This window comes from Neovison vison, chromosome 3 (assembly GCF_020171115.1).
Source record: "Neovison vison isolate M4711 chromosome 3, ASM_NN_V1, whole genome shotgun sequence".
Taxonomy (NCBI): domain Eukaryota; kingdom Metazoa; phylum Chordata; class Mammalia; order Carnivora; family Mustelidae; genus Neogale; species Neogale vison.
In genome coordinates this window covers 80624613-80696701 of record NC_058093.1, presented here as the reverse complement: position 1 = coordinate 80696701, position 72089 = coordinate 80624613, and positions in this window count along the sequence as shown.

Below are 72089 nucleotides of genomic sequence, written 5' to 3'. Positions count from 1 at the left end.
CTAGTCCATCTTCTTCTCTACTATGCTCTCTGCTGGGGAAGCTGATGTGTATTCTTGTGCCCTGTGGCTTATGTTTGGTCAACGAAGAGCTCCCGCCGGAGATGAAATGGTGGAGTAACTGTGAGGTTTAGCTCCTTCACTACAGGCCAGTACACGGTTCTTACATGGTGAGAAAGCAAAAGTCAGCTTTGCCTTGCTTCATCACTCTTCTGTTTGGACACTTCCTCTGCTGCTAATCCTGCCCCATCCCCTCTGGCTCCTTTGCTTCCAGCTCACATTTTTGTAAATAACCTTGTTGAATTATGTTTACAAAAAAAAAAAAAAGGACAAAGAAGGAGACAAATGAACCAATAGTCTTCCACATGTCAGTTTGAATATGTATAGATTTTTAAATCAAATTTCAGAAAGAAATATCAAATAAGAGTATAAACATCTTTAAATTGTAAATAAGTGTGCTAATCTCAAATTAATGTTTTGGACATGAATAAGTGTATTTTAAAAGTGTGTCTGTGTTTTTTCTCTTGTAGACAAAAAGAAGTTTTTTTTTTTTTGTTGTTCAATGGTTTGGTAAATAGTAACTCCATAATTTTTCAAGACCTTAGTATCCCCAAAAAAAATGTAATAAACTGATAAGTACATATTCAAAACTTCCAAAGTTTAAAAAGCAACTATTTGGTTAGAAAACCTCTACTAAGAAAATAACAAACTATTAATTAGAGAAAAAAAATGATTAACCTGACAAAAAATGATAAATTTGCAGTAAAATTTTTGTTTGAAAAATGTATACTTGTGTATACATGTAAGTTCATGTACAAATGTGTCCTGGTCAACTTGCATGTGTGAATTATTTCTAAGTGGAAAATTAAGAATATAAAAAGTTCTAGAAAAAGCTAATGGGGCATCTGTGTGGCTCAGTTTAAGCATCTGCCTTCAACTCAGGTCATGATCCTGGGGTCCTGGGATGGGGCTTCATGTCAGGCTCCCCACTCAGCGGAGAGACTGCTTCTTCCTCTCCCACTTCCCCTGGTTGTGCTCTCTCTTTCTCTCTCTCTGTCAAATAAATAAATAAATAGATCTTTTAAAAAAAAGAAAAAAATATTTTTTCAAGAATAACAAATGTTTATCAATTGATATTTAAATAAAAATGGTTTTATAAAATAAGTAATGTTCTTGGCAAATAATTTTATTTCTTCATTTGTTATAAATTTATTGTAGAAAAGGAGATTACTTCTATTAAAATGAAATTTACTGATGTAATGTGCTAAAGATTAACCAAAAGATAAGGGAAATGTATAGCTATATGCATCCTACCTAAATTAGTAGCCAATAGACTTTTGAAGTATAGAATAAATTTAAAAAAAAAAAAAAGTAGAACTTTCAAGTCTTTTAAAAATTCTGGTCTGTGAACACAGATTTTTAGTATCAGTGTCACTGATAGTATCACTTGCCTAAAAGAAGTCTGTATAAAATATTTTTTAAAATCTATTAAGAGCCTTTTCTATGCTTGTAAAAATCTGAGGTGTGGCACTGTTTTCAGCTAGGTGGCCCAATTCCAGAACTTTAATAGAAATCTTGCATTAAGTAATTTTAAAAGCCATTAAGTTATTTTAAAAGTAAAAAGTCATAAACCTACATAGTGTAAGAATACTGTGATATTAATGAGTTTTTACTTGGAGATTTCATTGTCTTATTTTGAACTTTGAAATAAAGAAAATGTTGGAAAAGCTTTGTATAAATTCCACTTTTAAAATTGATTTTTCTATTTTTGATAATCAGGTAGTTTTCATAAAATGCAAAATGGAGTCATCTCCATGTCTTATCTAAAGAAAATGAAAATCACAGAATAGTGATTTGAATGGACTGCAAATCAATCCTATTGCGCTTTTTACTAATAATTTTTGGGAAACAAACAATGTTTAAGAATTATGGGGACATGTTACAGTTATATTAATTTCTAGATTATTATTAATATAAATATAACATTTGGTACCTCTATAGTTAATAACTTGGATAAAATATTGTTTGAAATGTTAAAATAGCATACAACAAAAATGAACAGTTTTGTGAAACAATATATAAAAATTTGTTCCAATACTGAACATCAGATAAATTAAGACTGGATTTAACTTAAAGTTGGTGAAGAGTCTTAGATAAAATCTTAAGAGCCAGTGACTCCATGTATTTTTCCTTTCATTTCTTTTTGCTATTAAGTATAAGAAAAAACTCCTGTAGTTCCCTCTCTTTCTCTCTAATAGTCAATATTAATGTTTGGGTGGTCCTGGGTTTATATAGAGAGTCCATCAATTCCAAAGTTAGAAAGGATGGAAATGTGATCGATAACACAGCACATTATTTCCATTTTTATCATATATGCATATGTTCGTATTTCATGAATGTAATAATAATTACCACAGTATTTTTAGAAAGATTAATCCACATTTATAAAGCACTTACAACTGTTCAGGGCACGTTGGTGCTTTAAACCAATCAGTGGCAGTTTGTCTTTAAAGAGAGCAACCAAAATTACTGTTTGAAGCTAGCCTAATATGGTGTGTCAAACAGATTATTATACCAGATTATTTTGCGATAAAATAAAAAAGAACATGTTACATTCAACTCTAAGTCACTAATCTGTGTTGACATAAAGTAACAATTTTTTAATAAGATAAATTAGACAATATAAATGATGGTGAAGTTTAGGAGTAACTGAACTCCAATTGTTAGGATTGAAAATAAACCTCCTACTGGCAAAAGAATGTCCAGAAGTTTTGATTCTCTTAGGAGACATCTAAATATTATATTTGGGGTAAGCATTTCTTCAATAATGTACCCAAATAATGTACTGGGTCGCTATGAATTAAGCACAGCCGGTGTTGGTCTGAAGTTAGAAATAAAATCAGAGGGGATACATGATTTATTAGCACACATCTAAAACCAATGCAATTTGAATTATTTCATTTCTTAATACTGTTTGGACTATAGCACACCTCAAACCCAAATAAAACAAACTCAATTCTCTGAAGTGTTACAGAGAGCTGAAGTTACCTTTAAGTTTGCCACACAGGTGTGGGCAAATTGACACCGAAGAGATTTTCAGGTTCCCGTGGAAGTGTGAGAAATAGTAGACAGAAATACAATAAAATATTTAAAGTGGTTTGATTGTAGATCATTACTTTTCTTTCAACATCTCTGTGTTTTCCTCAGAGACTAAAAATTATATTTACTTTTTTTTTTCAATTAAAAAAGCCACAAGAAGAAGCTGAAAATAAAGCTTATGTCACTGCAGGTATAAAGTAAAAAACTGAATGAAGTCCATGTTGATTTACCTTTATTTCTATTTTGGTTTTCTTGGACTATTGCATAGATAATGTCTGTGTGCATTTTTATGTGTGTATACATTTATTACTGTTCATTTTTGTTAGCTGATATTGTTTTTTTGTACTTGCTTAAAAATGCTTAAGAGAAAACAAAGCTGAACCAGAATGAGCTTGAGAGGTGGTTTTGAATAACAGCAAGATAAATTCAATTACTCTTTATTTCATTAATTTAATTAACTTAATTAATTTAATTTTAATGAATTATTTAATTGTTATCCGTGGTCTTCAGTTAAGGAGAAATTTAGTAAGGACAAAAACGTGGGTAGCAAATTCCAAGAAAAACATATCTAATATAGCCATGAAAACTACTAGAGCAATAAAACTCCTGTATTAATAAAAATGAACCAGTTGCTTTTTAATCAACAATTTGAAATCCCACAGTTTTAAACTCTCTCCCGTAATAAATATATTCACTGACAAAACAATAAAATTTATTGATAACTTATAACTTTATTAAGATGTCTTCCACAGTTGAGGAACTAAAATAATGTGTACATTATCTAAGTTTTTCTACTTAATGATTTATTTAAATAGCATTTATAGAAATAAGTAAATTGTGAATATTTTATTATTTTGCTTTATATTTTTCAGTTTACAGCACCACTTCTGCCAATTTTATAAATTGTTGATGGGGAAACAGAAATGATTTTATAACATTAATCCTTTCTCCTTAGCTTTTCTGATTTCATCCTGATATATGTTTTAGGGATTGTAGCATCTATTTGTGCTGCAAGGAGTGACAGACTAACCTTGACCTGCTTATAATGAAATGTGTTGTCACTCAGGCTCAAGAAGTCATTAAAGCTTGACAGCCTTGGCTCCTGCCAGCTTTTCCCAAATCCTGATTGAAGAAAACATCTTCCAGAATTATGACTTTGTTTCTTTCTTTCTTTCTTTTTTTTTTTTTTGAAAACACATCTTAACTAATTAAAAGTAACCTGTTGGATTTCAGTTTGGGCCTTACACAAGCCAAAGGTCAGCCCATTAAGGATTTTCTCAGTGACAAGACAGCTTAGTTTCCTATGGATGTATCTTCATAGCAAAATAGGGTAGTTTGGAAAAAGAAAAAGAAAAACAAAAACAAAAACAGTTCATCATAAACCCTGAACTTTGGCCTGGTATTTTTTTTCCCCTAAGCTTGTGATTTCTTGGACAATAATCCATTCAATCTGAAGGGAAAAGCAAATACAAATCTTCACATGAGCCTAGAGAAAAGTTTTCAGGTAATAATGTATATAATTTTTAAATTGCATGCATTCATAATTACAATCAAAATGTCACACCACAAGCTTTATATTGAATCCAAACTGAAGAAGATACTTAGTATATAAACATGGTCTATATATCAAAGAAGAAAGGTTAACTCTAACAAATAAAATGAGTTTAATTTAACCAGATTTGCCATTCTTAAAGATCAAAGAGAGATGATGGAGGTCACAGTGAGTTGCTGGGAGTCATAAACTAAGCTACAATTTTCATCCATTAGCTATTATCATATTTTTAAACATAAAATAACTAGAGAAAGAAACAAAGGGTATTTGAAGTAATTCCCCCAAATAGCACTTTAAAATGCTTTTCCTGTGGAGATTTCAAATTTAACGTGATATTATCTGTGATTGGCCTATGAATACGACTAAATGGCACAAATAAAATGCAATATAAGAAAGTAAAAGGAAAAAATATTAACCTTTAAAAATGTATTCTAACAACAGTTGTGTTATGTAGAATATATTGAATTACAGATTTTAAAAATCCACCACACAAACTATTGTCTCATTTTAGCAACCCATTAAAATTTAGTGGGGAGGGTATTTTTTAAATCATGCCATATTTGGCAAGAGATGGTAACATCACCAAATGAAAATGAATTTGGATCCAGACTTTAAGAGAGAAAGCATTTCTTTGATCAAAAGTATGCAATTATTGTAGCTTTGGCAGCTGTTTGGGAATGTGTTTCTAAATCTTCACCAAATATATCAATGAGAGGAAACTTATAGAGACTGCTGATCATGAGCTTTGTCTTTATATATTTTTTAAGATTTTATTTATTTGAGAGAGGGAGAGAGAGAGAAAGAGTGAGTTGGAGAGAGCACGAGAGGGGAGAAGGTCGGAGGGAGAAGCAGAGTTCCCACGGGGCTGGGAGCCTGATGCAGGACTTGATCCTGTGACTCTGGGATCATGACCTGAGCCCAAGGCGGTGGCTTAACCAACTGAGCCACTCAGGTGTCCCATGAGCTTTGTCTTTTTAATAGCCAAAATTTTTCAGAGGTTCCCACAGTCCATGCTAGTACTTGATCTTCATAAAATGTCTGTCTTATCCAACTACTCTCTTGCACTGCACTTTTCTCATCACTAAATGTAACCCCAGTGCCCCCTGTGAACTACTCTAATACGACAGGTGTTGGGCTGAGCTCAGAAAGAATCCAGATGGGAAGGACCTGGTGCTGAAAACCACCGTAGGATTAACAAGAACTGGTCATTTAAGTCATTTAAAAAGGCAATTCTCGTTTACTCAGGGGAAAATCATGTAACAGTATAAGATTGAAAGCGGGACAACCAATTAGGACGATACTGCCAGAGAAGATGTCAAGATTTGGTGATTAACTGTGATGTTTAAGGTGAGAGGGAGGGAAAATGGGTCAAATATAACTAACTTTCAAGGCTTCAAGATTGGGTGTTTAATAGTAAATGCTTTTGTCACTCATAAGGTCAAGTACAAAAGAGAAGAGAAGTTTTAAAATGACTGAATTCAGTTTTGCACCTGTTGAACGGGCAGTTTTGTTGTTGTTGTTGTTGTTGTTGTTGTTGTTGTTTGTTTGTTTGTTTTTCAAAATATCCAGGCAAATAAAACATTATGAACAAAATAAGCATATGAGGATGTTGTCTGCCTAACAACATATAAAGAGACATTATGTGGGGACATGGGCCTAAGTATATTCTTGAGGTATAGAATTTTCATGAGAAATTGCAATCCTTGAGGCACTTGGGTGGCTCAGTGGGTTAAGCCTCTGTCTTTGGCTCAGGTCATGATCTCAGCATCCTGGGATCAAGCCCCGCATGAGGCTCTCTGCTCAGCAGGGAGCCTGCTTAATAGAGGCCAAACATAATTTAGTTTCACTTTTATTTTGAAACCGCATAAAAAAATAAAGGCTGACTCATTTTAGAAATTTGCATTCCCCATGTATACCATTGCCAGTGTGTTATAATTGTCTTCAGTTTTCCATTTTAGCAATATGCTAGACACGTAACATGCTAAATAAATATTAGTTGATACCTTAAAATGGGATTAGACATTATTTAGGAATTTAGAAAAATAACATTGGAAGTATTTTTTTTAAGATTTTATTTATTTATTAATTTATTTATTTATTTAAGGGAGAGAATTAGAGAGCACAAGAGAAGGAAGACCAGAGGGAAAAGCAGACTCTCCACTGAGCAGGGAGTCTGATGCGGGACTTGATTCCAGGACTCCAGGATAATGATCTGAGTTGAATACTGTTGCTTAACCAACTGAGCCACCCAGGGACCTGGTGCTATTTGTTTTAACAAAAGGGGTGATATGGTATTGGGGTTTAAAAGGTGAGTAGCCTTTTTTAAGCAGAAAGGTAAGCTATACAGGGGGAAAAGTAGACATTTTAAGCAGATGGAAGACCATGTCCAAAATCACGAAACATGAGAGGGCATTGCATATTTTGGGGTGATATTATGTATGTCATGATTGTTATATAGGATACAAAAATTAAATAACAATCTCCAGAAAAGTAATCTAGCAGTCAGGTTGGAAGGACCTTACATTCCATGTTAAGGGCTTTGCACTCCAGATATTGATTCTCCAGCTGATGGAGAGCCAATGGAGGTAGTGTACTTTTGCTGAGGAATTAAATGATCTGGTATGCTTTTCTTAGAAGCTGATACCTTTGGCAATGTGAACAATGAACATGTGTGTGAACAGAGCAGCAAGAGAGAAGTTATCAGTGAGAAGTGGTAGCAGTAAGAGCTAATGTAGGGACATTGGATTGGAGGAAAGAAAGGATATATTTGTAAGATATTAAAAGTAAAGATAGACCTTGAAAGCCCTTATATTTGTGTCCTCACTATGCTGGTCACAAATTACAATCAATTAAATATTTAATATAAAATATGGGGCTCCTGGGTGGCTCAGTCAGTTAAGCCTTTGCCTTCTGCTCAGGTCATGATTCTAGAGCTTGAGGATCAAGCCCCATGTGAAACTTCCCACTCAGTGCTTCTCCCTCTGACCCTCCCCCTTTCACACACTCTCTCTCCTTCTCTCTCTCAAATAAATAAATAGAATCTTTAAAAATTAAGAAAAAATAAATATTTAGTATAAAATATAAAGTAAAAAGTTAAATTAAGTTTTGAAAGTAGAAATGATACTATTAATGACTGTGGAATAAGAAATTACATTTTTAAGGGTTAAAAAATACTCCAAACTAAAAACTTATGGGTGAACTATGTAAAGTAAAAACATTTCTAGATGAAACATCATATAGATCGTTAAAATGAGAAACGTGGTAAAATGCTAAAGTGTATCAAAATATTTATAACAAATACTAAAAATGTATCATTAATGACTTCAGGAGATGTGATTAATTAAATACTCTTCTGTTACCCCAACAAAATAATGTATAAAATATATAAATTCTTGAAAGAACAACAAATGGCCAATAAAAGGAAAAAGATATTTTATTGTTGTTAATGATCAAAATTATAAAGTAAAACCAATACTGATTTATTCTTTAAACTTAGTCCATCAGATTTAAAAAAGAAAATATTTCACAGTAAGGGTGTAATATATATATCCTCAAATACGTTTTACTCAATTATTATTTACAAATACCCATATAAGTATCATTGTATTTTTTAAGTTTCATGAAAATAAACTACTTCTTACCATTTATATCAGAGTATTTAGTCAGAAACTTATCTATAATATCTTCTGAAGTCTATACAAATTAAAGATTATTATATTGCAAACTGATGAGAAACAACCTCTATATTTGATATATGTTAGAATAAATTAGCACGAACAGATAAATTACATAGTACATATTTTCAGTCAAATGCTCTCGACTATCACTTAAGGGACTTCTTTCACAAAAACACCATTATCCTATAATTCCATTAGTTTAAAGAGAATCTACACTAATTACTTCTCTTGGCTTCTACCAAATCACTATTTAGCTTCAGCAAAAAAAAAAACCCAAAAACAAACAAACAAACCAGTATCTTGATTGTTTAATCCTATAAAGAAACCAAAATTAGTTACCACTTAAAATTTTCTTTTCCCTTCAGACTTAAAAATTCATATATTTTTCCAAGTTGTCCACCGAAAAGGGTAAGATGCTTATCTTAATAAAATAACTCAAACAAAGAAATCATTTTCTTTTTCTGTCCACTTTTCCACCTGAATTTCATGAACAGAATTAAGTGTAACTTATCTTGCTGAAGCTTCAAAAATTAGTTAGAGAAAATAAGTCAGGATTCATAACAAATACATTCTTTTTAAACTCTTATTTTTCCAATGGTTCTGGAACATTTCCTATATTTATTTTTGTCATTCAAATTACTGATATTTTATTTTTGTCATTTGAATTCCTGGTCAAGTGGGATGTAATGGGAGAACGGATAGGTAAGATGCCAGTTGATTTGAGAAAAGATTACTGACCTACTTTCTGTTCTCTAGCAGGTATATTGAGTTACTCATTTAATTTTGTTTATTCTTTTATGACGCATCATACTACATTATAATTATGCATTAACATTTCTAATTCTTCTAAATAGAATAGAAGATAATGTCTTCTCCTTCTTATAAGATCATGACAAATTGGGTGAAATAAAACGATTAAGTGAATGTATAATATTGAACACTGAACATTGCATGCATAAATGTTTTTGATAGATTCACTAACTCACAAATGAAATGATTAGAATGAGTATCTGTGGATCCAATTTTGCATGTATTTCACTGAAGACAAGTTTAGATAAAGTGAACATCCTAATAAATTCACTACTTCTACATCAACTAAACCTTTTGTCTTTGGTACATCCTATTGACAAAAGGGTTTATTCATCCAGGATCAAATATATTCTCTTCTAGTGAAAACTTGATGGAAAAAATAAATGATCAGGGAGTAGATAATTAAATCAGTTAGGATGTATTATCAAGTGAACCGTGGAAATCACTGTATGTCACTCTTTCAACTGGAAATGCTCCTTTTTCACTTTGTTAAATGCTCACTTCTCTCTGCTCACAAAGGTTTTCTAGGTGGGTTCACAGTACCTGCAACTGCATTGACTTGTTTTATGGATGGTAATATAATACTATGACTAGTTTTGGAGGTTCTGAAGGTAATTTTTTGGATTGGAAGCTTCGCTGGTTCCACCATCTCCTAAATGGATGATCTGTGGAAAGTTTCTTAACCTTTTTTAAAACTTAACTTTTCTCATCTTAAAACCTAAATATAAATAATACATTTACTATTTCAATTATTTTTATAATAATATTAATGTTGTATTTAGCACAGAGCCTGGCTGCTAGTAAATGCATGTTAAGAGTTGTCATTTTTCTTGTTTACTTTGTGAGCTTTGATTTTTAGACCTTAATTTGCCCTGCTAAAATCAAAGCTGACCACAACAAAATGATTACAATAAACTCCCTATGGAAGATATGCAGGAGATATGTATGTTTATCTACCTGCTTGTATGAATCGAACTTTGCAATTGATAAAATTCATTTGCTATCAGATTTCCATCTTAACTGGATTTTGAATTAGTTTTGTTAACAGAGATTCTTTAAGACAGGAAAAAAATATACAATGGAATCAAGAAGAAGCCACCTACCCTTTCTCCAAATTTAGAATGTCTTCCCCTGCCTGGAGGATCATTATATTCTATATAATTATGGAACCATATCAAGCCAGAAGATGGCATTTCAAAATATATACATATTTAAATTTCATGGCATTGACTTTCTTATATATAGTGCATATCCTGGAATCTTAAACCAGTATGAACAAATGTATAAATGAAGAGATGAAGCAATAAACAAAGACTCCTCAAATGTGTTCTCAAATTCATGCAGTGAAAATTGATTGACATTGTACCTTAACTTAAGTCTTCCTTTATTGTGATAGTTGCCACATTAATTATTGTTATGGAGAAAGATAAAAATGGAAATGAGAAATTATAATTAATGCATAGTTACAAGTTTCACATTAGGGCTATTATAGGTTTCTGTGGAAACATATGCCTTAAGCTAGATATATAACAATTCTGACTCCAAATCCTATTGTAAGGGTTTTTTTGTTGTTGTTGTTCTTGTTTTTGTTTTTTATTTTGGTTTTTTGGTTTTTTCTTACCCCCATACCACCAAGCAATTCTTTAACACTAGCTGGGTATCCCACAATTCAATTCAATTCAATTCAATTCAGACACTATCTACCCAGAGATATGATCATATTCTCCAGAGTAAGGGCTCAATCCCACAAGACTGAGGTCAACTTAAGGTGCCAATCGTGAGTCCAGATTTCCTGTATTTCTGAGTGACTGGCTGTAAATCAGATGTTCCCTCTTTGGGTTATATTAATTTGCTACAGCAGCTCACAGAACTCAGGAAAACCATTCACTCACATGTTTATTATAAAAAACATTAAAGGATACAAATCAAGAGCTAGATGGGAGAGATGCATAGGGCAAGGTATGTGGGAAGGGCTGCAGAGCTTCTAAGCTCTCAGAGTGCATCAATCTCCCCAAATCCCATGCCTTCACCAACCCAAAAGTTCTCAGAATCCCTTTCTTTTGGTTTTCTTTGGAGGCTTCAATACATAGACATGACTGACTAAATCATTGGTCATGGGTGATTGATTCAATTGATTCAACGTCTACCTACCCCTTCCCTGAAAGCAGAGGGTGGGACTGAAAATTCCAATCCTCTTATCATTGTTGGTTCCCCTGGCACCCAGCTTCCATCTTTGGGTGCTTTTCAAAAGTAAACTCAAGGTGTGACTGAAAGGGGTTTGTTATGAATATCAAGTCATCGTTATCCCTTTTATCACTTAGGAAATTCCAAGGGTCTTAGGAGCAATGCAAGAAATGAGGAAAAAGACCAAACACAAATTTATTATAAATTATACTATCACAATATATAAATTTTAACTTTAGGACAAATAGGAGTTAGAGAAATAAAGCATGATAACAGAGAGTATAACAATGTTAAAGTTCAAAAGGTTAGGCAGGTGGTTGTTTATAGCAAGTTCATAGAACAGTTGAAAGAATGGTAAGAAGTTCATTTTGATACATATTTGGGCAACATACATCAAGGACATTGAAATGTCATTTTTAAAAGTTAAGTTTCAATTCTAAAATTATTAATTATTGCAGTTTTTTAATATCTGAGAAATGTGATACAATTTTTGAAATGCTTGTCTGTAATTATTTCCCAATCCTGAAATTTATCTTTTAAATTTTTTTCCTCTTAAAGTGAGTTCAGGAGTAAATGGAAGAAAATATGAATGGTGAATGAATGGTGAATGGAGACAACTCTTAGAAGAAGTTTTGTTGTAAAGAGGAGCAGAAAAAGGGAGCTATTTGAAAGGTGGAGGGATTAAGAAAGTAAGAGTATATTGAGCAACTCCAGTCATTAGAGTAAGGGCTAGTATCAAGTGAAGAGCCAAAAAGAATCCAAAGCTCCATCTCTACCAAAGTTTAAACCAAAAACTTACTATATTCTGGAAGTAGGCACAGAGAGGGACAGAATGGGAATTACAAATACTAGTGCCAGCATTAAAGATTTTAAATCTTTAAAAATGAGGACTCTTAGAGCATTCCTAGTTAAAATCCAGTTTAGATTTTGATTTTGATATAAAATCTTGCCCTCTTTAACAATCTGTGGCTCAGCTTTTAGGGAATGCTCTTGTTTCTGGTTCTAGTTAAAAAGCAAAGATCTGGGAGCACCTGGGTGGCTCAGTGGGTTAGGCCGCTGCCTTCGGCTCAGGTCATGATCTTGGGGTCCTGGGATTGAGTTCCGCATCGGGCTCCCTGCTTGGTGGGGAGCCTGCTTTCTCCTCTCTCTCTCTGCCTGCCTCTCTGCCTACTTGTGATCTCTGTCTGTCAAATAAATAAATAAAATCTTTAAAAAAAAAAAAAAAAGCAAAGATCTGATTCTGAGGACTCAGGTACTCAGGTGACCACATAATCCAAGTTTTTTTTTTAATATTTTAAATTTATTTTTATTTTTTTAGCATCTTAATCTTATTTTTTTTCAGTGTTCCAAGATTCATTATTTATGCACCACACCCAGTGTTCCATGAAAGCTAGGTCTTTCTTATCATCAAGCCACAAAGTAGGACACACAGATTCCATTTTCACAGAAGGTCAGGCCAAAGGAAGGTACACAAACATTGGGCTTAACTATAGGAATGTTTACATCTGCTAAGACGCTACTGTTTTTCCAGCATTTTGTCTATAGTCACATGGGATGTTCTATGAATAGCTACTCCAGAAGAAATAAAAGATTCAAGCCTTATTTACAGAAAATTCTGTAAATATGCTGGCATACTTCAGATGTAGAGAGGTATAGCTATGTTACAGCATTAAGGCAACACTCATAAGTAGCTCTGAGAGATAATGAAAGAGAATAATTATTAATGACACTGATTATTAGAGCCTCTTGACAAATATATAAAAATATATACAAATATATAAAAAAGAGCACAATATTTGACTATATTTCCTTCCAAAGTGTTAAATAAAATATATTTATGTATTTTAAATAAATTTTACTTTTCTTTCCTTTTGCTTTTATATGCAGCATTATATAAAATATTTTTGGGGTATACACATTGTCAGTTTTGGCTTTCAGTTCTGCACCCAATTCCAATACGGGAGTGGGGGGGATCCCCTACACATCCAACAAGTAACTCTCCAACCCTAGCAGGTGTCTTGTAATTTTAACCCTATCTACAGTGAAATAGCACCAGATTCTACAGGTTATGTGCTCAATACCACATGACTGCTCTCCCTCCACCCACAAGTCCCCTCAGATACTGGGTTCCTAACCAACAAGCTATAGATTGAAGGCTTAATTACCTCTTCCTGGGGTTCAATTAATTTGCTAGATGAGCTCTCAGAACTCAGAGAAACATTTTACCTACTAGATTACCAGTTTATTATAAAAGTGTGTAACACAGGAACAGTCAGATAAAAGAGTTGCACCAGAGGAGGTATGGAGGAAAGGGGGAGAGCTCCATTTCCCCCCTAAGTGCACCACTTTCCAAATTTCCACATGTTTACCAACTTTGAAGCTCTTTGAACCCTATCCTTCTAGTTATTGTTTTTCTTTGTTTCACTTCATTATGTAAGTATGATTGATTAAATCATTGGCCATTGCTGACTGATTGACTCAACCTCCATTTCCCTCCAGAGGTGTAGAACCAAAAGTTCCAAGCTTTTAATCACCTATTTGGTTCTGGCAGATATCTTCCAATCTGAAACATCATCCATTAACATAACAAAAAACACCTTTATCCTTCCCAGAAATTCCAAGGATTTTAGGACCTCTGTGTGGGAAAGAAGACAAAGACCAAATCTATATTTCTTATTATAAGGCACAATATCACATGACTACAGTATACAGATAATGAAGATGAAATCATCCCAGAATCTGAAAAGGATTTTACTTTTAGCTAAAAATCCAAAACTTGTTTCTACATGCAGTAACTGAGGAGATTTTGAATTGATTTCTTTGGGAAGCATACTTTCTGTTAGTTAATGAAGGTTAAAAACATAAGATTTAGGGGGAAAAGTGTTGATAAGATAGGAGGCAGAACTTCCTGCATTTTCTGTGAAAAATGAAAATTCCAGGCACTTGCCTGTCATGCGTGAGAATATGACCCAATGAAGCCTCACTAATCAAAAGTACTAACTGTGGGTTTTGAATAAGAAGCCACAAAGGCAAAGAAGTAAACACCACCGCAGACTAATTCCCCAAATTGGAGAGTCAAGAGTGTTAGGGTTTGGGCGATTTGGGCTGGTGCTGGGCTGGCCACAGGGCTGCAAGGTCAAGCTTTCCAGTTTTAATGTTGAGAGCAACAGAATCCTTAATGTGTGTGGGCATGCCTGCTCAGACTCCCTTATCCCATCCATTTCCAGACCTGTTGTTTTGAGTCTGAAGTAAATTCTGTGAATTCTCCCATCGTTATTTAATATATTCTTTTATATTTAACTCTTTCATTGTTAATTTTTGATCCTTGCATAAACGACAACAAAAGAACCCACCGACAAATAACAACTCTGATACATAATTATTTCCTTTTGGAGGCACCTGGGTAGCTCAGTGGGTTAAAGTCTCTGCCTTTGGCTCAGGTCACGATCCCAGGGTCCTGGAATCGAGCCCCGCATAGGGCTCTCTGCTCAGAGGGGAGCCTGCTTCCCTCTCTCTCTCTGCCTACTGTGATCTCTCTCTCTCTCTGTCAAAATAAATAAGTAAAATCTTAAAAAAAAAATACACTGCACAAACACAATTATTTCCTTTTGTTTTTAATTATCAGCCTTGTCAAAGGTTTATTAGATTTTAAAGGGGAAAAACTTTTTAGTAAGAAATTTATATTTCATTTTTAAAATTATTCTGTTTTATATTTATTATTTTATTTCTCATTTATTTGGATTTACAATTTTAATCTTTTCTAGTTTTTCTGATATGAACTATTACTGCCTTTATTTTGATTATTTTCTGATGAAAATATTAAAATCAATTCTTATTTATCTCTCTCTCTGTCTCCCTCTCAGCATCTTTCAGTGGTCACTTTGGATTTAGTATGTAAATTTGGAATTTATTACTTTTAATATATTTTGTTTTAAATGCTCTATATTTTATTATATTTTCCTGTATAAGCCATGAGTTATTTTAAAATATGATTAACATATTTATACATTAACATATTTTATAATATATTGTGTTTCTGTTTATCAGCTTAATTTCTTTATTATCATTGGTTACAATGATTCTGAGACTTAGGGAGACTTTGTTTCTTATACAATGTTTTTATTTATTTTCTAGAGATTTTATTTATTTATTTGAGAGAGAGACACAATTGGGGTGAGGGGCAGAGGAAGAGAACCTCAAAGAGACTACTCACTGAGCTCAAAGCCAGGTGGAGGCTCAGTCTCACAACCCATGAGATCATGACCTGAGCCAAAACCAAAAGTCTGTAGCTCAAGTGACTAAGCCACATAGCATTTTTATTTTTAATGCAATGTTTACATGCTATGTGTCCAAGGCAATCATATATAGTATGTATCTGTTAGGAGAACTGTTCTTCATTACTTTATTTTCTAATCAAACTTTTGATACCTTGATTATTCTAATCAGGTACATCTGTCAGTTCTCAAGATACACACAAAACTGTAATTCTGGAATAATTTATTTCTTTCTGTATTTCTGGCAAATTTTGACCTATAGACATTAAGACTATATCAAAATATAATATATTCTTCTTTTAGCTATTTGCATTTAATCCTTTGTGGTTATTCTTGGTCTTGAATTATATTTAATCTGACATGAAATTTTCCAGTTAGGGTATCTGTTCCTTATTTACCTTCTGTTCATTTATTTCCCTTTAAGCTTACATTTTCTGTTTTCTTTTGCTTTGTTGTGTTACTTTAAGACAACACATGGCTGACTAGTTTTTAAAACCCAGTCTGAGGGGCTCCTGGGTGACTCAGTTAAGTGTCTGCCTTCGGCTTGAGTCATGATCCCTGGGTCCTAATATTGAGCTCTGTTCGAACTAAGCTTTATATAAGCCCTGTGTCCAGTCCTTCCCCCAGCTCATGCTCTCTCTCTCTCTCAAATAAATAAATGAAATATTTTTTTTAAAATACCCAATCTGAAATATGTCTTGAATTTGAATATGCATTTTGTCAAACTAGAAAAAAGTAAATCTAAATAAGGTCTTTTTTGGTCTTGTTTTCCATATAAGGGTTTTATCCTAGATTAATTTTATTTCAGCTGAAGTGGTTTTCAATTTTTTTCAGAGCATGTTTCTAGTGATGATGTATTTGAATCTTGTACACATGATAAAATATGCATATATTCAGTTTAAAAATAAGATTTAGTATGGAAGCATGTTCAAAGATGCTTTTCCCCAATATTTGGCTTATTTAATAATTATCTTCTTTTATCCAGTATTTTGGATAGATGATTGATGAAGTAAAATTCTTCATTTTTATAGAATACACAGTTTGTCTCTAAAAGAGTTCTTTTCAAGTCTGAATTTTTGGAACCATCACGGAGAGACATTTTAAATATGTTTAGGCCTCACCATCAAAGAATCCAATATATGATTTTCTGTGCACCCTCTGAAGCAGTATATCTAAAATTCCCTAGTGATTCTGATATAAAGCTCTATGTGTAAAACAATGCATGGAAGCCAATAACATTTTTTTCTGCCTCTTAAACTAGTGTTTCTTTTTTCTTTTGTTGAGACCATATTACACTCTTTCATGTGAGGTCTTTGGACTTCCTCGGACCTATGAAGAAATTCTGCAAATATCACTTTGCCTCCATTTACTCTTTTTTCTTCTTTTAGCCTAAAACTCACAATGGTTAGAAACAGTCACACTCAGTTTGCTCTTGATCTTTGAAAAATGTTTCTTTTTTTTTTTTTAAGATTTTATTTATTTATTTGACAGACCGAGATCACAAGTAGACAGAGAGGCAGGCAGAAAGAGAGGAGGAAGCAGGCTTCCTGCTGAGCAGACAGCCCTATGCGGGGCTCGATCCCAGGACCATGACCCGAGTCGAAGGCAGAGGCTTTAACCCACTGAGCCACCCAGGCACCCCTGAAAAATGTTTTTTAATAGTAGATTTACTTGTTATCTGGAGAATCTGAAATTCTCAAACTAAGCATGTTCTAGCTCCTTTACGTTCAATTTTTTTCCCCCTTTGAGGTTATCACTCCTTTCTCATTTTAATCTAAGTAGCAAGAAGAAGCCAGTGTGCACCTACAACACTGCCTGGAAATCTCTCTAACTTGATCACACAGTTCATTAATTATATCTTCTACTTTCCACGTTGATTTCAACAACAGTATTGCTGCCTCTACATCACAAGAATCCCCTTGACTCTAAAACTTTCCACCAAAATTGTCCCCTTTCTTTTAGCTCTATCAACACTTGAATTTCATCAGGCTTCTGCCAGCATTATCCTCAAAGATCTCTAAACTCTGAAGAAGGTTTAGAGATCTAATACCCTCTGTATCTTTCCAGCTTCTCTTATAGATACGGGCTGGTCCTAAAGCCACTTCCATATTTCTAATTTCAGTTTTACTTGTTTTTAAGTGGAAGCATGTGGCTCTTGATACCACAATCTGTGTTAGTTATCAGTTGTTCTATAATACATTACCTCAGACAGTAACTGGTTTAGATGGATGGTCTGGTCCATAACTTTTTGTGATGGTTCTGGCTGCCATCATCTGAAGATTGACTGAGACTGGAGAATCTGCCTTCAAGGGGACGGATTCACTCACATGACTGTTGGGTCGCTGCAGGTTCCTGGCATGAGGACTCAGTTCCTCCCTCATGGTCCTCTCCATGGAATCTTTAAATGTATTCAGTGTGTTCATGATCTAGAAATCTCCTCTCCCCAGAATGAGTAATTCCAGAGACAAAGACAGAAGCTATAATGCTTCACAAGCCACCCCTCATCACTTCTGCCACATCCCCACTGCTTATCAGAACCCACTGGCCAGCAGAATGCTGTTCTTCATTGCAGGGACAGCCACCCTGGTCATCACAGCACACTGCACAGGGCTGAACCAGGGCTGGTCTCAGGATGTGCACCCTCTGGCAGAGCTGGCTGCCACCAGCAGATGCCCTGGGAGACTCTCTTGGTGCTGCTGCTGCTCTTCTCTGCCCTGGAGCTGGGCTTTACTTCTTTGGCCACTCTCCTGGGCTTCCAGGCCACCCTTGGCGACATGTGGCCAGTGAATGGGTCAGTGAGGTCTCTCTGGCACAGGACAGGAGCATCCTCATCCTGTCCTCAGAATCTGGACAGGTACCTGGACCCAGCTGAGGGTGTGCCCATGGCTGCAGCAGCCCCCTGTGAAAGCCCACCACAGCAAGCACAGCACCTTTTAAATCACCTGCTGTTTCTGGGAGCTGATCTCAAATAGACTCTGATGGCTCTTCTCCAGCACCTGATCTCTCTGAGGCTCCACCGTCTCCCCACTTCTGTCTCTGGAGAGTTGGCCTTCCCAGCTTCATAGATTACTCCCCCAATTACACACACACACACATGCACATATGCACAAACATGGAGACAGGCCTACTACTGGTGTCTTGGAAACATTCTCCAACATCACTGGGGTTACATCCGTTTGGATATAGTGACTAAAGTTGCTTATCTTGTCTATGTGTGCATGTTTGGAGATCCTGGGCATATAATGTTCACATGTATATATAGACAAGATCTTTCTGCTAAATGAAAAGCCATTACATAAAAATATTTTCAGGGAAAAAAAAAGCCTTGATATGATATGGGGGGAACTATGTAGAAAGTAAATATCAAAAGGTAAGGATCATTTGGGACTCTTTTGCAAACTAGTTATCACATTTATAAAACATAGCAATCTTTCTTACAGGATGGTTATGAATACTACAGCAAATGGAAACACAGATATGATTCAGCTTTCTTTATTAATTTAAAGAGTAAAATTAAAGTCACTTGAACAAATAACCAAGAGCTTCATGCCTCCCCATAGTAACATTTGCTGCATTCTTATGATATGCCAAGTGTAAGGTTAATTTCTTTATGTGCAATTTTATTTTCCTAACAAACTAATTATCGCTGGCATGCCTACAAAGATATATTTGTTTGCAAAAAATAAAAATTAGTTCATTATTTAACATTTGTGAATGTATTCTGACACCAATTCTTTGGCAGCAACTGCATGTCCTACAATCCAGTTCAATTGTGACTAAATACCTAGAGTTAGTGTCAGATCACACAAGTTAAAGAATGAGGTCTCTAACAAGACTGCTCTTACTTCAGACTCCAGCCCCAATGGGGTGCCCCAGGTTACTTCCACCTTTCCCCAACTGGGCTACAAATTCTAGGATTCTCTTGATCACACCCGCCCCCCTTTCAGGTTGTATAATTTGCTAGCAAAACTCATAGGACTCTCTGAAAGTGCTATACTTAATTCTTATTACAGTTGTACTATAATGATTGCAACTCAGGAACAGCCACGTGGAAGTGATCCATAAGACAAGGTCTCAAGGGAGGAGGAGGATGAAGAGCTTCCATCTTCTCTGCTTGTAGAATTCAGGCATGATATCCTCGCAGGACATCAATGCGCTCAGCAACCCAGAACCTCCACTGAGCTTCAGTGTACAGAGAGTTTATTTGGGTTTCATTGAGTAGGAATGATTGATGAAATCACATGATTGAACTTAATCTTCAGTCCCACTACACTCCTCAGTTTGAGGGATGGGGCTGAAAGTGCCAATTCTCTAATCAACTGCTTGGTCTTTCTGGCATGTCCAGCCTTCTTTATAATATCATAAGAAATAAGATAATAACCCAAGACATTCCAGTTTTCCTTTATACTCTGCTTTTGAATAGGAAGTGCATGAAAATGTCAAATAATTACAATTAATCAACCACTGTAATGTTATTATGTCTTTGTTCTAGTGTTCTGAGTATAGAACCTAAAATATATTATATGACTAGGCATTCATTTCCTTCATAATCCTCCACTTTAAAGAAAATGGGTTGTATAAATATATATGAAGCTTGTTCATTTTACTTTCCATATATATATGTATATATATATACACACAAAAAAAATTTTTTTAAAGATTTTATTTATTTGACACAGAGAGAGAGTTCACAAGTAGGCAGAGAGGCAGGCAGAGAGAGAGAGGGGAGGAAGCAGGCTCCCTGTGGAACAGAGAGCCCAACGCGGGGCTCAATCCCAGGACCCTGGGATCATGACCTGAGCTGAAGGCAGAGCTTTAACCCACTGAGCCACCCAGGCGCCCCTACACACACAAATTTTAATAAACTGCCCCTTTTACAGAGAGCAAGTGATGTAATTCGTTTTTTAAAATAGCCTCAGTTAATGGGAATGTTGTGGTATTTAAGTGATTATTAAGTTATACTCTGTGAAGAACGGAGCATATCTAAGAAAATACCTTAACTTATTATCAAAAGGAAATTTATCTAGTATATTCTATTGATAAAAATGTTAGCTGGTAACCTGAGTCCTTTATATTTATTGATGTTGGAAATTCTTTTGCTAAGGCTGGATTAAAAAAAAAAATCTCAAAAGCTATTTTAATGTAGTCGAAGGTTTTTATTTTTAAAAAATCATTTCTTGCCTTCCTCTGGACTTCAATTCACAATGATCTTCTTTTAACTTGGATTCAGTCCTGCATAATGCAGACATTGAATATGCCCTTTAAAGACACTACAAACCTGAGGTTCTTTGATTTTAAAATATAAATGTAGTGTTACTTAGTGTCAGAGCTGCTTGTTTTCTTCTACTTACCCTCTCTTACAAAGGATACCAATTTAATCCTTAACACAAAACCCAGCTCCACAAAAATCTGGCTCAAATGCTAGCTCTTGGAAAGGAGCCTTAATACTTCGCTGATTCTGAATCACCTCAGCTTTGCTGTTCATCTCATCTGGCTCTTGTGTTTTAAACTCTGAGTCAGGGTTTGTGACATTTGTAGTTTCCTGTCTGAATTTCTAAACCACCAATTGCACCGCCTAGCTTCTATGTTTTCTAATTCCTAATGCATGTTAAAATCACCCACCAACTCGGACTACAGCAAAGTCACTATTTCATTAGGACATTTATTTTGCTTTCATTTAGGAACTCAGTCACACTAACAGTTCACATGTTAAATTTGCCTTTCTTTTTTCTCTTTCAAGGTAGTATTTAAATTCCGTTTAGTTAACATACAGTGTAATATTGGTTTCAGGAGTAGAATATAGTGACTCATCACTTGCATACAACATCCGGTGTTCCTCACAAGTGTCCTCCTTAATACCCATCACCCATTTAGCCTATCCCCCCATCACCTCCCCTCCAGCAACCCTCAGTTTGTTCTCTCTAATTAAGAGTCTGTTTTCTGGTTTGCTTCTCTCTTTCTTTCTATGTTCATCTGTTTTGTTTCTTAAATTCCACATATGAGTGAAATCATATGGTGTTTGTCTTTCTCTGCCTGACTTATTTTGCTGAACATAATACCCTCGAGCTCCACGATATTGTAACTTGCAAGATTTCTTTCTTTTTTACAGATTTGCTTCTTTCTTCATTTTAATTCTTTCCTGTCTTTCACTTCTGCCCATGACTAGATTGAATTTGGATTTTGCTTTGATCTTGTTTTATGATACCCATGTTGTACTCTTTTCCTTCAGTCTCATCTGTTTCACTCTGCTAATATGTTATCAGCGTTTTATGTCATTTTTAAAGGTTGACCTGATTCTTAAAAATGTTGTGACATAAAAATTCTCATGTCTTAATACATGATGCATGTATTCCCCCACTCCTTTATTTTCCTTCCATGTGGATAGTGCTTCATTTGTGATATCTTTTTCAAAGAAAGAACAGCTTTTCTGATTAGTGAATTTGGAAGAATCCAGCATGGATCAGTTAGACCCTTTTTCCTGTTCCACTCCTTATTTGGAACGAGGGGTATCTAACTTTCTCCAGCAAGGACTTTCTTTAGGATACTGTAATTCTTTTGGGGAAGGTGAGGCAGTTTTCATTGTCTAGACTTGACTGTGACTAGCTCTTTGATGAGATAGTCACATCTTTCCCATTCAGTTGTTGTATAAATCCCAGTCCTTCGTTTGCTTCATGTAAAGGTTTCTTATGTCCCCAATGAAATAATTTCTTTAAAACAGAGGACATGCTTTTTCTTCCCCCCATGCCCTCGGTATACTTGCACAGAAAATCTTTCATCAATAAAAATACTCTGATAAACATCTTGTATAAGGGTTATATCCTCTTCAATTTGCAAATAAGGTTCTAAGAGTGTGTATGGTTTGGTGAATTACCTGAGATACTATCAGATATGAAGCCTCTAGAACCAACCATATCCTATCATGACAAGGAATCCTTCTGCTAACCTGGGTCTATGCTAGTTTCCTGTACTTATTAGCCAAGTCACTCTGGGCAAGAGTTGGATTTAGTTGCTAATTTTTCCTCTTCTGTAAATAACAGACAAAACCCTCCCTGTAGCAGTTTTAAAGTTCCATATAATTAAGAAAATGCATATATGCACATTGTATGTGTGATCAGTGATATTTAAAAGACCAACCAGAACCCTTTAAAAATGTACCTACATTTAAGAAATTGTCTTGGAGTGAAAAATGTTAGTTCTTTAATAGGATAAAGTTTATACCAACTCATGAGTGAGTTTGCCATGGAAATCAGTTATTATACCAGAAGTTCCTAACTTATAGGTCCACTGATGCAGTTCAGCAGGGTCCTTAAAATGGGATGAGGACAAAATGATATCTTTAGTGTTTCTTAACTTGGAACTTAAATTTAACATTTCCTTCAATTATGAAAGTAGGCAACAAATCACAATAGTACCAACAGTAACTGTAATTTTTTCCCCATATAGTCAGTAACATTTTCATATTTTTTTACTATAGCTCTTTAAATTTTTTGAAAGTTTAACATTTGTTTTAGTATTTACCTTTTATTTTTTTATTTTATTTTTGAGAGAGAAAGAGAGTGAGAGAGAGAGTTGGGAGGGGCAGAGGGAGAGGGAAAATTTTAAACAACTTCCATGCCCAGCATGCAGAGCCCATCGTGGGACTTGATCTCATCACCCTGAAATCATGACTGACCTGAGCCAAAATAGTCAGATGGTTAACAGACTGAGTGCCCCATCTTCTGATTTTTTTTAAACCTTGGTTTCCATCGGAAAATGGCACTTAAGACAAAGGCTTGCTGTGCAGTTTTGTTTTGGGAAGTGATCTCAGAACAAGGTGAGGGACTAGAGAGAGAAATGAGAAATGAAGGGAAGAGTGCACATAGCTGTGGGCAGTGATGCCCAATTCCATTGGCATGTTCTGACATAGAGCTAGTAGCACTCAGCCTTTTGGTCAAGGAGCTGATTCCTGGTGTGTTAACTATTAACCCCTGATCATTTCCAGGTTTTCTGGGAAGGGGTCCTGTGACTTATCAGGAATCGAAATCTACTGAGAGTTTAGCTAAACTACTCCATAAAACTGCTGCATTGGCATCCATTTTGTGTGGCCAAGGGGCCTCTGGAACTTTGAACTGACACTAGCCTCTCCCATAAGCCCTTGATAACATGTCCTAGATAACAGGTAGCAGAGTCACAAATAATTATAAGTTCCTGATGTGACTTCCCCAACACAGCTGGTAATAAATAGTCTCTTTTGCCTCCCAACTCCCTCCCTCTATGTGCCCTTTGCATAAGACCCTCATTGAATTTGTGAAACTGCTCTTTTTGGTTTGAATTACCAATCTTCCCTTAGCCCGGGAAGCCCAGAGCACTCAACCCTACTAAAGGCTCATGCCCCAGGTCCTGCTGCTAGCTGTATGTCTGCACCCTGCCTTGACCTCTCTTTGTGGCTCTTTGAGGCATGCTATGTACTTCCCTCAGGACCTGTGAGTAATAAACTTCTCTACTTCACTCCCTTGCAGTCTGTTGTTGAACCTTGACTCACTATCCAACACCCCAAGGCTATACTTAACAAATTCTAGTTTAACAAAAGTCACAATACCGCCATAGATGTCAGAGGAAACAGAAAGGAAAAAAGAGTTGTAATGCAGAGGAAAGGCCCCATCTGGTTACAGCTGCTGGAAACTACTACCACTATTGTCCCCACAATGGCTATAGTAACATACAAGCTTAGAAGTTGTGAGACAGGGCAAAAGAGATAGATGGCTTACATAACTTTAGATTTAGGATTTTATAAGATATATCTACTTCTTATTTACAAGATCAGGTTCTTATTTTAAGAAAAACATTTTGTTCTTTTTAAGAATAAGATTCCTGATATTTCTTACTGGTATTATCATTTTCAGAATTTACTTTCATAACCTTGAATAAGCTTAGATCTCTTCTACTTGTTTTGTCAGACTTGAGTCACAATTATTATAGATAAGACATGCATTAAGCATTCTTATGTTTTTTTTAAGATTTTATTTATTTATTTGACAGAGATCACAAGCAGGCAGAGAGGCAGAAAGAGAGAAAGGGAAGCAGGCGCCCTACTGAGCAGAGAGCCCGATGTGGGGCTCAATCCCAGGACCCTGGTATCATGACCTGAGCCGAAGGCAGAGGCTTTAACCCACTGAGCCACCCAGGAGCCCCAGCATTCTTATTTTTTCCTCATATTTTCCTTGTCCCCCCACCACTTTATTTATTTATTTATTTATTTTGCATTTCTTTTCTTTTTTTTTAATATTTTTTTTTAATAAACATATCATGTATTATTAGCTCCATGGGTACAGGTCTGTGAATTGCCAGGTTTACACACTTCACAGCACTCACCATAGCACACACCCTCCCCAATGTCCATAACCACTTCTTTTAGATGTATTATTTCTACATTGTCATTGTGTGTGATGTATATATTTCATTCTTTCATCCTTATCCCATCATGGTTTTAGAACCAAGAATATTTAATTAAATATATTATATGCTCAGTGTCATTTCTTTTGCTGAATTTCTACAATTTCACTTGAATGGTTGGAGATATTCCTCATGACTTTCCTTAGAAGGGCTCATATTAACAATATCCCCTATGTTATTGCATGTTCAAGTGATTTGTCTGTAGTTACTGCACGTAAAAGACAAACTGCCTGGAAATCAACTTCTCCATTCCCATGAGAATATTGTAGATGCCACTCCACTAATTTTGGTCATTAAATTTATTGGATCCCACTTTTGCTTCATAACAAATCACTTCAAAATCTCAGTGGCATACAGCTTTAAACTGTCATTTTTTAAGCTTTTTTTGATCAACGGTTAGTCCACCAGTCTACTCTAAGCTCCGCCAGGAAGCTCTGGTGATTTTGGTTGAGGAAATTTCCATACCAAAGGGCTGGTTTAGGTCACCCGATCTAGGCTGGGCTTGGATGGGGTAGCTCTATTCCCCATGTCTCTGTTTTCCCAGGAGGGTCCATCCATCCCAGGAAAGACTAGGCTCTAGCCAAGCATGTCCTTCTCATGGTAATGGTGCAAGTGCATGAGCAAGTAAGTGTAATCACAGAAACACTTTCAAAACTTTTAATCACATCACACCAGTAACATGCCTTTGGTGAAAGTAAGACATGTGGCTTACCCAAATTCAGCTGTTGAGGAAATATATTCTACTGTTTTATCTTTATAAATCACAAAATAACATGACAAAGAATCTGGATACAGGGGTAGATGAAGAATTGGACCAATACTGAAATCTACCTCAATGCAGTAAATAAGTCCTACCAGAGCATGATTTAATTTTTCTAATGAAATAGTTTGATCATATATTTGGCTGTTCAAAGTATTTATTTTTTATTTTTTGTCTTTAAAATCCAAAGTTATACTAAAGTATGCCGGCCTTTCCTGGAGTACTATCTTTTCATATGAAATTTATCTCATTTGATTTCAGTTAAATATTTTTGAATTTGTCAAAGTAAAAATTACATTGGACAAAATTAAACAGAGAAAAAGGACTGTCTTCAAGGCTACTGCAAGAGGGAAAGAAGACCAGAACTCAGTCTGAACTCCACTCAGCTGACAGTAAGCACTGGAGAGTTATTTAAGGACTGGCATGGGGTGGAAGCAGGGAAGAACACCTGTACTTGTTAGTTGACTTTACTCAAAGAAAAAGTAAACTTTCTCCAGTTTTCCCGACAGCCTGTAGTTTTACCTTTTGGAGCTAGGTACTTAAGGAACTTAAGCTCCTCCCCCAATAATATTGGGAGATAGGCTGCTATCTTCCTTGATGATTACATTTCCAAGGGATGACTCCCAAGTCATTGAGAAAGGCATTCCTAAGTTAAAAAACCATCAAGACCATATTTTAAAGATTTACATCTCAAAAGGACAGAGAAAGAACTTAAAATTACACATTTTATAAAGTAAATGGTCTAAGTCAGGGGTCTAGAACCAGGAAGAAGACTTGCTTAAGGGTTAGTCAAACTGAAGGAAACACGAATGACTTTTTGCTCAAACTGCATTTTTAAATATGTGTTCTGTTTTAGTTATTTCAGTTGTCTCTGGCTTAGATCAGCTTCTTCCTGCATGCTGAGTCATTGAGTTCATTGGGATTTAAAGGAACAGCTTTTTCTGCGTTTAAAAAGAGGTTCCATAGTTGTAAAACATATTTTGTCAACCATGAAGAAAAGTGAATCAGATTTTATCTTATTTGCTTTTATAATACAATACTGTGATAACTTTAAGAGGAAGCAGATATTTTTAAAAGTAGCATTTTGAATCAAGACTAGCTGCATAAGAATAGAGCCCTATAATTGGATTTTGGGTCAGTATTTTTCAAACCAACTGTGTACATCCTGCAGCATGAAGAACGATCTAAATAGAGTGACGAGGGTCCAGGTTCCCCTAAAAATGTTGTTGAGGTAAGCCATCAAAAGTGATGTTTGTAGTGGGATGTACTAATTTTACCTTATATTGTAACTGCCCATTCAAAAGTAAGTTATCACTGAAGTACCACCCATAATCTAGATTGTAAAGTAACGCAAATGAACATATTTCAGGCTGGAAGCCCAACTTACTGTATATTAGTACATGTTAAGTGTAAGAAGAAGATGTGTGAGTATGCATATGTGTTAATTTTCAATCATCTATTCACAGGAATTTCAGAACTGAGATCACAAAAACTGCCAAAAAGAGGTAAATGCATGATTTTTCATTCAGAACAGTCTATCAAAAGGACTGGTTTGGGGGGCGCCTGGGTGGCTCAGTGGGTTAAGCCGCTGCCTTCGGCTCAGGTCATGATCTCAGGGTCCTGGGATCAAGTCCCGCATCGGGCTCTCTGCTCGACAGGGAGCCTGCTTCCTCCTCTCGCTCTCTGCCTGCCTCTCTGCCTACTTGTAATCTTTCTCTGTCAAATAAATAAATAAAATCTTTAAAAAAAAAAAAAAAAAAGGACTGGTTTGGGAAGAACTTTTGATGTCTCACATGTGATAATCAAAGGTAAACAATTCTTACATTAGAAAATAAGCCTGGATAATTGTGGTTTGATGTGACCCATACTGTCAGTTGTATTCCTGTTGCAATTCTCTTCTCAGATTAGAAATGGGGGGTTAAAGGGTGATCATATTATTGACATTAGCAGTTCAGCCACTCAAGAGCCAACTGCATGGGCAGAACTAGAGAAGAGGGATATGTTCTCCTTGAGCTACTTTTCAGTAAACTGGTTTCCCCACCCCCACACCTCCAGACTCAGAGTATCCATAAGCTGTGATGGTTCCCAGATTCCTTCTGTGTCCCACAGATTTTGAACAGTTGTGTTTTCATTATCATTTGTTTCCATGAATTTTTTCAATTCTTCCTTAATTTCCTGGTTGACCCTTTCATTCTTTAGAAGGATGCAGTTTAGTCTCCATGTATTTGGGTTCTTTCCAACTTTCCTCTTCAGAGCATTGTGGTCTGAAAATATGCAAGGAATGATCCCAGTCTTTTGATACTGGTTGAGACCTGATTTGTGACCCAGGATGTTCCATGTGCACTAGAGAAGAATGTGTATTCTGTTGCTTTGGGATGAAATGTTCTGAATATATCTGTGATGTCCATCTGGTCCAGTGTGTCATTTAAGGCCTTTATTTCCTTGTTGATCTTTTGCTTGGATGATCTGTATATTTCAGTCAGGGGCGTGTTAAAGTCTCCTAATATTATTGTATTATTGTCGATGTATTTCTTTGATTTTATTATTAATTGGTTTATAAAGTAGGCTGCTTCCACGTTAGGAGCATAGATATTTAAAATTGTTAGATCTTCTTGTTGTACAGACCCTTTGAGTATGATATAGTGTCCTTCCTCATCTCTTGTTATTGTCTTTGGCTTAAAGTCTAATTGATCTGATATAAGGATTGCCACCCCATCTTTCTTTTGATGTCCATTAGCATGGTAAACTGTTTTCCACCCCCTCACTTTAAATCTGGAGGTGTCTTCGGTTCTAAAATGAGTTTCTTGTAGGCAGCATATTGATGGGTTTTGTTTTTTTTATCCATTCTGATACCCTGTGTCTTTTGATTGGGGCATTTAGCCCATTAACATTCAGGGTAACTATTGAGAGATATGAGTTTAGTGCCATTGTATTGCCTGTAAGGTGACTGTTACTGTATATTGTCTCTGTTCCTTTCTGATCTACTACTTTTAGGGTCTCTCTTTGCTTAAAAGACCCCTTTCAATATTTCCTGTAGAGCTGGTTTGGTGTTTGCAAATTCTTTCAGCTTTTGTTGGTCCTGGAAGCTTTTTATCTCTCCTTCTATTTTCAACGATAGCCTAGCTGGATATAGTATTCTTGGCTGCATGTTTTTCTTGTTTCGAGCTCTGAATATATCATGCCAGTTCTTTCTGGCCTGCCAGGTCTCTGTGGATAAGTCTGCTGCCTATCTAATATTTTTACCATTGTATGTTACAGACTTCTATTCCCGGGCTGCTTTCAGGATTTTCTCTTTGTCGCTTAGACTTGTAAATTTTACTATTAGGTGATGCGGTGTGGACCTATTCTTATTGATTTTGAGGAGCGTTCTCTGCCTCTCCTGGATTTTGATGTTTGTTCCCTTTGCCATATTAGAGGAATTCTCTACAATAATTCTCTCCAATATACCTTCTGCTCTCCTCTCTCTTTCTTCTTCTTCTGGAATCCCAATTTTTCTAATGTTGTTTTGTCTTATAGTGTCACTTATCTCTCGAATTCTCCCCTCGTGGTCCAGTATTTGTTTGTCTCTCTTTTGCTCAGCTTCTTTATTCTCTGTCATTTGGTCTTCTATATCACTAATTCTTTATTTTGTTTCATTTATCCTAGCAGTAAGAGCCTCCATTTTTGATTGCACCTCATTAATAGCTTTTTTTATTTCAACTTGGTTAGATTTTAGTTCTCTTATTTCTCCAGAAAGGGCTTTTATCTCACCAGAGAGGGTTTCTCTAATATCTTCCATGCCTTTTTCGAGCCCAGCTAGAACCTTGAGAATCGTCATTCTGAACTCTAGATCTGACATATTACCAATGTCCATATTGATTAAGTCCCTAGCCTTTGGTATTGCCTCTTGTTCTTTTTTTTGTGATGAGTTTTTCCATCTTGTCATTTTGTCCAGATAAGAATATATGAAGGAGCAAATAAAATATTAAAAGGGTGGCAAAGACCCAGGAAAATGCACTTTAGCCAAATCAGAAGAGATCCCAAATCATGGTGGGGGAGAAAGGGGATAAAAAAAGTTCAGAAAAAAAAATTAAAAAAAAAAAAAAAGAAATAAAACAAATTTAAAAAAATATAAAAAAGAAAAAATATATATACTAGACTGGTGACTAGAACAGGGTCATCCACTTAATTTTGGGAGTATTTTGGTCTCTTAGAAGAAATTACCTCCCAAAATTTTAAAGAATGAAAAACATATATAAGGGTAAATACAATGAAGGGATGGAATAAGCCTATAAAGATGAAAAAAAGTTTTTTTTAATTTCTAAAAAAGGAGTTGATAAAGTAAGTTGGTTGGGAAAATAAAGAAAAAGAAAGTGGAGAGATTTTGCTCTGACTGAAGACTAGAACAAGCCCAGAGCTAGATTTAGGGCATATTTTGATCTATTAGAAGAAGTTGTACCACAAATTTTTTAGAAGAAAAAACCCTATGTGTATACAAAAAATAAAGTTAGATACAATGAAGGATAAAATATGACTATAATAATGAAGGTTCAAAAAGATTATTATTATTTTTTTAATGAAAGTTATTGTTAAGATAAACTAGTTAAAAAAACATTAAAAGAGGAAAGGGTAAAAGTTAAAAAAAATTTTAGAAGTAGAAAAAAAATATTAAAAAAATTAAATTAACTGCAAGACTAAGGAATCATGGGGAGAAAGCCATGAAGTCCATGCTTTGCTTTCTCCTTCTCTGGGATTCTGCTGTTCTCCTTTGTACATGAACTTGGTCTTGGCTGGATTTCTTGTTGGTCTTCTGGGGGAGGGGCCTGTTATAGTGATTCTCAAGTGTCTTTGCCCCAGGTGGAATTGCACCGCCCTTACCAGGGACCAGCCTAAGTAATCAGCTCAAGTTTGCTTTTGGGAGCTTTGGTTCCCTGAACGCTTTCCATAGAGTTCCGGAGGATGGGAATGAAAATGGTGGCCTCCCAATCTCTGGCCTGGGGGAGCCAAGAGCTTGGGGCCCCACTCCCCAGTATGCCTTCAGAGACAAACGCTCAATCAGTCCCATGTCCCTGGCCTCTGGCTGCACTCTCAGCTCACCCAGCCAGGCTTTTCTTTTAATGCCCTAGTGAACCATCTCAATTCCAGACTCCTGGTTTACAAGCCCTTTCTTTTCTTTTCTTTCTTTTTTTTTTTTTTCCTTTTAAGTTTTTTATTTAAATTCCAGCTAGTTAATATAGGGTGCAATATTAGTTTCAGGTATAGAATTTAGTGATTCATCACTTAACATACAATACCCAGTGCTCATCACTGTCATCACTTATCACTGTGGCCCTCTTAACCCCATCAACTGTTTAACCCATCCCCCATCACCTCCCTTTCAGTAACCATCAGTGTGTTCTCTATAGTTAAGTCTGTTTCTTGGTTTGCCTTTTCCCCTCACTACGTTCATCTATTTTATTTTTTAAATTCCACATATGACTGAAATCATATGGTATTTGTCTTTCTCTGACTTATTTTGATTAGCATAAAACTCTGTAGCTCTATCCATGTCAGTGCAAATGGCAAGAGTTTGTTCTTTTTTATTACATACCATTTCTTGCACATTTTAGGCATGTCCCCTCCTCACAGGATTTGCCTTACCCAAGTCCCAACTCTCCCTGTGGCTAACATCCTCATTTTTTCTTCTGTGTTATTCAAATGTCTCATTTTCAATTAGACTTTCAATGAGGTTTACCCTGAACATCCAAATTTAATACTTCAGTCTGTATCCTTCCTCCCCCAGAACTCCTTCCCCTACCTACGATTTTCGTCTGTTAAAAAAGAAAAAAAAGTCCGTAGAATTTTTCACTTTCTTGACCATTATAATTTACTTATCATATCTATTATTTCCTCTCTGTCTACTCAAGCCTGTATATAAGCAGTTTGAATGCAGATATTGTTGCCAGTTTTGCTCACTGATGCACCTAAATACCAACCATTTATACTGTTTCTGACACATAGCTGGCACTCAATAAGCATTTGTGTAATGAATGAAAGCATGTATGCATGAAAAAAAGCCATGTATGATGGCAAGTAAAGGCAAAATAGGTTTCAGTTGGCCACGGCAGAATTTTATGTAAATTACTGTGTACATAAGACAAGCAGCAAATCTGGGTATGGAATGGTATGCTTGTTGATAATGAGTAATGCAGAAAAGAAGAATTGAGTGCAAGGAAATAGAAGAAATAAGTGCTAGAAAAGTAACTTGTTGCTATATATTTGTCCCTAAGTGGTTTTGTATTTAGGGTTTGACACCAGGGAGCTAGTAAGCATTTATGATAGCCACTGGCCTAGTGAGCGCTGTTTCAGAAGGTAGTACAGAAAATGGGCTGTAGTTGCAAAAGCCATTTGGAAGTCGCTGCAATTGTCCCTTAATCTTAAGAGGGTAAGTTTGAATAAAATGTCATAAAATTCAAATATCACTAGTCCTAACACTTTTGTGATCATTGCCAGTTTCGATATCACTAGTGTGATTCTCTTTGTCCAGTAGTTTTGTATTTCTGTTATTTGATGAGGTTTTTTATAACTTTTACCAAACTTATATGTGTTATATACTTGTTAAACCGTCCATTAAATTTATGTTCTATAATCATAATATACTCAAGGTAAAGCTTAAACCTCGATGGGCTGTTTTTTTAAAAATTTGTACCAGTTAAGGCTCTGCAAATTATTTAATGTAATATTTATAGAATTACTATTCATTTTTTAAATATCTATTTTTTTTGAGTTTAGTATACCATGACAATATTTAGATTCCTTTGAAGAGAAATACAATATATGAACAAACATATTGAAAATGTGTACTATATATACACTTTTAAAATAGAAAAATTATATAGTCAAAGTTCCATTGAGGATTAATGTGGCTTTGTTTAGTGGGAGGTAATAAAAACTCATTTGTAAACCTGAGCATAAGGCTAAAAAATAATTTATTCGTTTCATGAAAACCAAACTAATGACTGCTTAAAACTTCTTTACTGATATTTGCTTATCTGTCAAAGCCATTTCAAGTGGATATTAGAGAGAATCGTCTCTCAGCTTGATGCAGAGCATATACCCAAGAGAACTGAGCTAACCATCATATCTCCTTGAATAGATACAATTAAATGCTTTGGTTTAAAGTAGCCTCCTCTTAGATTGCAGGATAAATGAAACAATTAAAGTATGTAAACTAATAAAGAAAGTACTTAAACCTAGTAAATTTGAAGTATAAATAATTTGGAAAATAGAATATCTTGATAATAATTTCCCTGTAGAAAACTTGGAAATAATAATTGCACAGAAATAGGACACTATGTTGAGCTTCAGTAGTCTAATTTACCGTGAGCATTTAAATGCTAAAATCTCTTTAAGCACAGAGGCATCTGGGTGGTTAAGTCAGATGAACATCTGACTCTTTATTTCAGCTCAGATCATGATCTCAGGGTTTTGAGATAGAGCCCCACATCAGACTCTGTGCTATGCATAGAACCTGCTTGGGATTCTCTCTCTCTCTCTCTGCCCCCCAACCCTTGCCCTGCACTCTCAGTTTCTCAAAAAACCAACCAATCAACCAAGCAACCAACAAAAAATGAACCAACCAACCAAACAAACAAACAAAAAAACCAAAAAAACCCCAACTCTTTAAGCATGTAGTTTAAGGTCAAGATCAGTCTAATATGGATCCAATAATGGATTTTTTTCTAGATTCATGGACCAACTTAATAAACTCAAACTTACAACTCAGAACCTGTATGATATTTAGAATAAAACTGTTGGTGTTAATAGCTTCTTAAAATATGGGGCACCTGGCTGACTCTTTTGGAAGACCATGCAACTCTTGATCTCAGGATTGTAAGTTCTGAATGCCATGCTGGGTGTAGAGATTACTCACATGAATAAATAAATTTTAAAAAAACACAGAAAATAGTTTCTTAAAATAATTTTTTTTAATTTAGTGAATGTATTTTGTGCTACTTGAACTAGAATAAGTAACTTGAAATTACTCATTTCATAAACACTAATTGATAACCTAATTTTTTCCATAATATTATACATTGAATTCCCAAATATTTAATACCAAAATGTACCTACATACCAATGTTTCAATAAACTTAACATCACTCATTCCGATGCTGAAAATAGAAGGTTTTTATATGTGCTACCAAGTTGATAATAACTTTAAAATACCATCACTTGTAGCATCATTGCTATTTTAAGTAAAACAAATGTGAAAAAAGAAGTGTATCTCTAAAAGTGATAAACTAGAGTAATACATAGGCAAAAGTAAATTTGGGAAAAGACTTTCTGAAGAAAAGATCTATATTTAAAAAAATAAATAATACAACACTTTTTAAATGTAGAAAGAGAAAAATGATAAAAATCATTACAAGAAACATTTTGGTAATTTTGTGCTTTTCCATTGCATTTACTTAGTACTGCTTTTATGCTTTTAACTATAAATTATTCAAGTTTTCCACATTATTGACCAAGTTACTATTTTATATAATTCTCAGCATCGCAAACATACAGTATTTCTAGGAAGAACAATGCTGTATTACTAGTGATAATTTTAAGCATTTATAATAATTGATCAAGGCATTTCCCAGAGTAAATTTCCTTAAAATCCTTACTGCCTACATTAACATAACTCTACAATTTGACACTCTGCATAAACATTATTTTACTCTTCCAAGAAATTCTTACCCAGGAAGAAAAAGTTACAAATAAGTTTGTTCCAGAAACTTCATGAAAATTCAGACACCCAAACAGTAAAATATTTAACTAGCTCTCCTGAAATACTATTCTCATCTCACAAATACAACTTTTTTCACTGAAACACCCACATATAATTGGACCCCCTAAATCTTTAAATATCCTGTCCCTGACCTTCTTGCTCCAAGAAACTACTAAAACTGTCAGTAGTTGATTTCCTTTACTGCAGTAACAACAAACCTATCTTTACTTATTCAACAGGTTATTTTGGTAGTCTTTCTGAAAAGGAAGACAGGAGACATGCCCACTACTTAAAAAACAGCTTAAGATTATTACTGATTTATTTGCTATGAGATTTCTATAAGATGAAAGAGCATTAGCATTATGGTTTTGTTAGACGGAGCAGCTTGCCACATGGTAAACATACATTAGAAGACAATTAAGGGTGAAAAGGGACTGCTTTTTCACGAATAACACAATTACATAGTGTGAAAATATTTAGGGGTGTTTATGAACTTGGTGGAAGCTGAAACATAAGCTATTTTTTCACAAGATATAAGGAATTTTGCAAGGAAAATATAACTAGTATTTTAGTTCTTTTGTAGAGATCTAATTAGTATGTCTTAATGAAAAACTTTCTAAAATTTAGATTATTTTTATGTGAATTTTACTTACACAAAATCTTATTAATCAGGCAAAAACCTTTTAACTCTATATTCTCACAAATGGTTATGTAGCTTTAAATTAGGATAACAGCAAATCACTATTTATATTAAAATCTCATCCTCAATTAAGTTGAACATACAGTTCCATGAGAATGTTATAATGCCTGAGGAATTTGAATCTTTACTCATAAGTGTGTGAAAAATATTTTTGCATGGAAAAAATCTATACGAATGGGGCATTGAGATTAAAGTTAGAAAAGCACAGGGGATTTGATACAAATCACAACTATTTTTTTAAATGAAATATAACATGCATATGGAAAAAATGCACAAATCATCAGTTTACAGCCCAGTGAAAATCTAGTAAGGCAACTGCAATCAACACCCAGATGAAAAGAATAAATATTACTCATATCTTGCAAGGGTCCAATGTTTTCTCTTCTTCCAATCGCCCCTCAAAGATGATGTTTTCATGAAGGCGTTTTGGTGTTTTCTTTTCTTTCTTTCTTTCTTTCTTTCTTTTCTTTTATTTATTTATTTGACAGACAGAGATCACAAGTAGGCAGAGAGGCAGTCAGAGAGAGCAGGGAGAAGCAGGCTCCCCACTGAGCAGAAAACCCAATGTGGGGCTCGATCCCAGGATCTTAAGATCATGACCTGAGCCGAAGGCAGAGGCTTAACCCACTGAGCCACTCAGGTGCCCCGTTTTGGTGTTTTTGCAAGTGTATATTTATATCAAAGTTATACTTTAAATATATGAAGTTTACATTATGGTAATTATGACTCAATATGTTATTTACAAAAAAATAAATAATGGGCTCTCTCTTTTCTCATTCTCTCTTAAATAAATAAATAAATAAAATATTTTAAGAAAACTATACCAACATGTCTATATTTAATACTATTTATTTAAAGCACCTCTTTTGTATTCCCAGAATTAAATAGCTAGCATATAGGTATTGGTTTCCTCTCAAGATGAAAAATTCTAATATATATTAAACATGAGTCAAACATCATTTTTGATCTAGATTTGCTGACCTAGTATTCATGCCCTACTTTTTTAACACAACATACACAGAAGGCATTAGAATTCACTCAGTTTAAAATGTAAAGCACCATAAAACTTAATTTTTAAAAACGAATCAACATACTTTTACCAAAAGATGAAATATCTACACTGAAAATCCTGTGTATAACCCAGCAACCACACCTTGAACCAACAGAGTGGAAATACTAGAAATTACAAGATGAGATCAAAGAAGAAAACAAGAACTAATATACGGACTCTACAGTGAGATTTATGGTACTCAGTAATTAAAATTGAATTATGAACTAGCTATTCTCCATTCAGTCTTACAAAATCAAGGAGTGGTAAAATCATTTCTGTCTATCATGTATGTTTTCCTAAGACTAAAGACAAAATATTTAAAAAACAAACTTCTTTTAATTAGCCAATCATTTATCCTTAATTTTCTAACCTCTTAAATTGAAGGTCAAAACAGTATAGTATGTAGGTAACAAATTTGGGCTACATTTCTATAAATACGATCAAATCCGGAAACAGCTCCTTATGTTTGATCTTAATTTGAATTCTGCCATCAATAGATACTAACACAATGGGGCGCCTGGGTGGCTCAGTGGGTTAAAGCCTCTGCCTTCAGCTCAGGTCATGATCCCAGGGTACTGGGATGGAGCCCCGCATCGGGCTCTCTGCTCAGCAGGGAGCCTGCTTCCTCCTCTCTCTCGCTTGCCTCTCTGCCTACTTGTGATCGTTCCGTCAAATAAATAAATAAAATCTTCAAATTCTTGTGTTAGTATCTATTTTTTTTTAAAGATTTTATTTTATACAATACATTTCTTTGTAAATAGAGTCCTGGAACTACTTGAGAAAGAAGGGAAGTGAGAAAATGAAAGGAGTAAATATGGTAAAGGTAAGTTAATGATCAAGCTATTGGTTAACTGGGCTTAATATCACCAGAAGCCACCAAAAACTATGCAGAACATACCACAGAATTTTCCCACCAAGTATTAGGGAATTGAAGAATTTATCTACAACTCCTGGCTTTACATCTAGTTGGAAAAATTATCTGCAACTCCTGGGGCTTGAGAGGCTCCAGGACATTGACTTATACACACTTTAAGCTTGCCCTGTGTGACTGAGAGCTTAGCATTCTCTCACAGCCAAGAGAACTCTCCAGAGCAGAGATACAGTTGTTGCTGTGTATAAGACCTCTCAGTAAACTACCTCAGAGGTAGTGGGAAAATGGCAGCTTGGGCTATCTATTTTACCCTCCTTATTTTGGTGAAAAGTGTCATTGTCATTATTAATGGATATCTGGTTTCATTTGCAATTAAGATCTAAGATGTGCTCAGTGTTGGTGGTTCCCAGAGCATTCCTTCACAGAGACAGCAGAAACCTAAAATTGTTCATCTCTTTTGGGTGTGCTCTATGGTGTTTCATGATCTTTTCAGACTCACATCATACCCCTGAGTGGGCTGGATAGTGAATTGTTTTTCACAATATATTTTCCACGTGAATTATAACCTATTAATTTCTCATAAAACATGAATAAAATCAACCAACCTGGGAAAGGTGGACCCTGATGATAAGTAAAGGCATATGGAACTGTTTATGTCAAGATCACTAGTCCAAGAAAATAAGATAGTCACAAGTTGGTTGTGGTGAGCTAAGGTGTCAGGTGGTTTAGATCACTTAATACCTGAAAGCAAACCAAAAACAAGCATAAAATAGACCATGTAAACCGTGTCAACCGAAACAGAAGAAAGTAACTCACAGGAAGAATGAGGATATTTTCGGATAGTTATGGGATAGTGGCCTGTTAAACAGAGGTACTGGGTAGTAGTGACTCTGACATTTAAGAATTTTTCTATTAATATACCTATCTCTAGATGTCTAATGGCAGTGAGTATAAGTGGTGCTCATTTGACTAGGTTGAGATACATATACCCATATAATTTAAAAGATGTACATCCTCAAGAAATAATTTCGAGCATATAGTGCCTTACAAATAATCTGGAATTTGGTGGCAAGGGCCTGAGGCCTCCTCACAGCTGACACACTTATCAAGTGATGGGGTAGGGCTGCTAGTGGCAGAATCTCTGCCTCACGCAGGAGAAGCCGTGTTTGCAGTGTGCAATCTCTGGTACACACATAGTAGTGACGCTTGTAAAATCAGGGGGGAGATTGGGGTGCCTGGGTGCCTCAGTGGGTTAAGCCTCTGCCTTCAGCTCAGGTCATGATCCCAGGGTCTTGGGATCAAGCCCCTATCGGGCTCTCTGCTCAGCAGGGAGCCTGCCTCCACCTCTCTCTCCACCTGCCTCTCTGCCTACTTATGATCTCTGTCTGTCAAATAAATAAATAAAATCTTAAGAAAAAATAAAATAAAATCAGGGGGGAGGGTACATGCCAAAGCAGTTTAGCAGATGTCAAAAAAGAAAACTTGCTTTCATATTGTTAATGATCTGATCCAACTACTGTATTTTGATCGAAGTCTCTTTTACATCTCATTAATAGATTATGAGAGAGAACTTGGATGAGCAAGCCTTTAAAGAGAAGCTTTGAATTGTCAGAACAGTCTTTAGACATAATATTCCCCTGCCTAGATGTGTTCAGAGAGGCTGCTCATGTGTCAGAACTAGCTTGGTCTCCAGTCTATTAAGTAAGGTCCATATACAGTAGGTGGGCTTCCAACGTTGTATAATCTGTTCACTGTGAACATAGAACACAGATCCAGGTGGTTCCTGGGGGTCACTGAAGCATATGATGCAAAGAAAAGACAGCTTAAGTCATAATTTCAATGAGATAATGTTATTTGAGTGTGACTTTATTAATGATATCAAGAAACCACAGATTGCTTGGCATATGGTTAACTATCTCCTAAATTTGATATGCATGTCATTAAAAATTCAAACTCAGTTTCCTCTTCTATTTTTTTCTCTGTGTATTTATTTTGTGGAGTTGACTTATTGAGACTTCTGTTAATGAGCAAATATATTCAACAATCTGTTTTTGAGAAGCAACATGAAAACAATCATAAGAAACACAAGTTCTACGATAACAACTATGCCCCTTTGATTTATGACAGGGATAACTCTATTTTGGCCTGGATTTCACTTGAAGATGTATTTAGTTAAGGCAATGATTATCCTTCTTACTTAACTTTGAAGATGTTGATATTTCTGCTCATCTGAATAGCTTTCCCATATGGGAAAAATGGAAAAATAGGTCTGCAAAGGGTTTTGTTTGCACTGTTTGTAGACCTTTTCCAAAAATGATCATTTCCTGCTTTGGACTTTTCCCTCTTAAGGATTTCTAAATCTCATTTCTTTTATTAAGCAAAATATTGTTCAAATCTAGCAGCCCTGTGTTGATTGCTAATGTGTTTCCCCTATATCAATGTTTCTTGCCTATCAATGTTGATGTCAAATTATTTTTTAGGCACACTTTGAACAAAATCTAGTGCATCTGATGCTCGCATTTTCCCCATTACTCCTACTTTTTATGGCAGTTTGAGATTCTTTTTTCATTCTGTCAGACTGAGCTAATACACAGAGGGATTTCAAAAAATATGACCTAGATATCATTCATAAGAAAGAGGTTACCATACCACCAAACACACATGCAGTTTGGAGATTTCACAAGAGACATCACCCCAGTTTCTAGTGAAATTTACTTCTTTACTAATGTGAACTTTACTTAATGAGGAAATGATTTATCTTCTTTTCCCCACTGCAACATTAATTACTTCCTAACGGAGAAAAGAGTTGTGAAGCAGTGTTTTAAAATACAGCTCCCTCATGTTACTACACAGACCACTAGTAAACATTTGTCTGATCTAACATGTGGTCTAATTTCCATTAAAAATATGTGAGCCCTTATTCTCAACAAACCAGTACTAAGTAATTTGTATATTTTATGTCACTGAATCTTCACCACAAATCTCAAAGTTACATTATTACCGGTTTTCCCATATAACAAATAAAAAATCCTGATGCTTAGAGAGAGATTAAATCATTTGTCCAAAATCACAGAACTATGTAATTTGGGACAAATATTTAAAACCAAGTCACTAGACCTCATATATCTTGCTCTTAATCATTGCATTACACTGAGTCCAACAAGGCTCTTCAGTGATTATGACACTACTTTTATTCCATTCTGTCATAAACTGCTAATAATGAGTACCTAGAGTAATGAGTAAGGAGAAGAATTCTCTTTTTTAGGTAAAATTCTTTTATTCTTTGTAAATCGTGTACTCTTCACTGACACATAGATATAATCCTGTCTTTTATTTACTTTGGGGTCTTTCTCAAGATTCTTGTCTTTGAAACTCCTTTTTAAATGATCTTTACCTGATAATAGTCTTCCAAAGTTTACATTACATACCAGTTTTTAAAAAATTTAGTATGTCATTATTTTAAATTTCTGTAAGTTCTCTAGTAATTTCATCTACTGATGTTTATCAGCTTTACTGAGGTATAATTAGCATAAATTAAAATACAATATAATGTGTGTGTATGTATATATATATACACACACATATAAAGGTATTTCTAGTTGAGTAATTGAACAATTCTATTACTGGCACAGTATGACTAAGTGTTATATTTTTCTTTGGACGGTGAAATTGCTAAAAAAATGTTCTCCAGCATATCATCTTTTTAGAATAATGACCTTGTGAGCATGCCTGATGCTATTTTTGTGCTCTTATTTCCTTAGTGACATCTCAATATCAGATTCATATTTTTCACAGGACTGACTTACTCTATTACATTTCTAGTGGACTTGGGTAAATTTAACATTTACCAGGGCTTTAAATATGAGTGAAAATATTATTTTGAAAAGAGAATTTTTTTAATCTATTTTCAAATAAAAACAATAAATGTTGGGGTGCCTAGGTGGCACAGTCAATTAAGTGTCCAACTCTTGGTCTTGGCTTAAGTCACAATTTCATGGTGGTTAGATCAAGCCCCACATGGGGCTCTGAGCTCAGTGAGGATTTGCTTGAGATTCTCTCTCCCTCTCCCTTTGCCCCTCCCTCTCATCCCCTCTATCTCTCTCTAAAATAAATAAATAAATGACAATAGAGTAATTGTCTCCATAGTTAGAAATGTTAGTATTTAAGTCCCTATTCCAGGTCAACTATATAGCAAGTACTAGAAGGAATTAAAAACAAGATAAACAAGAAAAAGAAAATATAAAATTATGTGGACTATGTGGGTAAATCTTAGATATCATGGTACAGTTCTTAAGTGAATTAGTAAAACATGCACTTATGACCTAAGGCTATTAAGGCTGGTTCATTGCACAAGAAATATACATATGGCAGTTTTTTCCCTATTGACTAACATGCAGCAAATGTTCTAAAATCCAAAAGTTAATTTTTGTCCTGTTGATCCTAAGAAGCTTATTATCAAGGATCTCAATATTGAAAGGAAAAATTCTGAATTAAAAAACTCAGTATTTTTTTAAAAATAGCTTTTTATGATTTGGAAGTCTATCACTAATTTGTTATTTCTCCTGCATGGCTAATATTCTAAATTTAAGTTCTAAGAGATGACTTCTAAATGTCACAAATAGTGTGAAAAATGTCTTAAAAATTGGCTCAGATTACTAAGTATTATTTTGGATTCTGGATGATTATATTCCACTTTAATTAGACCACAGAAATTACAGTGAAGTTTATAGTCTTATGGATGAATATAGTGAAAATCCTAATTAAGTTCATCTAATATGATTCTTGTCTAAATATAATAACTTTAAATCTTTCAGGTTTGTTGTTTTGATATGTTAGCCTATCTTTCAAGCCTGTCACAGTGCATTCATTTGCTTATACAATTTTTCATTTATATCTTGAAAACTTTCTACCAATGCTTCACAACTCATTTATTATTATTTTGGAAATTATAAGATAACAATGTGCAGAAACTTCTCTGTGACATTATCACATAGGCCAATTACTATAGTGTCAATAAATAGCATTCTTTGAGTCTGTTTATGAAGTGTGTTAAACATAAAGCTTATGTTCTTGTGGGCACTGAAAAAGAAATTTAAAGCTAAAAGAGATTGACCATTTGTTCTTATTTTATATCAGGAAAATGAAATCTCAAGAAATTAAACAATATGGATAAATTTCTACAACTAGTTGGATGGTGATCAGGGAGTAGAACAGAGATTTTCCTGCCTCTCAGTACAGAGCTCATGGTACCACGTACTTTCTGCGCTTGTGCACAAAATGCAGTGTTCTCTGTAGAAAGTTTGGATTCCTGGGCTCTCCCTTTCTCTTTCTTCATCTAACCTAGAAAGGCAGAGCCAGAGAAGATTTAAAATAAATGTTTCCTGCTTGGGACCACAACTATCTTGACTTACAAGGAAACAGTTAATAGCATTAGAAGGAAGGGGTGTCTGAGAAACTGGAAACCATAACCCCTGCTATACAAAATACTTAACTTACTTTGGCCACTATATCAGGGAATCTTACTGTGGATATAGGTGTGTAACTTCCACTCATGGACTTCCCCCCATAATCTTAATTTCATGTAGGAAAAAATTGAGTCATTTGTATAAAACAATATAATAAAGTGAATCTGAAACTCAATAAAATTATTGGTTTTGAAACTGAAAAGTTTTCAAAATTTACAAATTAGGAGTAAATGTTAATGGAAAATAATGATTGCTTCAATCATATTAAATATGTATTGAGACATAGATCCTTTTTGTCTAAGCACACTTTTTGGAATATAACGGTTCAAAAAATAAATTCTGTCTATCCATTTACAAAAACTATAAAGTGTATCCTCTTGTGTTTATTATTTTTAAATTAGTCATTAACATTCCAAGGACTTGTATAATTATGTAATAACTGAATTCTTCTTTTTAAAATTTGCTGTCTTCTGTTGTTTCAAGGCTCACAAATACATTTATCTAATTATTTTGTAGATCTATGAATATTTACAGAGACTTTCCAAGCCATTATTCTACTTTTTCCTTCATTATCCTGCTAAATACTCACTGTCTACTCTGTGGTTGAAAAAATATTTTCTGCAAAAGAACATAATAAATATTCAGGCTCTACAAGCTGTGCATTCTTTATTGCCACAACACAATGGCCATTGTAATGCAAAAGCAGTCATAGACAATATGTAAATAAACTATGTTCTAACAAAACTTTATTTATGGAATCTAAAATTTGAATGTTTATAATTTTCACATGCCATGGAATGTTTTTTTTTTATGTGTGTTTGTGCTTTCCTTCTTTTTTTTTTTTTTTTTGCACCAACTTCCAATGTTTCTTATTTTGACCTCACAATGAATATGATATTTTAACCTTATGACCAAGTATACATTTATATATGTCTGTATCTATGTGTATAAGAATCTCTATAAAATTTTCATGAAATAACTTGCAAACTTATTAAGTATATATAACTCTGATATTCCCATTCTGGCTATTCTATTCTGGTCTACTGTATCTTATTCTATAAAATTATATATTTGTAAAATTGGGCATGATTTACTAAATGACTTCACAACACACTAATAGCTTGTCAATTATTGCCAAAAATTTGTTGCCTTATAATAACCCCTGTTTTGTAGCATTAACTAAGTTATTGAGATTTATAATTTAATTCTGGCCTCTCTTCGCATCGCCTTAGACTGTCACTTCCCTATCAACACTGGCTGCAAGCAACATGCTGTATCCCATTTATAAAATATCTACTCATGTTTCAAACAATGATTTTATCTTTAAACCAAAACAAAAATATAAAAGAATGTGTTACTATATCTGCTTATGTAGATAATGATACTATAAGTAGATATGGAAAAGGTAAACAGACATCAATATACATACTTTTGACAGAATAGTATCATTCTTCATTTACTGTTTTATAAACTGATTTTTTTACCTCAAAATTATTAATATTATGTATATTTTTGTAAAAAAATATTCATATTGATTGTTTTATTCTATTTTTAATGTATTTTTTTCCTGAAATTTGAATTTCCAATGGTTGGCTTTTATAATTATTTTTATAGAAAATATTTTTATATCAAAATTATTAATTTAGAATCATTTCCCTAAAAGCGATGACTAGAAACAGAATTAGAATGTCAACAGTTATGATTTATATGACTATTGACAGTGTATCTATGAGTTTTTTTAAGATGATTTTGTTAGGTTGAAAAGTTCTCTATTATTCCTAATTTGTTTGGTTTTAGTGTTTTTATCTTGAAAAAGGTGTTGGATTTTGTCATGCCTTTTTTTGTGTGTGAATTTAGACATTCACTTTGTTGTTTTTCTCTCATTCTCTTAATGTGGTATATTACATTGATTTTCTTAGGTCGAGCCAATCTTAAAAAAGCTTATTAATTGGAAAAAAAACACAATTGATCATTGTTGGGAGTATTCCTGAAGCTTTCATTTTATTCCACTAATTTACATATTTATCTTTTTACTCATATTACCCTCTCTTGATTCATAGCTTTATAATTATCTTGAAATAAATTCATGTGAATTCTAAAACTTCTATCTTCTTTTTCAAACTTGTTCTGATTATTCTGGCTTCGTCACCTTTAGAGAAAAATTGTGGGTTTGGTTTGTCAATTTCTACAAAATAAGCCCAAGGGGAGTGTATGTGTGGAAGTTTTAATTTTAATGAAAAAATTATATTTTTTATATACTGAAGTTATATGTACATTATTTATCAGCATGAAGCTTTAAACTAGTATTAACATTCATTTATTTGCAGATGCTATAAAAATTGGTTTCCTAAGTAATAGTAGAGGTATGACTCAGAATTTTAGTAAATGCATATTTTTCTTTGCATCATATTCATAATAAATACTTTTATATGGGTGGAGTCCTATAGTTATTTAATTATTGCTCAATTGTATACACTTATATTTGAAATAATATGTTCTTGTATCCTTTTCCAAAAGCAATTGTTGCCAGCTGTAGCCAATTTGTCTGTTAGTACAATAGAAATAGAATTAAATACAATTTTCAATTTGCTAAACTAATGTGCCAAATCCCATTCTTACACACACACACACACACACACATGCACACATCTCAAATGCAAATGTCAATGATTAAACATGTAGATATTTATATGTAAGAATGATTGTTTATACTTTGAAAGTAAAGAGGACCAATTTGCAGTCCAGGGCAAGTTCTCCTTGAATAATCAAAATGCTGATGTTATCTAGTAGCTGAACAAATACCTTTTCCTGTCTATAAATTTTTCTCTTGTTTTTGTTAAATGAAATTTAATTCAGTCATTAGGAAATTTGCAACACTGCAGCTTTTCAGTTTTAATCCCAGTTTTTAACTGACTATATTTCTAACATTGATGCTTCAAGCTTAGGATACAGTTCATTTCTAATGGGATCTGATTAATAAAAGACAATTCTAAATATTTTACCAGTAAAGAAATACAAAATTTGGTACACATACACCAAATATTATAAAGTAGCAGTTGCAAATAGAAAACCTAAAAACTTAGTCAAGGCCATCTGAAAAGCCCTTATACTATACTTTATACTTATACTGTAACTGACAGTTACATGAATATTTAATTTCCTAAATTATTTCCACAGAAAAATTTATCTTTAGATAAATTTATCTTAAGACTGTATTTGATATGTAAATATTAAAATAGACTGTCAAATAGTTGTGCAGTTCATAGTGAATGAATATAATTTTTGGAGATTGTTCTTCTTTATAATGAAAATAAAATATTTAGATATTACTTTGAATCTTTTAGATATAGGGTCTACAAAGTATCATAGGTGAAGGGATGTGACTGACAGATACAATTATTTATTTTTTATTGAGGTTAAATTTACATAAATTGTAGAGACCTCATATATTCATAGGAACCTATTTAAGAGGCATAATATTTTTATCACCCCAAAGAATCCTTTCTGTGCCTTTCCTGTCACTCTGAACGTCACTCACCATTAGACAAGAAATGTTCTAATTTCATTCACCAAAGATTGTTTGCCAGATCCAGAACTGCAAAGCAATGAAATATTATATCGTGTATTCTTTAGTGTTTGAATTTTTCTCTCAGCATAATTTTTAAGATTTTTTTGAGTTGTATATATTAGTAGTCCATTGCTTTTTATTGCTGAACAGTATTCCATTATATGTATGCCACAATTTATTTATACAAGTTATACAAATCTGAGTTTTTTTCCTGATTTCAGGCTTCTATGAAACTTTTGGTACAAGTGTTTTTATTAGCTTGTGCTTTCATTTCTCTTGTGCAAATACCTAGATGCGTTATCATTAGGTCAGAGTAGAGTTGTAAGAATACGCCAAACCATCTTAAGGGTTAACTTGCTTCAAACTTATGCACTCCTTGTTTGTTGACACAAGTCCCTTGATTTGTAATAAAATTAACTTACTTTCTTTAGGATTTGTAGACCACTGGCCTTGAGGAGTGAACAACCAAACCTTCCCAGAAGATAGGGCCTGACTACAGCAGCTATTGATGCCAGCAAATCTGTTCAGGGTCGTGCTGACATGATTTACTGCCTGGGCACCAGCTTCTCAGTGTAGATCTTTCCTTTTCCCCACACCTTTCCCTTTAAAATCCTCCGGCCTCCCTTGGACTGGGAAGATGGTCTTTGAGACATTAGCTCATTATCTCCCCAGGCTGTCTGCTTCCTGAATAAAACAACCTTCCCTTCTCCACGATCACTTGTGTCTCAAGTATTGATTTTTGAGCAGTCAAGCAACCAAATTCAAGTTCAGAACAAGTGCTCTGGTAGCACAGGTAAATGTTTAACCTTATTAAAATTTCTAAACCATTTTCTAATCTGGGGATACCATTTCTTGCAATCTACCAGCAAACATAGATGAGTTCTTGTTGCTACAAATCCTCACCAGGGTTTGATGTTGTTCATAAATTTCCTTCTTACCTTTCTGCTATGCATGTAGTGTCAGGAGCTCACAGGGCCCTGAGAGAGAGCTTGATCAACTCCCCAGTGCTAGAGGAGCCGATTAAAGCAACAAGTCAAGAATGAAAGAGTTAAGCCTTAATCACGTACTATGATGGTGATGGTGCAAGAGACTGAAAGTGCTCTGATTCTCCCCACGGGGCAGCTGCCCCCTAGTTCAGAGTCACATTGCTCAGCACTGATGTGTCGATTTCTTCACTGTTGAGGGAGACTGAACAAAGTCTTGTACTTTGGAGTTTGGTATCTTTATGGATTTTGGGGGTTGGAGGTATGGAGGAAGGGTTAAGAGTGGAAAATACTGGGTGTGGAAAAGTATCTTCTGATTTCTCTTCCTCTCCTACCCAATAAATAGGTCTCAGCAAATGCACCTGAGGAAGATCTCTGTCCAAGACTTCAGATAAAGAGACCTAGGAATGAAGGCATCAGGACTGGGAATGCAAATTTTTTGTGCTTTTGCTGCCAGTGCTTCTGTTTACATTACAAAACTCTGAATACATTGTGATTGTTTTTTCTTTCAACTTCGTTATCTTTTTTTTTTTTAAAGATTTTATTTATTTATTTGACAGACAGAGATCACAAATAGGCAGAGAGGCAGGCAGAGAGAGAGGAGGAAGCAGGCTCCCCACAGAGCAGAGATCCCAACGTGGGGCTCGATGCCAGGACCCTGGGATCATGACCTGAGCAGAAGGCAGAGGCTTTAACCCACTGAGTCACCCAGGCACCCCAACTTCCAGCTATCTTTTAAAGAAATAAAAAAGAATAAAACATTGTCTTTTATATCTATCCCACATATATACTATTTTCAAAATATTTTTTGTCCTTTCTTAATGGTTTTTAGTTTCCATTTGGTGTTATCTGACCCCTGTTTGAAGGGTACCTTTTTGTATTTCTTGTAGTCAGGGCTATTGGTCAAATTCTCGGAATTCTTATTTATCTTGCTTTGGCTCTATTTTTAACAAATAGTTTTCACCTGATAATGAATTATAATTTGACAGATTTTTCTTTCAGCACTTTAAGGATGCTGTTCCATTGTGTTCTTCTCTCAGGCATAAAAACCATTAATGCTTGCTTTCTGACATGTTAAAAAGATTTCTTTCTACAATTTGTCCAGTTTATAGTTTTACAAAAAAAAGGTTAGGCTGATAAGAGATACATTGTTGTAGTCAAATGCATAAATATGGCCTTACTGACAGTAAATATTATATTTCATCTTAGTGGATTTATATTTATTTTCTATGATGGAAAAATTTTAGTACATACAGTACCATGCTTGGCTTAGTAATAATATCGGAGCAATGTTATCAAAAGTGTTTCTGTTGCCTGTGTCAACAATATGATTGCATTTTGTTCTATAGTGCTCAGTATTGGACAATTACAACCTTTGATAATTATTAGCTATAAAGAACAGTTACATTTTTAAATATTGTTCAATTGTTATCACCAATAGAATGATACAAGAATGTGTCCTTTCTGGAAAACTCCATGAGTAATAGAAAGAGCATGTGATTTAACTTCTTCTAGAGTGAGCACTTTGGGGCATCATTATCATGCAATAGTATATTATTACAGTATCAGTATGATACATATCACTTCCAAGTGTCCTAACAACTGCTTGAGTTAAACCTGTGGTAACTGGTTCTTGATGATTTTGAAAACAATAAAAATTAATAAGCATGTTATACTTGTTAATGTTCTAAAAATTATGATCTTGAGCTCAACTGAGTTAATACTTCTTTGGATCTTGAAAACTATGCTGAATTTTGGTGGCTCATAGAAAATTTTCTGATTATTATATTGAGTAAGATAAATGGAAACTATATGTTGGAGTTGGAAATTATCAGGACTTGTGCATTCTGAAAAGAACTCTCCACAAAGATTAAAGCAGCATTGGTCATAGTATTAATATTTTAGATATTGTTTACTTTCAGGAGAAATCTTATTGGCAATTTATTTGAGCTAAATAATTGATGGTCCTGGTTGTATCAGTTTCCATCTGTATTTATTCGTATTTCCAAGCATAGAGCATGTTCCTTTTATACTGAACTATTCACAATTCACTGAAAATGTCTAATTCTCTCAATTCTGTGAAATTTCTCCTATTATTATATATGCTTGGAATGGCCCAACCTACTTGCTACTGTTGAATACCAGTGGACCATTCAAGGTTTCACTCAAGTATCACTCCCTCTATGGCTTGTTCCAGTTTCTGAAGCAGAGTTCACCAGTCCTTACTTTTTGCCCCCAAAGCTATTATGACATGTTCATACTTAAAAAATATATTTTTGTTTCTCTTTAAAGACATAGTTTTGAGAAGTCTGGGGAAAAGTGCCTGTATAAAATAACTTAGATGCTGGAGTCTGTATAAATATTCAGTATCTAGCCATGACCTTGTTAACTTACTTTATCTCAGCAAGCTTGTTTTCTCATATGAAATGAAAGTTAACTCCCATGACCTCTTGTAGTGTTGTTGTGTTGTTGTTAAGATTATATGGCTTAATGAATATAAAGCACCTGAAACAGTAGGAACATAATAAGCTCACGATAAATGTTATTGCAATGTTTCAGAAGCACTAGGTGTCTCCACTTTCGAACACAGGTTTTTTTGGAAAAGTGCAATTAACCAGACTCTTTACCATTTATCTCACTGATAATTGGTAAGTGAAAAAAAAACTTAAAATTATTTAAATGACATTTGATTATATTTTGCAATGACCAGAATGAAACGCTCAGTTTTTCAGTTATTGCTGGATTGTCAAGTATAAATTATTTCAAACAAACAGGGCTCAAGTTAGAACTCATAATCAACAATCATTTTGTTATGATTTCTGAATATATCCAACAATTGATTAAAGGCACAAGGTGAAATATTGCTAATGCATACACATAGATAATGTTGGGAAAACAATCATCATGGAAATGTTATTGCATTTTCACATTTATTTGTAAAATATTTCAAAACTTGTTTGTGAAGTATCTTTTTAAGTAATTCTGTTGCCATAATTATAAAGAAACAATTGAAAAAACTGGACTTAATTTAGTAATTTATGTGAAGTTAAGGAAAAAGTATTATATTGTTGAATGGTGAGCAAAAAAAAAAAGTCTAGAAAAAAAGAGAAAGTAGCCCCACTCTGTAGTGAAAACTCCTAACTAAAATTTTCCTTAAACACAGATATAAATGTCACTTTTATTTATAAAGTTGCTTAATGCTTCTTTGAAAATAATGGGAGTAATGTTTTTGAAAAGTGAAGCAAAGATTCTACTAAGCACTAGTGTTTTCATGTGAGGGTTTGGATGGAATGATATTTACTTCACTTATAAATCAGTATTAATTTTCTACTGATGCAAAAACATAATACATATTTTTTCACTTAAAAATAGAGTTATCATTCAATTATTTTGTGATTTGATATTCGGTCCACACTAAAAGCAGCTATGCAAAGGGGGAAGCTCAATCACAAGGAGGCTTTTCCCCCCAATAGAGACCTTCGTTGGCAAATACTTCTTTGGAGTAAAATGGTAGCCAGAATCTACTGAGTTCTTATACACTTCAGAGAATTATTGCAGCAATTCTCTGCTTGGATAGATTACTTTAGATTGCTACTTTCATCTCAAGTGAACGTGATTAACAAGATGAAAGACAACACTAAATAGTGTTCAAAGGGCTTTAAAAGTCAATAGTGAGAACAAATTAACTGATTATATATAGTAGATTATTTCTGTCATCATAAGAATCACTCCTCTAAGTGGAATATATTCATTTATCAGGCACATATTTGAGGATTATCTTCAAAAGTAGATTAGAAAAAAAATAATTTATAGAATTAAACTTTCTATGGGGAAAATATATTATTAACAATCTCCTCACTGCTTTATTTCCGGGCTTACTTTCCTTAGAGTTTAACTAATGAATAGAAGGATGTGTTATTTAGGAGAATGGTTTTTAGTCAAAATATGTTTTTTAATTCCTCAAGTCATCTTTTCTCAGGTGGATTTTTGAAGTCACTGAAACATAAATAAAATCAAAGTCACTGTAAAGACTTGGGCATACTTAAAAGTAATCAATTCACATTCTTAAGTAGGAACATTGGTCCTACTTGTTAAGTAGAACAGGCTTTTTTTTTTTTTTTTTTTTTTAATTCTGCTCATATAATCCTATTTAGGAGCCCTGGGTAGAGTACCACTTCTCAGAATAATAATATTTATTTTTTTCACAGTCCACTTCATGTATTTAACACAACTGACAGGATACAAATATAAATGGATAAAATCAAAATCTACCTAATGAACGTAATCCTCGGAAATTTTTACCACATATGACTTACTAATATATTCACTCTTAATTATATTGTTATCGCCTACTACAGTTACTTTTACTACTACTTGACCTTTTCTCTTTGCAAATTTTGACTCCCTGAAGCACAGTGTAGATGTGGTAACTGAGCATATGTAGCTTATGATGTCAGTGCTCTGCCAGGATCCCCATGGATGTCTGTTCCATTTTCATGTGCACAGGCTCCTGGTGTGTTCTCATTTCCCATGTCTGATACTTGTTTTTGTTTCTCAGAAGGCTTCTACACTGTCAGAGCTCAGATATGAAGCATGGGAATTGCTTGAGCCAATTACTCTCTCTGGGATGCTGCCCTGAACCAATGACCTCTGGGTGTGGGAATATAAATATTTCTGCTGTCCTGCCCCAAAAGGAACAATGATGTGATCCTGCCACAGACTCTAAAGCTCCCTTGTGGGACTGAGTCAAAATTATGCGCTGGGGGTACCAGACTTGATGTTGTACTTTTGCATGGCTCTTTTCCCTTTGTCTCACTCCACTGTCTTTATTAGCTTATCCTATAAAAAGATCACTTCCAAACACAACTTTTAAGTCTGATTCTGTGGAATATAATTTAGGACAATACCCAATTCCAACTTCCTTCTCCTTTTCTTGATTCTACTAACTGTGCATAAAAGCTAAAAATTCAATTTCCCTGCTTTCTTTATAGTGCAACTAATCTAGAGACTTTCAGAATCCTGGACTTGATTTTACTGAGACTCTGAAATAAAGGAAGCAGCCACCTAACTATGGTTCTTGTAATGAGAGACAAATAAACTTATATTTGTGTTAGAAATTAGATAGGAATTTGAATATTTCTGAATATATTTTGTTTTTGGAGGAAAGGTACTGTATTTTCTACCTCTTTAGGTCTTTATATTGTCCTCTGTAGCATAAAAAAATTATTATGCATGTCTAGAGAGAATATTCTATGTAATTAGTATATATTGCATGTTGATAAGTAAAAAGCACTTCAGTATTATAAAATATTATTTATTAATTTTATATATGCAGAATTTCCTTCTTTTCTCATCAGGATAAAAACTAGATGAGGGCAGGAAATAGATTTTTATCACTTTGTCCCTAATGCCTAGAAAATGTCTAATGCATATTAAAAATCCAATAAAAACTAGCTTAATTAATTGAATTAATTGAAAAATAAAATCTACACATACATATACACATAAAACAATGCAGATGGTATGGTACTTATAAAGCTTTCAAGGTAACATTTCATATATTGTTTTACCCCTCAAAGGAAACTTAGAAAACATATTGATAGATTATTATGTCTAAGATGCTGCCCAAATATTTTTATGGATAACAGAATATGTGCATGTTTAGGTAAGTAAATAGGTGAATGCATGAATGCAAGAAAGAATTTTTAAAAAACAATAATTTTGACCACAGTTTCTATAAAGGATTAATTCTGAGTTCATGAAAAGTGTGTATATTTCAAAGTGCAAGTTTTCTTTTTCCATTTTTTTTTTCCAGCTTGCAGAAATCAATGGGATAACAAGCAGCAGGGGAGAAGAATGTGACATATAATGGAAAGCACCCTGGACCCAAATCAGGGAATCTTAGTTTATTTTTCATTAGTTACATACTTCGGATTATTTTAACCCTCATCTACGTTGCGTAAATATGACCTTAGAAAGACACACTGTGATCCAACAGTGGCTGGCATGCTTCTTATGCTGTATTACTACCAGTTACACAGCCAACGGATGTGTTTAAGACATCAGCTATTAGATCGAACTACATAAATTTGTTATTTTTAAAAATTTAATAAATGGTTGGATACTGGTAATTCACAGTTCAATCTAATTTAATAAAAGACATTTTAGAGAGTATAAAAATTAACAGGATTCTGCCTCGCTGTCAATATTCCATTAAAGGATTTGGTGAACAAATGAGATTTTATGGAAAATGACCTAAGTGGTAAAGTAAATCATACAGTTGACTCAAGCTCTATTTAGAATCATTTATTACTGTTGAAGCTGGCTTACAGTAAATACTTTTTAAATGCCACTGTGGAAGACTTGGTTGGTCATATTTTTATTATTTAGGATTCTTAGTGCCTTTCCTCCAGTTTGGTGATTTTAGATTAGTGTATGTTCATATGCTCATATGCATATGTCAAAGGTGCCTACCTGTAACATAAAATATGTTGACTACTTTGTTTTTATAATAATCTTATTAGACTAGCTGACAACTGACTATTCAGCCCTATGTCCTAGGCTACCAACAGGTGACCAACAGGTCCTTTAATGAATTGGAGACTCTAGGTCAAACATTTATCCCATTACCAATATAATGAGACTTATTGTCTTTTTTTAATTACATGGAAATTGCTTTGAGGCATTTCTAGTCATAACCTCAACTACCTTCATATTTTCAATATATTACTATTTAATTGCTTTAGGATACATTATCAAACGAATTAATTCAGCAGGAAATCCATCCTTAAGGGAACTCTCTGTGCATGATTTGCTGAATATTCTCTCACCTAACACAAATTTTTTTTTTTTTTGGTCCAAAAAAATCCTTACATGTGTATGTTAGTTATATCAAATATCAAAAATAATCCATATGTACCATACATGACTAATTCATAAGAACTAAACGAAAAAGGAAATGAAAATTCACGTTTGAGTTCCCTTGAGGAGAGAGCAGTTGTCGGTATAATTACCTTCTCTTTTACATTCATAAATGTAGATCCATGAAATTAGACACTATTGCAATGTTTCAAGTGAGCTTTCTATTTATGTCAGCTTCTAGAATGAAGCAAAATTAGTTTTGGGAGAGAACTTAAAGGTCATGTACTCCAAACAGATAAGAAAACAGTTCTGTGAGGTTTGATGATTAATTGAAGACTGCATGGTTATTTAAAGATAGACACACTATTTGAATACAAGGGAACGAGTAAGAGGGAATAGTCAAAAAAGAGTTGTCAAGCTAGAAATTACAGAAAGAGAAATGGGGAGGCAGAGATGATTTTTCAGAAGAGTGAAGAGCGAGCTTTTATGTGTCGAATTTGAAATAGAAATGCCCAGCTGACAATTAAGAGATACAGGCTTGAAATTTAAAGTAGAAAGATTAGAGATGAAGATGTGGGCTTTAGGATCAGCCTCAGAGTAGTGACTGTTAAGCACTGGACTCAGAGAATTCTCTGGAGAAGGTTGGACTGAGACTAAAAATTTCAGTATGCGTATATTAGGGGTGAAAGAGTGGAAAGATATAAAGTGACTTCAGGAGATTTTCTCTCATTTGTCTCACTGCTGCCTATGTATTCAGTTGCCCCTTCTCTTCTTGTTCTTTTCTAACATTATTATAAAGAGTACTAAGAATCTACCATCTTTAATACAAAAAGAAACAATGCCCCATTTCTCTGGATAAGTCAGTGTTTCAAAGCCACCTTTCTTAAAAGATTCTTCATTCCCTTCTTTGTATATCCACCTCCCCACCCCCACCAACTCCTATACTCTAGCTTAAGCTCCCACTTCTCTACTCAGCTTTATAAGGTCACCAATCAATGCTTCCTCATAGTAACTACAAAGAACAAACTTCAGGGCTTATTCTGCTTGACTTCCTGTAATGACGTGATTATGTTAAGCACTTTCTCCCATAATATTCTTTTTCCTAAGCACTATGCCAGCCTCTTTTGCTTATCTTTTTCAGTCATCACTTTATTGACCCTTTTCCCTTTTCCTCAAGTGTTAGAGTTCCCTGAATTCTGCAAGAGATATATCTCGTTTCTTATCGAAGAACCACACCTAGATAATTTTACTCACAATCTTTTGTTTAATTGAGTTAACATCCATAAGAACTAATACAGAGTAAGTGCTATACAGGAGGGCAAAAGGCATTATTGCCACCTACGTGTTATTTAGTCATAGGTTACACATCTCTGTTTTTCTAGGAATTTTGCACTTGAGCAAACTCATGTTTTTTAATACGCAAAAGCCCTAGGAATTGCATTGAGCAAAGATGGAAGTATACCCGTATTGAACCCCACAGGCAAACCATTTGGTACTATAAACTATACATGCTTAAAACTGATCTGAGGACTCAGCCCCCAACCTCAGTTTTTTCTTTCTGTGGAATACTGATCTCTTTATGTGAACACATGTGCTATGTGGAATTATCGGCCCTTCTGCATTGTGTAGTGCTTAGAATTTCCAAGCTTACAAAATAAAATAAACTCCCTATTGATTTGTAAATAAGGCTCACATGAAAAAGGCAATGTCATTTTCCAAAACCAAGTCATTAACATGTTTTTTAAAAATATATTTAATTCATTTATTTTGCAGATTGAGAGAGAAAGCACATGAGTTGAGGGGGAGAGCAGAGAGGGAAGCAGGCTCCATCTGAGCAGAGAGCCTGACATGGGGCTCCATCTCAGGATCCTGGGATCATGACCTGAGTCAAAGGCAGATGCTTAACCAGCTAAACCATCCAAGCGCCCCGAGTCATTAACATTTTGACATAAAAACAATAATTTTTAAAGTGTAGAAGAGAACAAATCTAAATTTAGAGTGAAGTTTTTCATTTGCTTATGCGAGGTTGAGGGGAAAAACACACATGTAAATTTATCAGGTTTGTTATCATCATATTTAAGTCAATGTTGATTTTTTTCTTTCACAGCAATATAACCATAAAGAGATAATATTTCAAGTTGAAAACCAATTGTATCTTCATACATGTCTATTCCTCCTACTTTATGGTAAAATCCCAAAGAGGCTTTAAAGATTTTGAGACACTCAATAAATTTCTGATGTGTCAGGAAGAACAAAGAATTACAGCATTAGAGATTTTAAAAAGATACAATTTCTTGAAGGGTGATCAATGATTCAAAGAACAGAGAATATGATTAGCAAGTAATCAATGGCCTTTGATAGGGAAGGTTACATTGAATGGTGGGATGGTGGGATATGGAATTAGAGTAGAATAAATGAAAAGATTAATAGTTATAAAATTATGCTGAGAGATAGTATGATTAGGATAGATGGGATATTATTCAGGGTAGGCTAGATAACAAAAAATAACTCCTCTTTGTGAATTCTTAACATCAAGATTGAATTCCTTTTTATGGTTGGCAAGGTTTCTGCTACACATAGTCACTTAGGGATCCAGCTGACATGGGATTACCCATTTTGTAGCTATTAAAATACCTACATTTTCACATTGGAACACTGTAACACACAGCCTCCTTAATATTTGTAGCTAGAGAAAGGAGCTGAGGAGCCACCACTGGACTTTTCCTGAATCACTCTGGAAGGTTTTAGATTCCAGATCACTAATCAGAACTAATCACGTGGCTTGACAGCGTGGGAAATCAAGAGCAGATAATAGAATACTTGGTGAACACTACTGTGATTTCCATAGGTACTGAATTGCAGAGCAACTTACTTGACAGAATTAAATTCAGCTTTACCCCCTCACAATATATGGCAAATCTAAAATAGAAATGGTTTAGAAAAACATGTTACAATGGCTAGAAAGAGAGATTTTATTCAATATTCAGATGTGACTAACATTATGGCCTAAACACAGCTTACTATTTACTCTTTTCAATTTCCTTTATCTGTTCCTTTCCTTTCCTTTCCTTTCTTTTCCTTTCCTTTCCTTTCCTTTCCTTTCCTTTTCTTTCTTGATTCATCTCTTCAGTTTCTGGTTGCTTCAATCATTCCAGGTTATTTTCATGACTGTCCTGATTTCTTTACTTTTTTCTTAACATTTTACCCTATTCCATAATGCACCTGGGACCAGGCTAGCTGTCAATTACCCTTCTGATAAAAGACTTTAAAAAATTTCTCAGTTTTTTTTTTTTTCTTTATAAACCACCTCAGTAAGCAGCCCCAAGTGGTCTATAAATAAAAGCAAGATATAAAAAATCAATATCTTTCTGAAACAGCAGGTTCAGACTACACAGAAGCACCCTTTATTAGATTTTTTAATCAAATGTGTTAATTTGATCTAGGTCTACTTTCAGTCATACCTGTTATGTAATATACTCTTTTTAAACTTTGGGAAATAGAGATGAAATAGTAAGATTGCTTCAAAAATCTCACTTTCATGTCATTACAGTTTCTGAAGATAATAAAATTGGTTATTAGTCATATAGAAAACATAGTTATGGGAGGGTTACTTGTTGTTTTGATTTGGTATACACCCAGATCAGGAAAAACAAACAAACAAAAAGTATTACACAGAATTCTTTATATTTTAAAAAAACACAGAAAAATTGAATTCAAAGAAAAATTAGTCAAAAAAATAAACAACATGAACCCTTCTTAAAATGTTCATCTCAGTGTAAGAGAGGAGGAAAATATGATTAAGGATTAAGATTTAATTGTTTTGTGTTTTTTATAATAAAGACAGGGACTATGATTTTGACAAAGTTTTATTTTTTTACTTTTAAATGATATGAAGATATATTTTTATCAATATATTTTCATTTGTACTTTTATAGTGTAGCTTAAAAAACAGCAAATGTGATTTTTAAAAGCCCATTCAGTACTTTTTGTCAAGTAATGTGCTGTGCAACTTTGAAAAGATAGTTCATTCAATGTAATTTATCAAATTAATAAAAGCAAGAATCTTTTTTATAATTAAAAGATTTTACTTATTCATTTGACAGAGAGAGAGATCAAAATTAAGCAGAGAGGCAGACAGAGAGAGAGAGAGGTAGATGCAGGCTCCCCACTGAGCAGAGAGCCCAACGCGGGGCTTGATTCCAGGACCCTGATATCACGACCTGAGCGGAAGGCAGAAGCCCAACCATCATAGCCACCCAGGCACCCCAAAGCAAGAATCTTAATTCAGACTATGAATGGTTGAAAAGGAAGTCTGGAAAAATTAAACTTGAAAAGTGAGACACAAGGCAAATTATGCACATTTGGTTTATTACATTTCCCTCTTACTTTACACAAAATGATTTAATTCTGTGGCAAAATATATGTACAGAAATAAAATGACTTAACGTGGGTTTCTTTATTCTTGTGGCATCTGGGTGGCTTAGTGGATTAAGCCTCTGCCTTCGGCTCAGGTCATGGTCTCAGTGTTCTGGGATCGAGCCCCACATCAGGCTGTCGGCTCAGCAGGGAGCCTGCTTCTACCTCTCTCTCTCTGTCTGCCTCTCTGCTTAATTGTGATCTCTCTCTCTGTCAAATAAATAAGTAAAATCTTAAAAACAAAACAAAATAACAGCAACAAAAAAATGGGCTTCTTTATTCTCTAGAGAATGTACTCCCATATAACCACTTTATAAAAATATTTCTTATGTTAATTATACTGAAATTAAAATAAAATAATAAGGGCTGGGAAAAAAACAAAAATAAAATTTAAAAATATTTCTTATGCTTTATTTGCAGTTTTAGTTTTATTTGAGATGTGTTAAAATGTTATAACCGTGTTAAAAAGATCATGTAGAAAGTTCAATAGACCACTCATTTTTCAACTTCAATATATTTACACAAACAGATAAGAGCAATGAATTATTTACTGGCCTCTTAAGTCAAATTTGGTATGCTATCCAGAGAATTAATGCCTCTAGTTGTTAAATTCTTATTCTATCATAGAACACAATAATATTTACTTACAGGATGTTTGTCCAGTCATGTTTTGACAAAGTCACAAGCTTTTCCAGTTTGTTTCACACATATTAGAGAAAGAGAAAAACACTTTTTTGTTATTTGTTTGATTGGCTTTTGTAATTGGAAAGGAATAATACCATGAGAATTAGGTTTTAATTAAAATGACACTATAGAAAGTAGGAATAAAGGGAACCCCAATTGTCACTATGTCATTCTCATAATCAGTAGAATATTTTTCACAACACTCTTAACAAGTGACAACTCATTTCTCTTTCAACCTTTCATAGGAAAGAAAGAAGAATAAAATAGAAAGAAAGAGAGAAAGGGAAGAAAGGAAGAAGGAGGGAAAGAAGGAGAAAATAAGAAAGAAAAAAGCAATCAAGCAAGCTTAATATTCCTATAAAACAGAGAATGTGGTCAATGAATCTATATGTCACAAATTACTTTTAGTGCGCAAAATATGCCTCTCTTAATTTCCATTTATTGATCCAATTCCTAAAATTATGTGAGAAATAACCGTTAATTTTGTAAGGAGCATCTTCATAGCTAGCATTGAGCACCATTTGGCCAAATATATGAAACACTTAAGCTAAATTGTTCTTAAATTGACCCTTTTCCTCTGACATTATGTCAGATTCTGGAATCGTATGCCAAGCCAAGGTATACATTTGGACAAAGGAGGGTGAAAGGATGAGATCGTAATTAATCAATCAGAAATCCCTTCTCTAGAATGCTTATGAAATGGGAACTGTGGAGGTGGGTGGGTTCTCCTCTGTCAAGTATTTTACACACTAGATATCTTCTCGAGAGTCCCTCTTCTTGCCTCAGTACTCATGAATTTCTCTCTCAGACCTGTATTTCCCCCAAACCACCAAGTAAGAAAGGGTTTTTAGACCTTATGATTTTCCAAGATTTTTTTTTTAATAAACCCTCTAACATTATCCAAGGATTTAGGATTTTTCAATAAAAAGCTGGAAAAATAGTGAGATCTACCTGTGCTTTCTGCTCTGCCACAGACTTTCTTTAAGTCAATGAGAAACATTGAATTTGTGGAAATATGAGGAAAAGGTCATGGAGGAATAAAACAAAAAAACAGAAATAAAGATCCCAAATTAGTATCGAGTATATGAACAATTCAGGTACTGCATCTTATCTGTTGCTGCACATAAAGATGTCATTCATACCTACTCCACAGTCCTTTTCTTTTACCACCTCAGATATGCCAGCATATGATGTCATTTTCTGTCTTCCTATTCCCAGTTAATATTCTGATACATTTCCATGAATCAATATCCAATTTTAAATGAGGCTCCCTCCCTGAACATAACCCTCCTTATTAGATATGACAGTTAACATTACAGAAGGCAAGATGCCACATTCATACATGACTTTTCTGTCATAATGACACAAAATTTTATCTTAAGTTTAACATCACTGAAAAGAGAAAATTTCTTTTCATATTAACAAATGCTAAGATTTATATTCAATAACCTATGTTGTGTATTTAAATTTACCATAAAACTTTCCACTTATCTATATTAAATTCATTGGCATTTAATTATTAGCTTTAACACTTTCAAAAGTGGTGGAAGAAATTTCTCCTAGATTATCACACCATGTGTATGAACAAAAATTCACCAATTAGGATTGTACTATTCTCTGAAGTATTTTCCCATTAATAAATTAGAAAAGATACTGTTAAAAATAGTTTTGAAAACCCATGGGTTTGACTTGGTGTATCAGTTGAGTAGACATGTATTTTAAATATACAGTATTACTTATGTTCTTTTTTAGTGAATTTATGCTAATCTTTCATTATTTTATATTCTAAGGGCCTATGGAAATAATACTCATATTCTAGAATATTGTGGGATAAATTATAAGGTTTGTTGGTCTATAATTTTAAAAATTTGTCTTATAAATTAGGTGATTAAGTTCCAAGACTTAATGACCTCTCATATTATACATTAATGACTTCTTTTATATACATAGTATGTAATATAATTTCTAATATATAACGGTTGCTAAATATTTTTCCGAAGGAAGGAGAGGGGAAGAAAGAAATTATATTCAAGTAAGTGAGTTGGAAGGAGTCCTTCAAATAATGTAGTCTTTCTTCTTTCTGGGATTAAAAAATATAACCAACAGATACTTAAAAGATAGTCACAGAGCCTCTACTTAAGACAAAATAATGAAAAACTACCTATGTTATTTCAAAGGAATTTAGAATATTTCCAAATTTTAAAAAATCAGTATAATATTTTACTCTCCACTGATTTTGTTATATAAATGTCACTTTTCTATCACTGCCATTTATGTAATATTTATTTAAATAAAAATTTTAAAGGACTTTATTTATTTATTTGACAGAGAGAGAGCACAGGTAGGCAGAGTGATAGGCAGAGGGAGAGAAAGAAGCAGGCTCCCCACTGAGCAGATATAGCCAGATACGGGGCTTGATCCCAGGAACCTAGAATCAAGACCTGAGATAAAGGCAGATAATTACCCAACTGAGCCACTGAGGCATCTCTATTAAATAAATTTAACACAGTTCAAAACTGTTTTACTTTTCAATGAATGGTTTAATTTTATAAGTATTATAATGCAATAAAATAGTGGAAATGTGAAAGTGTTTATACATACATCCTGGAACTTATTAAACAATTAATACATATTTGTAAAATAAATGAGTAAAAATTTACAAATGACTTTTCCAGAAAAATCAACATTGTCAACTCAAGCAAGTCACCTAATATTTTAATGACTCTGCTTCTTGGTTGTAAAGGGAATATAAAAACACCTACTTCATATAATTTTTGTGAAGCTCTAACTAAATAAGTATATGAAAGAGCTGAAATTTAAAAGATTTTTTTTTAGGCTTTTTGTTACACTATTACTCTATATCTTTCCTATTTCATAGCCAAGGTTCTTGAATGATTGGTCTAAATTTATTATTCTTTACACCTCCACCCACTGAAATCTATTCTTTCCTTCTCACTTACTTTGTTCAATTTCTTTGTGAGCTACTTATTGATGCCTGTCCTTTAAATGATGATACTTTGACTCTGATTTTAGTCTCATCTTGTTCATATTTTTTTAAAAAACCCTAAAATTAAAAATAAAATATATCCCATGATAATCTTATCTATTTTTATGTTATTGTTATTATTTTTTGTGGCGAGATGATTACCATGTACACAACTATAGTCTAAACATTCTTTTTGTTTTTTTAAGATTTTATTTATTTATTTGACAGAGAGAGATCACAAGTAGGCAGAGAGGCAGGCAAAGAGAGAGAGAGGAGAAAGCAGGCTCCCTCTCAAGCAGAGATCCCGATGCGGAGCTTGATCCCAGGACCCTGAGATCATGACATGAGCCTAAGGCAGAGGCTTAACCCACTGAGCCACCCAGGTGCCCCAAGTCCAAACATTCTTGAATGCAAGGATCATAATCTTATCATCTACTGAAACACTCTAAATAGATGCTATATGGTATCATCAGACAGAATATGTGAACACTAAATTCACTTTTTAAAACCAGGAACTAGGGGGCCTGGGTGGCTCAGTTGGTTAAGTGACTGCCTTTGGAGTACCAGGAGTACTTTGGAGTTCTTTGGAGTACCAGGATTGAGTCCCACATCTGGCTTCCTGCTCAACAGGGAGTCTGCTTCTCCCTCTGATCCTCCCCCTCTCCTGCTCTCTCAGTTTCTCTCTCTCTCATTCTCTCTCTCAAATAAATAAATAAAATCTTAAACAAAACAAAACAAACCAACAATAGGAACTAGAGGGATGCCTGGGTGGCTCAGACAGTTAAGCGGCTTCAGCTCAGGTCATGATCTTAGGGTCCTAGAATTGAGCCCCACATCAGACTCCTTGTTTAGGAGGGAGCCTGCTTCTTCCTCTGCCTTCAGCTTCCCCTGCTTATGCACACATGCTCTGACAAATAAATAAACAAAATCTTTAAAAAATGTTTAAATATAAAACCAGAAACTAGATAGAGTTTAGATATTTGAAATGTGTGGGCAAGAACTAGTTTTAAATGTTCCAAAACAAGAGATGAAGATCAGGATATTAAGATGAGAAAAAAGAATTATGAACTCTGATCAATTGTTAAATGAAAATTGTAGAAATGGAAGATACAGCTATTGAAATATAAGAAGAAAACAGAAACCTACATTTAATAAATGGGTTAAGTGGTAGATTCCACACAGATGAAGACAGAATCAAAGATGTGAAAACGGCAAAGGGGCTGGGTGGCTTAGTTGGTAAGGCCTCTGACTCTTGATTTCTGCTCAGGTCATTATCTCAGCGTCATGAAATAGAGTCCCATGTTGGCTCTGTGCTCAGTGCAGAGCCTGTTTGTCCCTCTCTGCCTCTCCTCCCCACTTTCTTCTCTTTTCTCTCTCTTTCAAATGAATGAATGAATGAATGAATCAATCAATCAATCAATTTAAAAAAGTGTAATAGCTAAAATGAAATTAAAAAGTATGATACTTCAATGTTAACAAAATTTTGAAACAATGAAAATGTTCATACCCTACAGATAAGTTAATTGGTGCACCACTTTGGAAAATGGTTTAGCGATTTAAAAAAAAAATTAATCACATATCTACAAAATACTGAGTAATTCTATTTCTAGATATGTACCCAGAAATAATGAGAATACATTTGTACATAGACACTTGCACTCAAATATTCATAGGTGTTTTATCTGAAATAGCCCCAGACTAGAAGTAATTTTAATTTCCATTAACAGGTGAATGAATAAGCAAATCTTGCTATTTCAATAACATGCAATAATACTCAGCAATAAAATAGGAATTAATTGATATATACAATAGCTTATATCATTCTGAAAACCATTATTTTGAGCAAAAGAAACCAGAGAGTAAAGAATGCATGATTCCATTTGTACAAAAGCCCAGAAAATGCAAACTAATTTATAATGACATAAAGCAGATCAATGGATTTAAGGAGTGAGAGTGGAGAGAAAAATGGATTACAAATTGGCATAAATAGGACTCCTAGGTGGCTCAGTTGGTTAAACGTCCTGTCTTCCACTCAGGTTATGATCCCAGGGTCCTGGGGTAGAGTCTGGCATTGAGCTCCTTGCTCAGCAGTGAGTCTGCTTCTCCCTGTGTCCTGTGCCCTGACTTGTACTTGTTTGCTTGCTCATTCTGAGCAAGCAAAATGCTCAATGACTAAAGATAGGTAAACAAAATGTATCCTAGCTGGTGAACACAGAGGAGGGAAAGAGGAAGATGTATAAAGAATCTTGGGGACTATGGGACTATAGCAAGTAGTCTGGAAATCATGAAATTGCATCTCTACAGGAAGAGAGAGATAATAGAGAGGAAAGTATGGTAAAGAAATAATGGCCGATAATTTTCCAAAGTTATAAAAAACATCAACCTACAGAAATCTAACAAATCCCTAGCAAGAGAAATACAAAGTACTTTCATAATCGAACACTACAAAAAAAAAAAAAACCAACATAAATAGAAAATCTTATATCAGTCAAAGAAAAAAGAGCCATTGCATACAAGAAGGTGTTTTTATGAACAATGGACTACAATTTTGGACTAATACACCAATTTATAAGACTTATTTTAGAAAAACATATTCCACAAAAGTAAGATTCAATATTTTCTCCAAATTTGATTCAAAAACATCCTGATCAAAATACTAATAGATTTTTTGTAGAGAAAAAAAAATTGATTCTGAATTTTATGTAGCAATGCAAATGACCTAGAAGAGACAAAATATTTTTGTTTAAAAAGGGAATAAAATGGAGATTCACACCAAATGTCTTCAAAATTCATTATAAAATTGGTGCAAGAGACAGAGTGATCAGTAGTGACACTGAGTAGAGAATCCAGTAATAATTTTAAGCACAGATAGTGAAATGATTTTTGACAAGGGTCCCTCACAACTTTTTATACAGTAAGTGAAAACTCTTGTTTTTTGTTTTCTTTTCTGGACAAACTAATTAAATGAATGAGAAAAGTAACCTTGAGTCTTAATAGAATATACTGAAAAAATAATGCAAGGTGCATTATAGACCCAACTAAAATAAAACAAAAAATGTTTTAAAAAATGAACAAATAAATGTCTCATTAATAAAATGATCTGAATACAGGAAACCCACTGACATATAAATTTTTATAACTTCTTCTAAAATAAGTCACTGATGTTAAACATATAACTGAGTTTATTGACTAAAAGTGTATACAGTTAAGGGTTTATTTTATCTTATAGTTTAACTTTTATTAGTTAATATAGTCAATATCAAAACACAACTTTCTCTTTTCCCCTTTATATAATTTATTGAAACTTAAAGGAATATGTATTCTTCAGTGTTATTTAAAGTAGTGTTTATTTCTTTAAGAAAGTAGTTTATATCCCTATCAAAACATCACCAACATTTTTCACAGAACTAGAGCAAACAATCCTGAAATGTGTATGGAACCACAAACGATTCTAAATTGCCAAAGCAATCCTGAAAAAGAACAGGAAAGCTGGAAGCATCACAATTCTGGACTTCAAGTTATGTTACAAAGGTGTAGTCATCAAGAAAGCATAGTACTAGCACAAAAACAGACACATAGATCAATGAACAAAGAGGAAAACCCAGAAATGGACCCTCACCTCTATGGTCAACTAATCTTGAACAAAATGAAGAAGAATATCTGATGGAAAAAAGATAGTTTCTTTAACAAATGGTATTGGGAATACTGGACAGCCACATGCAGAAAAATGAAACTAGGCCACTTTCTTACACCATACACAAAAAATAAATTTAGAATGGATGAAAGACCTAAATGTGAGATGGGAAACCATCAAAATTTTAGAGGAGAACACAGACAGTAACTTCTTGGACAGTGGCCATAACAACTCCTTTCTAGATATGTCTCCTGAGGCAAGAGAAACAAAAACAAATATAAACTATTGGGACTACATCAAAATAAAAAGGTTTTGCTCAGCAAAGGAAACAATCAACAAAGCTAAAAGGCAACCTACAAGATGGGAGTATTGCAAATGACATATGGATTAGTATGCAAAATATATAAAGAATTATTGAACTTAACACCCCCAAAATGAATAATTCAATTAAAAAGTGGGCAGAAGACATGAATGGATATTTTTCCAAAGAAGACATCAGATGGCCAACAGACACATGAAAAGATACTCAACATCATTGATCTTCAAGGAAATGCAAATTAAAACTACAATGAGATATCACTTCATATCAGTCAGAATGGCTGAAGTCAACAACATAAGAAACAACAGATATTGGTGAAGATGTGGAGAAAAGGGAACCCTCTTGCAGTGTTAGTAGGAATGCAAAATGATGCAGCCCACTCTGGAACACAGTATGGAGGTTCCTCAAAAAGTTAAAAATAGAACTACACTGTAATCCAGCAATCACATTACTAAATATCTATCCAAATAATAGAAAAATACAAATTCAAAGAGACACATGCACCCTGATGTTTACAGCAGCATTATCTACAGTAGTCGAATTATTGAAACAGCCCAGATATCCATTAACTGATGAATAGATGAAGAAAAAAATACATGTGTATGTGTATACACACACACACACACACACACACACACACACACAATGGACTATTACTCAGTAATAAAAATGAATGAAATTTTGACATTTGCAAAGACTTTCGCTTTTTGAAATTTAGCTCAACTAGAACACTAGAACTGCAGGGTGATGGAAAGGCATGGAGGCAAATGGCCTCTGAGATAAAACAATTACTGTAAGTTCATTCATAACCGTGGAGTTCTAACAATGGAGCAGAATTCTACCTCTTCCTTGTACATGCCTATAAGGAAATATGATCCAAGGCATTGGTCAACAGCATTACATTTTAAATATGCAGTACTTAATATATTTTAGCCTAAGTGAGGTTTCTAAAAAAACAAAAACAAAAACAAACAAACAAAAAAACAACTTTGGGAACTTTTCCAAAAAGAAATCAAAATAAACTATGAATTTCAGTTCTCAGTTTACTAACTTTGTGCTCTTGGTTCACCAAGTAGATCTAACAGTAACTTCCCTTGCTCCTGAACTCTCCTCACTCAGGTTTGTATCATTGATGTGTCTTACTCTGTTTGTTATAGCAAATTACCACAGCCTGTGTATATAAACAACTGAAATTTATTTTTCATAGTTTAGGAGGCTGGAAGTCCAAGAGCAGGGTGCTAGCATGGTCAGGCAAGGGTCCTCTTCTGGGTGGTGGAAGGCACAAGGAATCGTCCTGTTTCTCCCTGAGAAAGACTCATTTGGCCATTGCTGACTTAGGCAACAGAAGTGGGTAATATCCAGGTAATGAGGGTAGCGTCTAGAAATTAGAAAAGGCAAGAAAATGGGTTCTCCATCAGAGCCTCCAGAGAGCAACACAGCCTTGTTGACACCATGATTTTAGCCCCATGAGGCCCATTTAAGACTTCTGATCTCCAGAGGTATAAGATAATAAATTTGTGTTAATTCCTTTAAAGATTTTATTTATTTATTTATTTACTTACTTACTTACTTACTTATTTATTTATGAGAGGAAGAACAAGCAGGAGGATGAGCAGAGGGAGAGGAATAAGCAGACTCCGTGCCGAGTCTAATGTGGGGCTCCATCTCATGACCCTAAGATCATGGCCTGAGCCAAAATCAAAAATAAGGTGTTTAACCTACTGAGCCACCAAGGTCCCCCAAATATGTGTTATTTTAAGCCACTATATTTGTGGCTATTTTTTATGGTAATTGTGAAGCAGCAGTAGCAAACTTATACACTACAATTCTAATTGTTATTCTTATAGAATCACATTTCCTATAAGGGCACTCTCTTCCTAGATACAGTGTTGTTCTTTCTACACTATAGTCATACCAACTTGCTGAACTCCCTCTGGGCAAGAGATACACATTTGTTGTGCAGTCAGAATTCCCAATCTTCACAATTATTTCCACGTTAAAGCTTAGTCTGCAGTGGACACAGCACTAGCTCTTTCTAAAACTATTCTTGAAATTTCACTTTAACTCTTGTAAAACTTCTCCCTATTCCAACACACCAATAACAGTATTGTTTAATTTGGGGGCTAGGATAGGCAGCGGGGCCCCTGGCTGACTCAGTCGGTTTTACTCAGAGACTCAGAGAGTCTGACTCGTGGTTTTACTCAGGTCATGATCTCAGGGTCAGGAGGTAGAGCTCTGTGGGGGGGGTCTCTCAGGTTTAGATTCTCTCCCTCTGCCCCCCCACCATTGCACCCTGGTGCACCCTCTCTCTCTCAAATAAGTAAATAAAATCTTTACAAAAATATAGGCAGCAAAGAAAGCATTGTTTTTACTCATTGTATGCTTATATCAACTGCTAATGCTAAGAATGAGCTCCAATCATAATTTCAAAAGTAGCCATTTAACATTCTAAAGTTGGAAGAATCTTTTATTTTTCTTTTTTACTTATTTCACAACCTTCTCCTAGGGAATTACTGGAGAATGTCAAAATGTTTGAATGTAAGAAAAGACACAGGCTGAAAAGACACAATTAGTAATTAAGATTAACAATATATTCTGTATTCAATTTTGTTAAAATTAGTTACATTTTTTCTGAGAATATTTGTCAGCATATGTGTATACAGAATTCTTACATTTGATATTCATGGTTATATTTTTTACTATGTCTTCTTTTAATGCTATTATTCTTTTTTTTCCTTCTCATCGATCTTTGAATGATACAGAACAATACATTCACAAGTGTTAATGCCTCTCTTGGACAAATATAATGAGGGCTACATACTACATACAGAAATCAACAGATGAATAGTGTTAGCTTCTAATTCATTTATTTCCATAGTTCTAAAATTATAATTATTAATCAGATCTAGCTTTAGAACAACATAATTTATATCCTCTCTTTAGTTCTTCTATTAAAATTATTTTATTCTTTAAACATTAGTATATTCAGGAACTGAAAAGAGTAATCTAAATGTTAATAAATGTGTTATTGGTAATACCATGTTTATAAACAAATTAAATGAATTAAAAGCACTCCCAGTAATCAAATTATAAAATTCATTTTTGAAAATCAGAAGTTTCATATTTTTTTCAAAATTATTAGTTTTCTAACACAATATTCATTGCCAATGTTTTTCAATCCAACTTTTATAAACTCGTATCCCTGATACTTGTTATGGATGGCTAATGTACATTGTTTCTCTCTTTCTTTTTTACTTTGGAATGGAAGTACTTTTTAGCACATTGAAGAGGATGTTAATGTGGTGGGTATCCATAATCCAATTTTCATTTTCAAGACTTATTTCCAATGACAACTTCATGGAGGGGAAGCAAAATTCACCATAACATGAAAAATATTCACGTATTAAACTGACAATAAGAGCTAGTTTCTACTTAAACACAGGTCTTGTTTAACACTAGGGCCTTTTTTTAGTCTTTCTAGGGAAGGTTTTAAAAATCAGTATCCTGTCAACTGACAAAAATGCAAATCAATTACTAACTGAAATAGTTTATTTTTCAGCAGATGAAACATTTCATAAAATTAATTACAGCGTTTTTGAATATGTTCTCATAAGCAAAGCCAAGGCTGGTAATCAGCTGATATGCCCTAGTTCCGAACCTGTTAAGATGCTACATATTCATGTCATACTAGTTATAAATATTTTGCATAAAACTATTTAAAAGATGTTGGCATCTACAGATCTGGTACAGCTAGACTAGTGATCAACTGACAAAGAGCAAATGGACAAAGATCATGATAGTAGATATGGTTCAAAAGAAAATGATTATTATATGAATAGATTTAGAGTGGTCTTTGGAAAAAGTGATAAGGCTTCAGATAGTTTGACGTAGGTGACCCTTTTAAGATCATGTTCTGGGAGGCTCCTGGAAAGATGATTTATTTTGTAATTAAATGATTTTGTCTGGAAAAATCATTCACAAAAGTAAGTTTAGTTCATTTTTATACATCTGTTTATTCATTAATTTATTCAATATGTAATCATAATTTGAAGAAATACATTAAATATATACGTTCACTGAAATGACTTTAATCTCATTTAATTTAATTCTGTTTGCTTTATAGTTACAATATATTTTTGACCCCATGCCAAAGGATTTACATTAAGTAGACTTTTTCATTGTAATGATTTCCCATGATTGGTAAGAACTCCCTCAAATGACAAACTGTGACAAATAAAGATGAAGGAAATATTAAGAACTAATGGAGAGGATTTTTAGGGCAGTGAAACTACTCTATATGGTACTAGAATGGTAGGTATATATATGTCCTAAATTTGTCCAAACCCACAAAAAGTATAACACCAAAAGTGAACCTTTGTGTAAACTATAGACTTTGGATGATAATGATGTGTCAATACAGTTTCATCAATTGTAACACATGTACCACTCTGGAAGGAGATGCTGAGGCAAACTATCCTTGTGGGACCAGATGATACATGGGAAATCTCAGTACCTTCTGCTCAATTTTGCTGTGAACCTAAAATGAGTCTAATTAATAAATTCTATTGAGAAGAAAATCCCTGGGAACCCCCAACAGAGTTACCTTTCTTAATCATGGAGGATTGGGAGACCTCACTAAGAATATTTTTATTAGTCTAAAATGTGTATGCTGAATAAAGCAGGAACAGGATTCAAAAAGATGCAGCATGTTCTTCAGAGAGACAGGAGCTTGTGATAAAACCTATTGGTAGGACTAATTAAGTACAGTAACTTTAGCAAATGGAAATAAAATAACCTGGCCATAGCATGTAAAACAAGAAGCATGGCAGAATTGAGAAACACAAAGAAACCAGGTTTGAGGTTTAGTGTATTAGCTACTGTAGACAAAACAAACCAATTGTAGACCTAGATATATTGATTAAATAAAGATATAAATAAAGAATTTAAGGAACTGGTCCAACACAATTGTGGGGGCTAACAAGTCTGAATTCTGCAGATCAAGCTGGTAGCCTGGATCCAGGAAAGAATTAATGTTTCAGTATTGAGTTTCAGGCAGTCTGAAGGTAGAATCTCACTCTTGTTTCTCTAAGGCCTTCAATCAATTAGCAGAGACTCACCCTCATTATAGAGGGTAATCTCATTCTCTCTCTCTCAATTTTTTTTTTTTTTTTTTTAAATGGAGTTTCCACTTCCAACATGGGGCTTGAATTCATGGTCCCAAAATCAAGAGTCACCAGTTCCACCAACTGAGCCAGCCAGGCACCCCACAGAGGGTAATCTCTTTACTCAGACTACTGATTTAAATGTTAATCACATTTACAAAGCATCTCCCCAGCTACACTTAGACTGGTGTTTGACCAAACATTTAGACACCACAGCTTTGTCAAGTTGACACATTAAAATTTAACATCACAGTTAATAATGGAGAGCAGGAAAAATAATGTAATAATATAGGTCTACAATCCCAAATCTGAATCCTGGGACCATATATGTTTAGGAATTCAGACTGAGGGGGGTCATGAATTAAAGAGATAATAAGTTGCATATATTGCATATTTTACTAACACTGCAAAGTAGACCAGGCATGGAAACTCATGAATATTCAGATTAAATGGGATAAGTAAATAACATCATGTCAGTTAAGATAAAGCTTCATTACTAATGGATTTTGGCAATAAACTTATAAAAGATGTGACAGATCAAGAATAAAAACAGAAACACACAGTATTAGGCCACCTTTTTTCTTTCCCTTTCTCTTTTCCTTTCAAGTGTGTGTTTCTTCTCTGCTCTGTCCCATATTATGACCATAAATATTGAATTCTACTTAGCCACCTCTATATTCTTTTGAACTCTTGACACAATTAACATTTGGCATTTCAGTTTCTTCTAACTACCTCTAGCATATGTCCCACATTGCTGAGTGGAGTTCTGGTTTAAAATTGTGTCCTCTCTCACCTTCAATACATTATATCGTGACACCATTACTAAGTCACGCAATTAACCAAAATATTTTCCCCAAGTAATGGCATTTT